The following is a 72089-nucleotide window of genomic DNA, read 5'->3' on the forward strand; positions in this document are numbered from 1 at the left end:
CCCTATCAAAGCACAAGGAGATCCTCTCTGGCATCATGCTCGATGTTATCTCTCACTTTTAAGGGTTCAGCTGGCTGCTGAGCATTTCAATAGCTAGTCTTGGAGCGATGCCAGGTTGGCACCACAATCAAACCAACTAATCAAATTTTTATGCCCATTCAGCATCCATCTCTGCCTCCTCACCGTTACATTCTTATCGATAGAAGCTATTTAAAGTTTGCAGATGAAGTGATGCAGAATTGCTAACCTCAATCAGTCAGGCTCATGTAAAAATAAAAGATTTTTTTTAAAAAAAATTACATTGTGAGTTCTTTTTATTTGCATTTCAGAAACGGACTTGGCTGGCTTTATTCTGGTAGAAAGCATTAAAATTCAGATTAATATTTCAACACCTCTTTGCTCAGAAAAAAAGGGGGAAATGTTGCACTTTGGAATTTTTATTTTCACTATCAAAAAATGCAGGGTAGGGTAGTTTTCTTATTCTTTTATTACCATGCAGAATATTTTCCCCCTCCTCGAGCTGAATACATTATAAAGAGGGAAGAAAAATAATTTTTCAGAAGGGAAAATGCTCAATGGGTCTCAGGAAAGGGAACTGCCCCCGATAATGAAGGTAGAAGATATTCGTAGAAGAATAATCTCAATGCATTCATTCAGGGTGATTTCGGCAGAGAAGAGAAACATTTCTTTCTATCAAAGCCATGTTATCTATTTAAGACAGCAGGAGCCAAACAAGGCTGTCAGGGGACACAGTGTCCAAAGAAGACCACCTTATGGTATATGGTCAACAAGGTTGCCAGGTCCCTCTTCCCCACTGGCGGGAGGTTTTTGGGGCGGAGCCTGAAGAAGGCGGGGTTTGGCGAGGGGAGGGACTTCAATGCCATAGGGTCCAGTTGCCAAAGTGGCCATTTTCTCTAGGTGATCTGATCTCTATCGGCTGGAGGTCAGTTGTAACAGTGGGAGATCTCCAGCTACTACCTTCAGGTTACAATACAAAATAGGCACCTCCGTGCCAATACCAAATGGTTAGTAAAACTGCAACGGAGTCTCCAATACAAAAGTAGCAAATAAGTCTTACACATAAATGACATCAACAGAACAGAGTGAAAAATACATATAGGAACAACCAAAGTTATATACAATATATACAGTTTAAATTAAGTGCAGTCTTTATGCACCAACTGCCATGTTCTTCCAAGTATGTATTAATTTTTCTTCAAAGAGTCCAATAACAGGTACAGTCTCAAAAGAAACGCTTTTTGGGAAAAGATGGGGTATGGCCGTTTCAAGTCTTTTCTTCAGCCCCAATCCTAAATTAAAAACAGTATACAGTGTTGTATCTAGCATAAATATCAAAAAATAAACTTATACAATAATTAGCAGTTAAATACTTACAAAAAAGCATTTCCAAAAAGTGAACCCAATGATCAGTTCTTTCACTCAGTTCTCAGTTCCACGAGGGATACTCTAAAGTGCAGCCGAGTACGAAGTTTCCCCACTGAATGTATGATTTAAAACAGGTGTTGGAAAATCACCCTGTCAGCTCAACTCAATCGAGATTACCATATAACGCCTACTATACGAGCCCAACTAATATGTACCTAATTAAATATAACATGAAAAATCATTATCCAGATTCATACCATTCGGTTTTATAGTATCAAAGAGATGTATGAAATAAGTTTCTTTTTGCCTTAGAATTCTTTCTGTACCCCCTCCTATCGAACCTTCTGCCCTTTAGATTCCGTTTTTTTGTTATATATTTTGTTATATAAGTCTTGTTTGCTACTTTTGTATTGGAGACTCCGTTGCAGTTTTACTACCTGGAGGTTAGCTGGAAGAAGTCTATCAGTTCAAGTTTCTGAACTCTCTGACCATGTCAGAGTAATCCAACCTGAATGTCACCAAGCCTGTGACTACAGCCAGGTCCACTTTTCCCAGAAAAGGCCACAGCTGGAGAACCAGTAGGGTTGCCAGCCTCCAGGTAGGGCCTGGAGATCTTCTGGAATTACAACTGATCTCCAGATGACAGAGATCAGTCCCCCTAGAGAAAATGGCAGCTTTGGAGGGTGGACTCTATGATATTATACCCTGCTGAGGTCCCTCCCCAAACAACACTCTCCCCATCCTCTACCCTCAAATCTCAAGGAATTTCCTACCCAGAGTTGGCAACCATATGAACCACCCTAATGTGGAGAAACACACTACCAGCTACTCCTGTCACCTTAATTTCCAGGGTCAGTGAGGGATCCAGGAGCATACTCAAACTGTGATCTTGCTCCTTCAGAGACTACAGCCCCATCCACTACAAGGTGAACACGTATTCCTGGATGAACTTTACTCCTGAACCACAGTGCTTTCGTTTTATCTAGTCTTTACTCAGCCTCATCCAGTCCCTTGCAGTCTCCAGGCACTAGTTATTCAGATTCTTTGACTGCTTCTAAATTCACATCAAATTTCCTTATGTGACATTGCATTCCTTGCCAGAAATCAGATAATTATAGGTGTCTTCCTCGTCTTTCCAACTGAGCAAAGCTCCCACGGCTGAGTGCCTAGCTAAACATTACATTTTCCTTCTTCCCTGGGTCCTGGAAATGACATCCTCCCTGGGTCCTGGGTTTGCTGCAAATTCCTTGCCCAGAACTCCATTCCCAGGTGCACGGGCCCCCAATCTGGATTAGGGCCATAGTGTGGGGAGAAATTTCTTAATTTGAAATGGCCCTAGGGGTGTACTATTTGCTCCATTGGCCCATCAGTCCATATACAGCCCGCAACAAGGCAAATGAAAACCCCACACAACCATTTCAGGGTGGAGGGAAGACATAACCACCCTCTGCCCATGCACCATGGTCCTGATCCAACCCATCCCAATCCCCCAAGCACCTGGAATTGAATTCTGAGCACAGATCTTGCAGCACATATCTGATTGACAGATCCTGAGGAGGACCCAATAAAAATGTAATGTGTAGTTGGGATCTGAATTGGAGACCCTTCCTGAAGACACCCAACAGTTCCCATTAACCACAACATCCTGGCATCTTGATATTAATTCTAGAACAAAGGCACTATATTGAGCTTTTGGTGATATTAAAATCTATTTGAATCTAATCTCCTAACAAATAAAAAGTTGATTAATCAACTAAACAATCTTTTATTAGTAAACAACCCATTTCCAGGAATTAATAAGTGATTTGTGTCCTCTGTCAGCTGCGTATTTAGAGTGGATGCAAACCTTTCTCCTGGGAGAAAATTGTAGCTCAGCTTCACAATGCTACTCCCAATGGGATCTGCACTGCCAGAACCAAAATGTGATGTGTTTTTCAGGCAGGGGAGAGTTACTAGCAGAGCAGCACAGTCACTGGTGTGATTGCATTACTGTCACCTACGTGGAACCTGGAATTCTTCCCACTGGAGATGCAGATCTAGTTTGAAGGTTGAGATTTGAGTGGATTCTCCAGAATCTAGTAACTAGTGCAGTATCACAGCATGCCTTTAGACACAGAAACCCATTCATTTCCCCTCCCAAATAGGTTGTCATGTTAGATGTCTAGTAGTGTGGGGGGATATCACACCAGAAGACCAGCACAACCAACTCCCCCTCCCCAAAACTGTGCTGTTTATTTGGGGGTGTGCACACGTAAGTACTCAGACAGTGCTAGTCTTTAAAGCAGCACCAGTTCCTCTCAAAGCAAACAGCCTCTGCTTGGATTCCCACACCCTCAACAAGCTGCCCAAACTTAGGCTCCTGTCTCTTTAGCTGTTTACATTCTTCAAACTCCAAACTGTTTCTCTCCATTCTCTTCCAAGCCTGAGGGTGTATCTGACAGTGGATCCATGTATGCTGTGCAGTTTCTCTCTCCCCCCCGCCAATAAATTTAAAACTAGTAATCAGCTATAAGGGCAGCAATTTGAATGGGGAGATTGATGTGGGAGAAAGAGGAGTGGAGCTATCTAACTTTCCCCCCTCGTAATATCTAATTCACAGTGGGTAGCCGTGTTAGTCTGTCTGCAGTAGTAGAAAAGGGCAAGAGGCCAGTAGCACCTTAAAGACTAACGAAAATATTTTCTGGTAGGGTATGAGCTTTCGTGAGCCACAGCTCACTTCTTCAGATACAGCTAGAATGTATCTTCTAGCTGTATCTGAAGAAGTGAGCTGTGGCTCACGAAAGCTCATACCCTACCAGAAAATATTTTCGTTAGTCTTTAAGATGCTACTGGACTCTTACTCGTAATATCTAGCTTGATCTCAGCCACTTAAAAGTTTCCTTTGTTCTTAAATGGCATCATCTATCCTTGGCCACTCCTTATGCCTGGATTTCTCTCCTACATGGAATCCCTCATGAGAATCTACATAATTTTAGAAAGCCTTTGGCTAAACAGAATGCACAGTTGTATTTTATTTTATTTATTACCTTTCAATCCCACCCTTCTGCCAAGGAGTTCAGGGCAGCATACGTCATGCTTCTGTACTCCATTTTGTTCGTATTTGCTCCTATTCATCTGATATTGCTCCTATTCATCTGTTTCTCTAATCTTCTTCTTTGCTAGAATTGGATTAAAACCTGTGTGGGCAGCTTTATTGTGCTATGATAGTATAATACCTTCAGGATAAAGCACAGTGAGGATACTGGCTGAATTCAGGAGGTAAAGTTTAAGAACATAAGGCCATGCTGGATCAGACCAAGGTCCATCAAGTCCAGCAGTCTGTTCACACAGTGGCCAAACAGGTGCCTGTAGGAAGCCCACAAACAAGACAACTGCAGCAGCATCCTGCCTGCGTTCCACAGCACCTCATATAATAGGCATGCTCCTCTGATCCTAGAGAGAATAAGTATGCATCATGACTAGTATCCATTTTGACTTGTAGCCATGAATAGCCCTCTCCTCCATGAACATGTCCACTCCCCTCTTGATGTCTTCCAAGTTGGCAGCCATCACCACATCCTGGGGCAGAGAGTTCCACAATTTAACTATGCATTGTGTGAAGAAACGCTTCCTTTTATCTGTTTGAATCTCTCACCCTCCAGCTTCAGCAGATGACCCCGCATTCTGCTATTATGAGAGAGGGAGAAAAGCTTTTCCCTGTCCACTCTCTCCACACCATGCATAATTTGCTCCAGGATAGGTGTCTGCTAGTGGCTTCAAAGCTGTCAAACATTTGCCATCCATTATATTATCAGTGGTGGAGTGGGTTGGGGTGGCACCTCAAAGATGGTGCCTTATGAATCTGTAAAGTGTGACGGTATCCTAGGGTAGTTACTCTAGGATTAATTTTTTTAATAACTTTTTATCTCACCCTTTCTCCAAGAAGCTCAGCGTAGCATACATTATTCTACCCTTCTCCATTTTATCTTCACAAGACGTCTGTTAGGTGGAGCTCACTTCTTCAGTATCTGAAAGCTCATACCCTGCCAGAAATTGTGTTAGTCTTTAAGGTGCTACTGGACTCTTGTTCTTTTCTACTGCTGTGTGTGTGTGTGTGTGTGTGTGTGTGTGTGTGTGTGTAAAGAGCCGTCAAGTCGCAGCCGACTTATGGTGACCCCTTTTGGGGTTTTCATGGCAAGAGACTAACAGAGGCGGTATGCCAGTGTCTTCCTCTGCACAGCAACCCTGGACTTCCTTGGTGGTCTCCCATCCAAATACTAACCAGGGCTGACCCTGCTTAGCTTCTGAGATCTGACGAGATCAGGCTAGCCTGGGCCATCCAGGTCAGGGCTTTCCACTACTACAGGCAGACTAACACAGCTACCCATCGTGATTTATCTCCTGTGAGGTAGGTTAGGTTGAGAGTGTGTGACTAGCCCTAGTTTACCACCCAGTGTGCTTTATGGCAGGGTAGAGATTGGAACCTGGGTCTCCAAGATCCTAGTCCAACACTCTAACCACTGCACCATGTTGGATGCAGTCATCTGAGTTTGTAGTTTTCTCATCCTGGCAGAGGAGCTCTCTGGTCACTGGAGGAATGGATGGCATCTCATCACAGATTTCATCCTAGGATAGGAAAAACAGTCATGTGAATCACCTTGAGTGTGTCGTCTTCTCTTGCATTGATCTGATGCACTCCCCACATTTTTAACAATCCACCTCTCTGATCAGCTCCTGAAAACCCCAGTGAGAAACTAAACTGAGCTTATTGCTTTTTGTTCTTCCAAAGGTTACTCTAACCAAGGTTAGCGAAGTCCCAGAATAAACAATATTTACCTTCAGGCCAAAGGCATGTTTGTGAAGTGATTTCTCCATCAGGATAAGAAGCATGTAGTTGAAAGATATTTCCAAGTTCCCAGAGGAATGCTTTAAGTTTTAGGGGTTCAAGGAGGGTCATGATAGTAAGAATGCTATTTTTTTTTCGTAGTAGTTGATTTTTTTTCTTGTTAGAACTATAGGACCTAGACTTTTCAAACACTGATCCGAAGTTGGAAGATCCTCTTTGGATGGTGTGTGTGCATCCGGTCTACCAAGGTAAAATTTGAGGGACAAGAGCCTGTAGGCCACACTAAGTATGAGAGTTTTGCAACATCCTCTACTTCCATGGCCAACAGCTAGGATCTCTCTAGTGTGCAATCTACTTCTTCTTCCATGAGTAGGGATGCTCTAATACCCTCTCCTTTTCCTCATATCCTGTTTGCCAGCTGCAAACAGAAAGCTGAGTTTTTGATTATTGGTTTGACTACTTGTTGACCTATTTATCACTATTTGGCATGCTTTGCTGGTTCTTTCCTAACCATCCAGAACACTGCAAGTGGATTTTTGTGCATGTGCATTCTCACGCAGCCCCATTGAGTGCTACTACCCACTCCATGCTTGCTATGTAACTTCTCCATTCAGCAGGCAATTGTGTAAATAGATAACCAAATGAGTAATTAAATCATATCAATCAGTTGTATGCCAATAAAGGTATTGAAATTGAAATCATATCAATCGGCCATAAATAAATGCTGTGTTTTTGATAAAAATCCTGCCTTTGGGGTGTTTGCCCTAGTGATGCTCAAAAGCCAGGTAGGGTTTCCAACCTCCAGATACTAGCTGGAGATCTCCTGCTATTACAACTGATCTCCAGCTGATAGAGATCAGTTCACCTGGAGAAAATGGCAGCGCTGGCAACTGGACCCTATGGCATTGAAGTCCTTCCCCTCCCCAAACCCCGCCCTCCTCAGGCTCCACCCCAAAAACCACCCACCGGTGGCGAAGAGGGACCTCGCAACCCTAAAGCCAGGGTGGTGTAGTGGTTAGAGAACCAGACTGAGATCTTGGAGACCCAGGTTCAAAACCCCATTCTGCAGTGGAAGCCAGCTGGGTGACCTTGGGCCAGCCACACACTCTCAGCCTAACCTCCCTCACAGGGTGGGTTGTGTGGATAAAATGGAGGAGATGGGAATGATGCAGGTTGCTTTGGGTCCCCACAGAAGCAAGGGGTGAGGCATAAATGAACCAAATAAATAACGAGCACAGATCAGTTTGAATTGCCAGCTTCTTTGCACACGCACAGGTCTGTAAAAGCCCAAAGCAAACCTCTCCAAGAAACATGTGTTCAGCATTAACCAAACAGGCTGAATGATTGGTCCATGTCTGACCAACATCTTTGAACACAGTTTGTTTGACAGTCAAACACGTTCATGCTGAAATCTGCAGCATCCCTATCCTTGACAGAATATCAGCCATCCAACCAGTAACCCCCAGCCTGGGATGACAGAAAGTATTCCTAGAGGCTACAAGGGGTGTCATGTCTTGAAGGATAAGAATTAGGCTTTTCAAAACTTTCCTGCTAGGGTCTGGGCATCCATCTGGCCTGTTTTAGTTCTTAGAGACTCAGTGAAACTCTTCTCCGAGCAATGCCTGTAGTTCCTAAGAGCGCTCCTTAGTTCTATATAGATCTTGCACTTGATTTTTTGGTACCTGGTACACGTTTCCTACTCCAACCAATCATCATACACTCCTTCCAACATCTTGGTGGGCATCAATCAAACTGATATGGGACAGCATGTGAATCTCTCACCCTGGGACATTGTGAATGTCATCTCCCTTTTTTGAAGTCTTGTAGCACATCTCTTGTCCTCCAAGAGATCTTGAAGATGGTGGACAAAGGCTCTGAAATCTCTCTAGAAAGTTATTTCAGCACTCATGGGCGCACACCATCTGGCCTGGGAGATCTGTACTCCTCCAGTGCGGCCAGGTGCCTCTCCACAACCTCTCTGTCCATGTCAATCAGCAGCCCGGACGCCATGCCTTGCCTACTACCATCTCTAAATGTGCCTGTTCTCTTCTTCAGGGAAAAAACTGAGGCGAAATAGGCATGATGCAAACCAAGTTAGGACAGGGCTCATCATTACATGAAACTGGTACCTCTAAGCAAATTCGAAGCAATAGCATTAAAAATTAGCATTAATGGAAAACCTCCTTAAACTTTTCCATAAACGCCCATAAAATTCATCATTATGTCTTCAACAATGGCCAAACAGATGGAGATAGCAATTCCTGTTTCTGCTTGCAATACATTAGAGTATGCTGCCTCTGAACATCAATGCATTGGTATTGTATTTTAAATACTTGAGGAAGATAATGATCTCAAATAAATTTTGACTTGGATAGATTGCATGTTTTTTAATGGAAAATTCATGAACTTTATGGAAAATGTTAACTATGTAAACTGTGATGCATAAGGTCAAAATTCAAAGAAAGTTGAATGTATAACAATGTTGAATGACCATATCTGTCTGATGATTACTGCTTGTTTGAAAACTCCACTAGAGGAACAAGCACTAGGCAGATTTTCCTGTCTCTAGGCCCTGTTTTTGTATTTTTTTAAAAGAATATGTGATAGAAAATGATGGTTATATAGAGAGCTGGAAACATGGGAAAGAATACAAAAAGCAAGCATGGAAAAGCTGAATAAAATGTAGCACAAATATTATAAATCACGGGTCCCCAACCATTTTGAGCCTGTGGACACCATTGAAATTGTGACAGTCTGGTGGGCACAGCCTCAAAATGGCTGCCACAGGAGGCGGAGCCATTCACAAAATGATTGCCACAGCTTAACTTCAGTATCACAGTGCAGATTCTTGTGCTGTGGTGGCAGCTGCTGACAAAGCAATGTTTTAAAAAATCTGCACAGTCAATCAAATTTCCAATAGTTAACCAGAAGCCTTATTTATTTATGTATTTGATTATTATTTTTACCCCACCCTGTGGAACTGAGCTAGATCGCACAGGGACCAGGTCTCAATTGACAGGGAGTTCCATAGGGTTGCCAGCTTTGGGTAGGGAAATACCTGGAACATTTGGGGGCGGAGCCTGAGGAGGGCGGGGTTTGGGGAGGGAAAGGACTTCAGTGCCATAGAGTCCAATGGGCAAAGCAGCCATTTTCTCCAGGGAAACTGATCTCTGTTGCCTGGAGATCAGCTGTAATAGTGGGAGATCTCCAGCTAGTACCTGGAGGTTGGCATCCTTAGAGTTCCACCAGGCCGGAGCCGGAGCTGGAAAGGCTTTGGCTGTGGTTGAGGACAGATGGACACTTCTTGGGCCAGGGACGACCAGCAAGTTGTTAACAGCTGAGTGCAGCACTCTTTTGGGGGAGGGGATATATTGGGAGTCGCAGTCCCGCAGATATGATGGTCCCAGACCATTTAGGGCTTTAAAGGTCAATACCAAAACCTTGAACCTGATCCAGTATCCAGTCTGGAGCCAGTGCAGCTGGCAGAGCACTGGTTGTATATACACTCTCCATGGGGTCCCTGTAAGGACCTGCCCCACCGCATTCTGGACCAGTTGAAGTTTCTGGAGCAACTTCAAGAGAACCATGTGAAAAGCGAGTTACAGTAGTCCAATCTGGAGGTGGCTGTTGCATGGATCACTGTGGCTAGATCAGGGTGGGATGGGTAGGGCCTTGGTTGCCTGGCTTGGCGGAGGTAAAAAAAACACCATCCTGGCAGTATTTGTGACCTGTGCCTCCAAGGAGAGGGTGCCAACCATAATCACACCCAGACTCTTGACGGTGGACGCTGGTATAAGTTGCACACCATTAAGAGTCAGAAGTCGGTGTCCCTGACCTGGATCTCCCCAACCCAGCCCTCAAGACCTCCGTCTTTGATGGATTCAGTTTCAGGCAACTCTGTTTTAGCCATTTTACCACAGCTTCCAGGCACCTGGCCAACGTATCTGGGGCAGCGTATGTCGGTCAACAGATACAATTTGGTGTCTTCAGTATATTGATGACATCCCAGCCTGAAACTCCAGACTAGCTGGGCAAGGGGGCACATTTAGATATTAAAGAACATTGGGGAGAGGATTGCTGGACAAAAGCCCTACCTGGCCCTGCTCACTTCCTAAAAACGCTTGTCAGGCACTAGAAAAAGTGTTGGCAGGTGCCATGGCACCCATGGGTACCGTGCTGGGGATCCCAGTCATATATATTAATTGGAACCACATACTTTTTTCTTACCGTAAGGTTGGGCCTCCATGCTCTGTGGTCAGATCTGTGTGTAACTTGGTTCTGCAAAAGATCCAAAATATACTTCAGGGTGCAGGCTGTTAAGCTTTCAACAAATCTGATTGATTTTTAATTTACAGAGAATATTGTGGAATTTTCACACAACCTTAAAGTCCATAAGGATTTCATCACAGAGATGCTAGAGCACTATTGCAGGGTTAAGAATTATAGGAATTTGAACCTTTTAGTGCCTATTTATATGCAGCTACCATGAAGACTTTTGATCAGACATTAGGCAATATACATTGGAACAAAAATTCCCAACTTTTACATGCTGACAGGGTCTGAACTTGCTGAAACTGAAAGGGAAAGAGACCTTGGGGCTGTAGTGGATACCTCAATGAAAATTTCAACTCACTGTGCAACAGCAGCAGTTAAAAACAAATTCTGCACTGGGGATTATTAGGAAAGAGACTGAAAATAAAACAGCTAATATTATAATGCTCTGTATAGATGTATACTGTGACCTCATTTGGATTAATATGAGCAGTTCTTAGGGTTGCCAACCTCCAGGTACTAGCTGGAGATCTCCTGCTATTACAACTGATCTCCAGACGATAGAGATCAGTTCACCTGGAGAAAATGACCGTTTTGGCAATCGGACTCTATGGCATTGAAGTCCCTCCCCAAACCCCACCCTCCTCAGGCTCCGCCCCAAAAACCTCCTGATGGTGGCAAAGAGGGCCCTGGCAACCCTAGCAGTTCTGCTTACTGTAATGCAAAAAGGACATTGCAGAGCTGGGAAAAGTACAGAAAAGAGTGGACAGAACAATATGATTAAGAGGTTGGAGAACTTGGAGAATCTATGAAGAAAGATTGAAGAGTCTGGGAGTTTGTAGTTTAGAAAAGAGATGACTAAGAGGGAATATGATAAAGGTTTATAAAAGTATGCATGGGGAACAGAGAGTGGATACAGAACTTTTTCTCCCTCTCTCAAAATATTAGAGCTTGGGGCACCCAATGAAATCAATGTGCAATAGATTCAGAACAAACCAAAGGAAATACTTATTGACCTAAAGAGAGATTAAAATATGGAATTCACTGCCAGAGGATGTAGTGATGGCCATAAGCGTAGATGGCTTTAAAAGGGAAAAGATCCATCAGTGGTTCATGGAGGTTAGATCCATCAGTGACTACTAGCAACGTTGTCTGCACTCAGAAGTAGCACACTTCTGAATGTCAGTGCTAGGCAGCAACATCAGGGCCTCCACCTCCAACATCAGCAACCCTGGTCTCTATGCATTGTTGATGGCCTTCCAAAGTAACTGCTTGGATGCTAGACTAGATGGACCTCTGGTGTGATCCAGCAGGGCTCTTCTTATGATCTTATGTTCCCTGAAAACTTAATTCCCAGGCATGCACAAGCTCAGTTTAAATCAGAACATGGTATGTGGGGACAAGGAGCTGCTATTTGTCTCAATGGAGAATCTTGTATACAGTCATCAATTCATGAGGGGAATTCCCAGAACACATCTACTAGAAGTGTGTGTGTGTGTGTGTGTGTGTGTGTGTGTGTGTGTGTGTAAGGAACAGCTGACTTATGGCGATTCTGTAGATTTTTCAAGGCAAGAGACGTTCGTAGGTGATTTACCATTACCTGCCTCCACAACTCTGGTAATACTTGGAGGTCTCCCATCCAAATACTTGCCAGGGTCAGGGCTGAGAGTGTGTGACTACCCCAAAGTCACTCAGCAAGCTTCCGTGGCACAGGTGGGGATTTGAACCTGGGTTTCCCAGGTCCTAATCCAACACCTTAACCACTATACCACGCTGGCTCTCTTAGAAGTCCTTATGGGAGACACATATACTCTGTAAAATGTGAATAAGACCTCAGTGAAGTTATCCTTTAAGCATTTTCTTTCAGGAGCTGGAAAACAAGAGGTGAGAGGTGGGTAATGTAGGAAAGAGTATAAGGTGGAGGCCTCATCCTCTAGTGGTGGATGGTTTCAAAAACGTGAGTGGCACTAGCAGCAAATGCTGTGGTTATTAAGAGCATCCCTTGCAGCAAAAATAAATAGTTGCCACACTGGTCACTGGGAACTCAGACAATGCATGGGCAAAGAACAAGCCTTTCCCCCCAAAAAACTGGTTGAAATCACATGACGGTGATTTGTTGTCACCCAGCCAGTAGAGAAAAACAAAAGAGGCCCTGTCCATATATTGTGTTTCAAGGGAAAAAAAATATTATTCTTGTAATTCTGGAACATTTGAGACTGGAAAAAGAATTCCAATGTTTCAGTCTTTTAAAAATAAAATCTTAATCAAGGATTTCAATTCTGTAATCTTGGCTGTACCATATTGTGCAATATTAAATAAGCCAGGATGCATGCATGCATGCCTAATCACAGGAATTTCTGTCTACAGATATCTAAAATGGGATGTAGTGTGTTCCTCTGGGAGTATTTTTAAATGCTGTGTTAAACTACTGTAATTCTTCAAAACCTTTTGCACTTCACATTAAACACACACTAAACAAGATGGGGCCCATAAAAAATGAATGCTGCCATTACTGTATCCAGAATTATAAATGAGATTTTAGTGAAAACTGCCAGAAGTCAATGCACAGTAAGATAAGAGATGCAGAGAACAATCCTAAGTAGGTCTACTCAGAATCCATCCCAATCCAATTAGTTCAATGGGGTTTACTCTGATAAAAGTGTATTTTTTTTTAGGATTTTACTTTTAAGTTCCATATTTGAATGAATGAAAAAAGAAAAGCTTGGAAGTTCTGGAAAGAAACATCTTTCCTACTTTTAGATAATTTACTTGGGTCACCTTGAGATTCACCCAAAACCTTTAAAAACATAACTGAACTTCAATTTGAGGTCTCCACTATTTTCGTCAGTTTATAGCTTATAAAGCTATATATAAAGCTATAGCTTTATACAGTCTAAGGTGGCTTCCTCCAATATTATTTCTAATTATTGCTTCAGTATAAATTACACATGGAAGACTTTTTTCGGTAGCTGCAGGGAAACTTTCAGCCGTGTCACAGTGCGTTCATGGCAGACAATATCATTTCTAGCATAGCTAATAAGTGTGAAATGATGATAAAATGAGACCAACCAAGGCAACCAAAAATCCAGCCAACCTGCTTTAGGAAAGTTGTTGGTGTGGTGAAATGATATCCTAGTCTGGACGTTTCGAGTTAATTCTTGGCAGCTCACAATACACATTTTTGATTGGTAGCAGCCCCCTCCGCAAATGTCCCTTCCCTGGGAACTGCTTTCATTGTTCAGCACCACACAGAGGCAGGAGGGTTTTTTTTAGTCTTGCTATTGGGCCCATGAGAAATTCTACCCTTTAGGTTCCCCAACATTTTTTATTCCATGGTCAACAACATCCAGCAAGATCCCAAGAGTCCCAAATAAGAATAGTTCTGAAAGTTCCTTCATGCAGTGCTGCAACAAACGGAGTCAAGCTGGGCTGACTGTAATGCACCATATTTGGGTGCTGGGCAAATAGGGCTGTGAAGCACTACAGTGCTTGTAATAGCCATTGTTGACCCAGGCTATTGCCATGTGGCTGAACTGGAACAAAACAGGGTTAAGTTGCAGCCTTTACACATAAGGGTATTTTGATGCAAGGAACCCTAGTGCATTTTTTAAATAACCCGTGTTAGTGTTGTTGTTTTGCAGGAGCCGTGTTAAGCTTCAGTACTGCAGTCAAAAGCTCTGCTCACAACCTGAGTTCGATCGTGATGGAAGTTGGTTTCAGGTAGCTGGCTCAAGGTTGACTCAGCCTTCCATCCTTCCGAGGTCGGTCAAATGAGTACCCAGCTTGCTGGGGGTAAAGGGAAGATGACTGGGGAAGGCACTGGCAAGCCACCCCGCAAACAAAGTCTGCCTTGGAAACGTCGGGATGTGACGTCGCCACATGGGTCAGGAATGACCCGGTGCTTGCACAGAGGACCTTTACCTTTTTAATGTTTTTGCAATTTTTAGTTTTTATTATCTGCCACAGTACCAACAATGATAAGTGACCCTGAACTTAATCCAGACTGGCCCAAGATCCAATATGGGATTGTAAATATTGTCCAAGTGTTGGAACAGTGACTACAGCCCTATTAAATTTAGCATACATGTAAGTGAAAAACTACACAAGGCAGTCCAACACAGTCACATTTAATAAGATGAAGGGATTTGTTACAAGTAAATTGAAAGGGAGGATCAAAGCTCTCTAGATTAGTAAATTTACGGATGCAATCCTAAACAGAGTTAAACCATTCCAAGGCCATTGAAGTCAATGGGCTGGGAAGGGTGTAACTGTTTAAAGATCACACTGCAAAGCCACTAGAATAACAGCTCAGGTGTGGGAAAGTACAAAAGGTTGCCAGTGCAGATTATGAGCAAGCGTAAGGACCCTGTAAAAGGCAAGGGGGGTTCCTTCAGGCCTTCCCTTGGGTCTTGAGTACGTGTTTTTCACAGAGGGGGATGCTGTTTCAGAGAAACCCACCTGGTGGGCTTCTCACAATCACAATAGGGAAGCTCCCAGGGAAAAAGAAAGAAAGCTGCTTCTCCAGGAAATACTTGCCCTGCTTGTTTTGCCCACTGCAGGGCTGATTCAGGAACACAGAAAGCCACAGTACAGAAGATTGCTCCAGGGCTCAATGAATTGCAGGAAAGCCTCTTGAAACGGGGCCAGCGTTGAGCCCCCCGACTTCACATTAAGTAATCTGTAAAGCCATAAAACCAGTCTGAGAGGAGAGTTGGAAGCCTCTCCCCTCTAGGCTGGAAGTAATCCAGCGGGTCTGATAAGCGCGCACGAAGCTTCCTTATACTGGCTTCGGCCATTAGTCTATCAAGGTCAGCATTGTCTCCTCTGTCTAGCCGCAGGCTCTCCAGGGTGTAAGCAGACCCCTTCACATCTTCACATGGGGAAGGGCTGTGGTTCAATGGTAAAGCATCTGCTTGGCACGGGTCCCATGTCCAATCCCGGGCATCTCTAGTTAAAGGGACTAGGCAAGTAGGTGATGTGAAAGACCTCTCTGCCTGAGACCCTGGAGAGCCGCTGCCGGTCTGAGCAGACAATACCGACTTTGACGGACCGAGGGTCTGATTCAGCGAAAGGCAGCTTCATGTGTTCATCTTTGATTGTGGGGACCTGGTCTCTCCTGTCAACCCCCACCCGCCCCCTGGAGGCCAGCCCGCATCTACTAGTTATCGGGACGCGTCCAATCCACACTGAATGCTTAGCGCGGCGGCGGCGCCTTTAAGAGTCAGAAAACTCAGCCCAGCCATCGAGCAGCAGCGAAGTTGTCCGCCGGTCGGCCGGAGCCGCCGCTGCAGCCGCCGCTGAGGTCTAAGGCCGCCGCCGCCGCCGCCGCCCCTCCAGGCTGAAGCGGTCCGGCGCGCCCAGTTCCCTCGGCAAGAGCAGCAGCGCGCTGCAGCGGGGAAGGCAGAGCCGGCGGGGGTCCCCCCCTTTCCCCAACGAAGGCCGGGCGGCGGAGGCGCGCTGACCCCGGAGATGGGGCGGGGGAGGGGCCGGCAGCTGCCGCCGCAGATTTGGCACATCTGGGAGGGATGCTGCCTCCTCGCGCCGCCTAAGCGGGTCGCTCGCCGCTGTTGTGCAGTTTGAGGGGGGCGCAGGCAGCGCGCGCGCGCACCGAGGCGCCTGAGCAAGCCAGGCGCCAAAACGCCGGCGAGGGGACGTCGACCCCCCCCACCCCCCCGCCCGCAGCCTAGACGAGCCGGGCAGCGCAGAAAGGAAGGGCAGGGCGGCCGGGACCCTCGCCTCGCCCCGCTTCTCCTTCCCCCGGCTGAGGCTGAGCAGCAGCTCCGGAGAAGGCTCCCCTTCGCAGCCCCCTTGCCGAGGCGAAGGCAGCGGGGGCAGCTCGTGGCTGGCACTGCAGGGAGTGTGTGTGTGTGTGTGCGGGGGGGGGGGGACACGACGCCCCGCCGGAGCCTCGCCGCCGGAGCCGCGCGCGGGTCTCCTCCTCCTCCGCCGGCCGCGCGTGCGTCGTGCGAGGAGGGGCCGGCGCGAGGAAGAGCTCGGCCCCGAGGAGAGGCAGAGGATGCCGCGGCGGCCGCCCGCCCGCGGGGACGGAGGGAGCCTGAGGCGCCCAGGGAAGATGGAGCCGCCGGCCGGGGCGGCCGCCCTGACGTGAGGCGGGGACGGACCCGGAGAGGCTCCGCGTTTGCAGAAGGTAACGGCCCGCGGTGGGGAGGCGGGACGCGACGGGGCCGAGGAGGCGCCACCCCAGCCCCTAGGCGCCTGCTGCTCCGGCCAGCCCGGGCATGGGGGGCGGGGGGGGGGGCGGATGGATCTTGTTGGGTATGTATATAGTTGGGGAGTAATCAAGGGGGACTCATTAACAGATCTCTCTCTCTCTCTCTCCCTCTCTCTCTGCGCGCGGAGGGTCTCTGCGGGCGCTGCGGCGCGGGTGGGACGTGATCCCCTTGGGAGGCTCGGGCGATGGTTGGCCCGGCGGGAGATGCTGCTCCGGGTCGGGGCGCGCGCCAGGTTGCCCGGGGCAGCTGCGCGCTTTTCCGACCCTGCCGGATCCCCCACGCGGTCCGACTCGGGGTTTGAACCTCGCCGTCGGATGGCCGGGGCGGCGCTGGCCGCTGCTCTGGATGGATCGGACGAGCGGGTGGCTGGCGTGTGCCTGGGAGGCTTGCTCCACAGGTATCGGCGCGCGCGGGGGGGGGGTTCTGTGTGTCGGTGCGTGCACACGTGGGGCTGGCTGGGACAGGGCGGCTTATTATCCAGGTACGGGAAACTGGCTCTTGGGAAGGGCGGCTTCAGGAAATCCAAGCGCCGCCACCACCGGCTTGGGTAAACTGGTGCGAAGGTGACGGTCTGGTCCCGAATTACGAGTCAGGCAGCGGGTTGGGGAAAGAGGCTGGTCTAAGAACGCATGAAGCGGAATCAGACCCTTGGTCCATCAAAGTCAGTATTGGGCAATTACGCATGGGTTATTTTGCCTTGGATTTGCCACGCTCTAGATGCACATTTCCCCCATCCAAATTCTCAAAATTAAGCTCCCATGCAGAGTTTTGAGAATTCAGATGAGAAAAATGTGCATCTAGATAGCAGCAAACCCAAAGCAAAACCTCCCAGGCATAATGGTCATAAGAGGCAATTGCCGGCAGCGGCTCTCCAGGGTCTCAGGTAAAGGTCTATTCACAACACCTACTTGCCTAGTTGCATTAACTGGAGATGCCGGGGATTGAACCTGGGACCTTCTGCCTGCCAAGCAGATGCTCTACCACAGAACCATGGCCCCTCCCCATGACAAGTACTGGAGTTCCACAGGAAAGGTCAGGGCTCGGGGCAACCACAACATACAGTGTCTTTCAGAATCCCATCTCCATCCTACCAAGTGGGGGGCAGGGTTCCCCACCTCATGCAGAACTAGGAGGCTGGGCTGGAGAGGAAGATTCTGCTTTAATGGGCAGCAGTTCTTTCTGGAGTTCTTTCTCAGCGCTGCTCTCTTTGGCTTTCCTAGGTAGTGAAACTAACAGCTGGAATCCCCAAACTTGGTGTATGGATAAATCCTCCTAATTGACACTGGTATGTATAGTCCTTCCCCTGGTGGATTAGGATGTCCCCTACCTTCAATTCCAGAATAGCCCTAGTAACCTCCCAATTTTATTTGAGGTGGCAAGAGGAAGCATACTACAGTATGTGCCTTTCAGCAACCTCAGAGCCTTGGAAGCAGAACAAGGGTGTCAGCAAAAATTTCTCCCTTCCTTGATCGTCCCTCATCACATGAAGTGATGACCACAAATATCACATGCAGAGACAAGATGTGATAGGTTTCTTGTGTGTCTCTGGCCCCCCCTTTTTTTAGGGGGGGAGTAACAGTTTTGGGAAGGGAATTCAAGGTTTCATTTATATAACTGTATTTGTACCCCAAATCGACCTGGAATATCACAGAGAAGTGAGAACTAAAGGTTTTTTTTTCAGATGGTCAATTTATAGTACAAATAAAGGAAGTAAAACTTGTGCTTTTAGTTGTTACATGGCATCAAAAAAGCCCTTCTGTTTATTGCATTTTATCCAGCATTTAAATTGTAAGATACTGTTGCTTAGGAGAGTCAAGTCTCTCTCCCTTCCCCCCCCCACCCCAAATTAGTAGGGCCATTTCAGTTCTAAGTACTGCCTGGCATGTGGATGTGTCCCAGGCACTTATTGGATAATATGTGTGACATCACCACTAATGATGACAACTTCTTTCCCCATCCCACTACAGATTGTAAAACCAGAGCTGAACCTGTAAAGAGTAGAGATGCAAAGGAATCAAACCGGACTAGTTTTGAGACAAAGGTTTGATCTCTCTTCTTCCCTCTCCTTTCCAGCAACAAGTTTTCAGACTCTGTCTTAAAAACCAGAGCAGTTCTAGCTCTCATACAAATTTCTGTCTTGCAGGCAGTTTTCCCCTGTAGACAGTGTGGCACAGATAGTCTAATCTCTGCGTAAAGGTATGCTGCTTTTACCAGTGTTCAGCAAGGGGCTATCCTCTATCTGTTTATGTATGGATTGGTTATTGCGGTATTACTTTTGAATTATAACTTGCAAAGGCAAAAATGGAGTATAGGCATGCTTTGTAGTGATGTTTCAAAAATCCCTAAGGAAGGATCTTGTACTAAAGAAGTCCAGAGATTCTAATGGGTTGCTGCATATTCCAGAGGATATCATATCCCCAGAACCCCATCAGCAATATCCATTATTTCATACGATCACCTTACAGAGTATGCTCACAGTACTTCCTCCCCCCCCCCCAATTTTGGACTGACAACATATACCCAAGGTGTCCATCATGGGAGAGGGAAGGAGCTCTTACCAATATCCAGCCAAGTGTAAATGAAACCATATCTTAACAGTGGGGGGGCAGGCAGGAAAGCTGAATATTATGATTAAGGCTTGGGCTGCTGAAGCAAGCATCTATTTGGTGCACCAGAAGGAAGATTTTTTATTCAAAAGCCGTCTGTTGATGGGCATTTAAAATAGCTGGGAGCCCTTTTGAATAAGCATTTGCCGAAGATACTCTTAAGTGGATGCCGAGAATGAACGGTACTACACTGGTAATGGGGAAGGAGGGTGGGATAGAGATGGAAATCGGGTGAAACTGCATAAGGCAGATACAGCCTCTGGGAGAGAGAATGAAGCAGATGCAGGCTAACAGTTGTAACAATAAAATATGTATATTCTTTAGGGCTGGAGTCAGATACAAATGATTGATTAGTTTAAAATTACATTTATGCCTCATAAAACAATTCCCAGCTTTTAATAGGTATTTATTTAATTTTATGTAGACTGACCATTCCAAAGGGTTTGGAATGGGTTCTGATACTGCCCAAAATAAAAAGTTTCCTGTCTCCAGGATCCAGTGTTTTACTGCAAAACTTGGCGTTACATGAGTTTCTTAATCTCCCTCCTCCAGGAGTAATGCTAATGCAGGGCTCACGGTTATTTGACAGGGAGAATCACTGGGCACAAAGGATGCCCAATCCTTCTCTTCTTCACTGATTCTACCTTACATATGCCTCCCTGGGAAATTTTAGCTTTCCCCCATCCAGCTGGGCTCACTTTCTATTTGAGTACCCAGCTGTTGAAAAAATTAGAAATTAGGAGAGCAATTGCAGGAAAGAGTGAGTGGGGATGTGAAGGGTTTAAGCATACTGCTGACCTGCCTTTACAGGTGTGCCCCCTGCATTTCCTCTTGTTTCAGTAAATGTGGGCTTGGGGCTACATGCTTGCTGAAATAATGTTGATTTTAGTTAATTGATGCTGCTATTCCTTATGCATATTTCGAAACATGTTTATTTTGGACAACTAGAAAATGAATTTAAAGATGCCTTTTTGTGTGCGTGAGTGTATGTGTGAGTCTAAGAAGCATGTCTGCCAAAATGCTGCAAAGTACCTCTGCTGTTTATACAACTCAAAGCTGCATTGCCACCTGATTTTTCTCACATTCCAAAGACATGGGCCCATGCCCATTTCCTCACTGATTCTCCACATTTGCTTTCAGAATGCAAGTAGGGAATAATAAGGCAGGAAGTGGTCTTCAAATGAAGCCTCCTATTTATGTGGCTTCAGATTGAGAAAGCTCCTTCCTACATGTAACCTCAATCATTTCTACCTCCCTCCTTCTCCCAGTATATCTCCTATAAAAGGAAACAATTGCTACCAAATTGGTTTGTACAGTGCCCCTCCCTTTCACTTTCTTGCCATCAAGGGCAGCCACTCCAGTTCCTCTTTCCCCAAACTTATCCGCTTAAGGGGCAATTGCTGTCCTCTAAATGATTCCTCCCATTGTGTCTCTAACCCTATTGTCTACCCAGAATCTCTTCTACTGTGGCTGGGTAAATACTCATCCAGGTTGCAATGCCTCACTGGATTATTACACAGAATACCTTAAACTGAAATAATCAGCAAACAGCATCACTTACAGCATAATCTCAGCTGTGCTGAAAGGGATGGAATTCTGAAAAACAATTCTGACATCACAATCAAGGAAGATATCAAAAGAGGAGCTGTTGTCATCATGAATGAGTTGGATGACATATTACATCTCTTCAATACCATGTTTTGCAAACCACTATCCTCAGGAGTTAAGTGGAATTGAGAATGTATTATCCACTCATGTACAGGAGCATATCCATATGGACGTAGCCTAGGAACTGTGGCCTGACACCTTTTATCTATTGCCATGAAACAAAACCAGGCAATTTAGGAGGCCCCATTGTCTCAGGCATCAGCACAATCATTGTAGGTGTGTTGAGTTATATTATCGACTCCATCCTCAGACGTTATAACAGCAGTAGCCCAGCTGTTTGCATGAGACTGCCTTCCTTAGAAAATATAGTTGATAGTCTCCTGGACAATACCATCCTGACTATTATGAATGTTGAATGTCTATGTACCAACTTGATAACTTTCTCCCCATAGAGGCTTACTTGTCCCCTTCTGTTCTGTCATCCACCAGCAAGTGAAGACTTTTGTTTTGTCTGGCATTTCCTCAGGGACACCTCCTTTGTGCCATATGTTTTGTTGATTTTCTGTTTTGTATGTGTATTTTAGCTTGTTTTTAATTGCTCTGATTATGTGTTTTTGTTTGGTTTTAATGGTTTTTAAGATGTGTTTTTATTTCGTATTTATTTTGTTAGCTGCCTTGGTGACCTTGATGAGGGCAGAAAGGTGGGATATAAATGTAAACCCACCACAAAATGGACTGCTAGCAATCAGGAACTGCATTCCTGACAGTGCTACAGCAAACTTGGCTACCAGGCTTCAACAATTTGTTCTCACCCACACTTCGTTCAAATTTGGCAACAACCAGTAGTATCTGGAAATTAAAGGCAGAACCATGAGTACCCACATGGCATTGCATATGCAAACATTTTCATGGCTGATTTAGAGAAACATTTTCTCAGCTCCTATCCATTAATTAATCTCTTGTGCTAGAGATTTATTGATGACATTTTCACTAGGACTTCAATAATTTTCATCCCACCTAAGCATGGACCAATCCACACTGCAGGTCCATTTTCTGGACACCACTGTACAATTACGTAATGAACACATAAACTTCCCTTTATATATTAAAAAACCCCAGTGACTGGCACATATACTTGTGTGCTTTCACTTACTACCCAGAGCATATAAAATAATCCATTGTCTACAGCCAAGCACTATGTTGTGTGTGTGTGTAAAGTGCCATCAAGTCGCAGCCGACTTATGGCGACCCCTTTTTGGGGGGTTTTCATGGCAAGAGACTAACAGAGGTGGTTTGCCAGTGCCTTCCTCTGCACAGCAACCCTGGTATTCCTTGGTGGTCTCCCATCCAAATACTAACCAGGGCTGACCCTGCTTAGCTTCTGAGATCTGATGAGATCAGGCTAGCCTGGGCCATCCAGGTCAGGGCAAGCACTATGTTACATGGATGCATATGAAGCTGCCTTACAGTGTTTCAAACCATTGGTCCATCAAAGTCAGTATTGTCTACTCTGACTGGCTGCAGCTCTCCAGGGTCTCTGGTAGAGGTCTTTCACATCATCTTCTACCTGATATTTAACTGGAGATGCCAGGAATTGAAACTAGGACCTTCTGTGTGCCATGCAGATACCCTACCACTGAGCCATGGCCCATCCCAAAAACTATGTTACTGTTGTAACTATGTTACTGCTGATTTGCACCAATCCCTCCAATGGGGATTCTCACCTGTAGGATTTTCAACAGGCATTCTTATAATTACAGTATCCACTAGTAAAGTATAGGAGCAGATTGACAAAAGCAGACTGGTACCCTGGACTAGTCTGCTACAAGTCAGGCCCAAAGAAAATAACAGAACACCACTGGTTACCACAACATAAACCAACTCAACAAATCATCAATGATTTGCAACCTATTCTGGGTAATGATATCTCTGTCACATAGGCTTTAGGCGGCAGACCTTTCCTTGCCTACAATGTAAAATGACTTCTCACCAACAGCAATGGATTGCCTAACAGAGACACAACCAGGTACCAAACACTGCAATAAAGGCAGATGAGAGCCTTGCCCCCACATATACCTGGATAATATTATTACAGAACATAATATCGGTGTACCATCTTGTGCTCATCCACTCGCTCATCCGTTAACAACAATGCCCTTCTGCCCTCTACGTTGAACAAACAGGACAGCTGGTTCTTGTAGGTTATCCGGGCTGTGTAACCGTGGTCTTGGTGTTTTCTTTCCTGACGTTTCGCCAGCGGCTGTGGCAGGCATCTTCAGAGGAGTAACACTGAAGGACAGTGAGTGTTACTCCTCTGAAGATGCCTGCCACAGCTCCTGGCGAAACGTCAGGAAAAAAAATACCAAGACCACGGTTACACAGCCCGGATAACCTACAAGAACCAATGAACTCTGACCGTGAAAGCCTTCGATCAAACAGGACAGCCCCTACACAAAAGAATAAATGGACACAAATGTAACATTAAAAATCACATTGTTCAGAAACCAGTGTGTGTGTGTGGGGGGACATTTTAACTTCCCAGGATGTACTGTAGCTGATTTGAATGTTATTGTTCTCTAGAAGAACTGGGGATCCAATGTGAGATTGCTAAATTGGAATTCATTAACAAATTCAAGACATTGTCAAAGGCTTTCACGGTCAGAGTTCATTTGTTCTTGTAGGTTATCCGGGCTGTGTAACCGTGGTCTTGGTATTTTCTTTCCTGACGTTTCGCCAGCAGCTGTAGCAGTATGACACTGTCCTTCAGTGTTACTCCTCTGAAGTTGCCTGCCACAGCTGTTGGCGAAACGTCAGGAAAGAAAATACCAAGACCACGGTTACACAGCCCAGATAACCTACAACAGTGATGGCGAACCTTTTAGAGACCGAATGCCCAAACTGCAACTCAAAACCTACTTATTTATCGCCAAGTGCCAACACGGCAATTTAACCTGAATACTGAGGTTTTAGTTTAGAAAAAACAACTCATAACACCTGGTCTCCCGGAGCAGGGATCACTTGCTTCTCTCTCTCTCCCCCTCCCTCCTCCGGGGGCCAGGTCTACCAGCCAGGATGACCTGGCCTCCAGCGGATGGCTTTTCCCAGGGGCCAGGTCTACCAGCTCCGATGACCTGGCCTCCCGGAGCAGGACGGTGGGGTGGGGGGAGCAGTTCAAAGCCCCCACCACCCAGCTGCTCAACTTACCCGCGTGTGCCGGCAGAGAGGGCTCGGCGTGCCGGAAGTGGCACGCGTGCCATGGGTTCGCCAACACGGACCTACAAGAACCAAATTCAAGACAACCCACCCCTTCCAGGTTTAACAGGGACCTTGGATTCCTGACTCACTGTAGATGCTAATAGCTTGCGTATCCAACTCCTTACAGTTGTTAATCTGTTCCAGTATCTCATTTCATCCTGCATTTCTATTTTAATTGAATCTTGTTTTATACCAGCCTCTCTTTACAACATCTCTCCCCACCACTTCTTCTGAGTATCTAACTAAGCATGAGGGATGTATACCTCTGTGCATCTGAGGAAGTGAGCTGTGACTCATGAAAGCTCATGCTGAATTAATTCTGTCAGTCTTCAAAGTGCTTCCACAGTTTCAGATGTTTTTCTTTTTTTTTTGCCAAAGTAAAGCAGAAACTCAACTATGTAATTTAAAGATGAATGCAAGAGAAAATCTTTAATTTCATGTATAGGGCAACCCTAAATCATACAGCAAATAGGGGTGCATTTACATTCTGGCACCAATGTATTCAACACGCTTGATAGAAATGCAGATACTTTGAGGAAAGAGGCCAAGAAAGATTAAGGGAATGAAGATCATGTCCTATAACAGTAAGGGAAACATTGGATGGGAAAATCCAGCATAGGTAGTATCCTGGATGACACTAGTCAGACACAATGGGCGTGAAGGTGTGTTCTAAGGGGCCCTACCTGAGTTCCTAGTCAGTGCTACTGCATCAGACCTTTACTCTCCTGACAAGAGGTATACCCAAAACATTTTAGATTCATCCTGGGATTTGATACACAAGCAAATTCTGGTACAGAGCAGTCCTCAGGATTTGTAAATCCATGAAAGTCAATGGGTTTAGAAGGGTGTGTTTCTACTTAAGACAGAATTGTAAGAGAACCTTTGCTTTCAGTTAATCTTTTGTTATATTGCCATTATAACAACTAATACAAGAACACCGGACTTCAGCAACACGTTCTACACATACAGCTGATTACATTGATGGAGCTTCTAACTTTGTCCCAAAAGTCTTATTTTATCCAAAAGTAAGCAGGTCCATAAGGCAAGGTGCTTCATCTATGAAGAAGCAGCTCTGGACCAATTCAGAACACTCATTTTTATAGGTTTCCAGAGTTATCCCTAAGAATAACCAGCTACCACACATGATAGGACTCACAAACTAGTCTTATAGTTTTGGAGCAACAAAAAGATCGCCCATGCACATGTACTCCCTAAAATCATATAAATGTTTTGTTAGAACATTCTTGTTACTTCCAATCATAGTTATGAATGTTAGAGCTAGTGGTTACAACTTAATCATACATATAATTCTTTTTTTAGCCTTTAAGCAGTATGCTTTCATATCATCCCTTTGTCACTGGCTAGGTTGTTTTCGCCGCTCCTGGAATTCAAGAGATAATGATGTATTTCATATTTTATTTGTTTAATTAATTAATTAATATGCCTTTCTCCCCTAATGGGGATCCAAAGCAGCTTACATCATTCTCTTCTCCATTTTATCTATTTATCTATATTATATGCATGTACATATACAATCTATTTATGTATATATCTATTGACATATACCCAATTGTTTACAGATTACTTAAAGTTATGTTCTTCCAAAAAACCCATTCTTTATTCAACCTGCATACTGCTCTAATCTGTTTTATTTGGGACCCTTTATTCTCTGTGTAACATTGAGAGGTATCTTCTGGTGTTAGCGGCCAACTCTGGCCATGGCCTGCAGGAATGCCTTCTATCCTTTTAGCCAAGGCCAGCATCAGCCCTTCTATGTGTTCCTTGCAAGATCTGTGACATTGAGCATAGCCTTAAAATACGTGTGTGTGTGTGTGTGAGAAGTGCCGTCCAGTCGCAGCCGACTTATGGCGACCCCTTTTGGGGTTTTCATGGCAAGAGACTAACAGAGGTGGCTTGCCAGTGCCTTCCTCTGCACAGCAACCCTGGTATTCCTTGGTGGTCTCCCATCCAAATACTAACCAGGGCTGACCCTGCTTAGCTTCTGAGAAATGGTGATATCAGGCTAGCCTGGGCTACCCAGGTCAGGGCAAGGAATGATTACTGCCCTCTAAATAATTCCTCCCATTCTGTCTCCACCCCAGTAGTTTGTCTAGGACCTCTTATACTACAGTTGGGTAAATATTCACCCAGATCACAATGCCTCTTTGGATTGTTGAAGGCTTTCACGGTCAGAGTTCATTGGTTCTTGTAGGTTATCTGGGCTGTGTGACCGTGGTCTTGGTATTTTCTTTCCTGACGTTTCGCCAGCAGCTGTGGCAGGCATCTTCAGAGGAGTAACACTGAAGGACAGTCCTTCAGTGTTACTCCTCTGAAGATGCCTGCCACAGCTGCTGGTGAAACGTCAGGAAAGAAAATACCAAGACCACGGTCACACAGCCCGGATAACCTACAAGAACCTCTTTGGATTATTACATAGAATGATTTTGGTGCCATACTCAAACCAAAATAATCAGCAAACAGCATCGCTTATAGGATAAATGCATCTGTGCTGAATGGAATAAAATAAACAGCCTCAGAAACAAGTCTGACATCATAATCAAAGAAACTGACAGACTGACAAAAGAAGGGCTATTGTTGTCACGAACAAGCTGGGCTAAATGCAGGAGGCTGTTTCCCTTTCCCATTTCATCCTGCATTAGATTTGATGTTCATTCTACTCTGCTGTTGTAGTTTGGAAGTGTCTCACGTCTATTCTAGGTGAGCTGGTTTCTCTTTTACTTGGAATTTCTTTTATATTAGCCTCTCTTTGCAGTCTCCGCCCCCCCCCCTTCTGAGTATCTAACTAAGCGTGATGGATGTACACTTCTGGGCATCTGAGAAAGTGAGCTCTGACTCACAAAAGCTCATGCTGAAGTTAATTTTGTCAGTCTTTAAGATGCTGGCTGCAATCCTGAAGGGGGGATCTCCGTAGGAATTGGAGTGATCTTGTGCTGGTGTAGGTTCCACTTTATCACGCAGGGGCAAACACACTGATATCTGGGAGCCACAGAGCTCCACCAGCCCTCGCTGCCAGTGCAACCATGCTGGGAACTAAATCCTGGAAGAGAATGCCCGCGCCAGTGTGGGGGAGGCATTTCCAGGGGCAGAGCTGTCTTTGGGCAGCTTCCTAATCCTGTTCGCCCCGGGAACGCCCCCTTGAGCTGCGGCGTGGCTGTGCCATCTTTTTTGTGTGGCACCTTTTTTGGTGGCACAGCCTCACTTTGTTCAATGGGGCATTCCTCCCTTTTAATAAACAGCTTGTTTGCCCTCCGCGGCTGGCTGCTGCCTAACTACCCCCCTTCAGGATTGGGCTGCCCGTCTACCTCCTGTGCAGTCTTGCCAAATTAAAGCAAAAACTTCACTGTATAATTTAAAAGAGGGGTGCAAGAGAATGTTTTTAATTTCATGGACACTTAGCATTTTAGAGTAATCTTAAATCACACAGCAAATGGAGGAATGCATTTATATCCTGACTCCAGCATATCCTACAAGCTTAACGGAAATACTTTGAGGGCAGAAGCAAAGAAAGATAAAGGGAATGAAGGTAAACGCCCTGTAACAGTAAGGGGAGCCTTGGGTTTGGAAGAAAGCCAGCATAGGTGGATGTAGCTTTAAAAGACTTCTGAGCAGAATTTATGTAGGGTACAGTATGATGCTTTCCTCAGGAATATGTGGAATTTGCTGGGATCTGAATCTGTTATTGCAGGGAATTTAAACGAATTATACGAGTCACTAAAAAAACAACCAACCAATAAAATTTCCTAGATTCAAATAAATTCTAATTCTAAATTTTACCAGATTTTTAGCTCTTTATTATATCAAACATTTTCTCCTCACAGCACAACATACTTTTATCTTCTTCTGTCTTATCCCTACTCATATAGAAAAGGAATGGAAATCACTTGTGTATATCAACAGGTATGGGCCATCTTCAGTAGCTAGGTCTGGGAGATCCTGCCAAATTCTTAAAACTGTTTGGAGAGTCCCAGTTTGTTAAATGCAATTTATTTGTTGGCTAGCTGAGTTTGATTCCAGTGGTATACACAGGATGGAGTCTATTTGTAGTGCCTAGAAGGAAATGTTTTTGCTCTTTTAACATGGGCTTTCCCATTTTGATTTCCTCCTTTTTTCTGGTTGGACATGGGTGCCTTTAGCCAATAATTTCAGCTATTTCACCTTGCTCCCATATCCTCTCAAATATGCAACAAATGAAACTGTGTCCAAGTCTTAACTCTTGCCTTTAAAACCTGTCATCTCCCCTGTCTGCAAGGAAGCAGCATTTGAATTCAAGAAACAAAGTTATCACTCAGGCAGTTAATATAAGCAGCAAAGCTACAGTTTGTTCATTTCTAATGATTTTTTTTTTTGCAGCGCAGTAGCTTCATGTCTGTAGCTGTGATAGAAGTACTAATTGAAAGAACATTTAGACAGAGAAGAAGAGAGTCTGACTCCCTAGTTGGGCAGTCAGTACTACCAGAAGGCTATACTGAGCTCTAGGATTCCTCTGTTCTTATGCTATGTGCATATCCCTGGGGAATCAAGCCTGCACGGCAACTCTACAGTCTGGCCCTGAAACCTAGCCTCCCAATATTAGAGGGAAAGGTACATTGTATATAATGTCCATCACCACCGAGCTTGGAAATGCAGAGAAACCCCCTCATATGATATGTTTAGCACTGGCTAATGTTGTAGTTATGATCCAACAGGAAAAAAGTCAAAATTAATTGTTGCCCTCCAAATCATGTGAACTATGTCATGGGCTGTCTGTCTACCAGAACCTCTCCTGTCTTCATGCAGATGGCAAAAGCAGCAGTCACCACAGCCCCGTTATGGCACCAGTGTCTGGAATGTATCGCTTCTTACCGTGTGCTGTCAGTGAATGTGGAATGTATTGCTGTAATGGAGTGCATACAACATGCTGTTCCTCCAACAGAAAGGCATTTTCATTTGCAGAAGAGAAGCTGGTGACCCCTTCATTGTTCCTGAAGGTCTGCTGACCCCCAAGGAAGAAACTTTGGGAGGGACTCAATGAGTTGCAACTGGTGGGGGAAGTGGGCAAGTCCTGTACTAAAAAGTCTGCAGATTGTTGGGTATATACCCATATGCTCCGGTCCCAGGACCAACATGTTATTTTGAAGTTAAGCACAAATGCTAGTTCCTCTGACGTAGCTTGGACAGTAGGAAAAACCCATTAGTTAAAGGTCATACATAGAATATGTTTTAGATAAATGAGGTCTGCTGCTAACTATCTGTATATTGTAGTATACATGTCCTGTAGCTGAACTGTGCTTTGGATTAAGGCCTCTGCATTCCCCTGTCTTGCAATCAAACAAAGCCATGTTCCAGCAATGTAGTGAGCAAAACACTGGATATTGACCTTGGAAGATTCAGGATTCAGGTCTCATGTCATCAGTGGGAATTATTGTTGTGGCCACGAGCAAGTTTTTATCTCTATCTTCAGTTCCCCATTGGCCAAATGGTGAAAACACTAATACCTCACAGGTTGTTGAGAAGTTGAATGAGATAATAAAGGAAATGTGTCTGTCTCTTCTGGGTCAACAGGCTTGGCTGGTCAATAAACCCACAATAGCAGTAGTTAACCTCAGGAAAAGAGCTATAAGCTTCACAGATAGAAAAGCAGGAAGCTAATAAAGTATTCCAATGTCGTTGAAAGGCACCCACCCTGAATCTGGGAGCAGTGCATTTCAGTCTACCCAGGCAAATGCAAGATGTCGCCTCCCTCCTTCAACAAAGTCTTGTTTAAATTCACACCATGTATATCAGTTAAAATAGTTTAACACTTTAATTGCATGTATCAAAAAAGCTTGTTTTGTTCCAGTAAATCATAAGTTTGGGGTAAATAGGAGACTTGCTTACATAGGGGTTCCACATAAATAGCTGCATTTAAGGAAGGAAGGAATATGAGGATAATATATTGAAGAACTTAGCCTTGGATATGCTGAACATCCAGGTGTGTCAAGTATGTGGCAGTTATGGGCAGCTTGATGAGTGTGCCTGACTGTTAACATGGTGGTGAATTCTGGTAAACATGCTGCAGCGAAGACTCCCAAACGCTGCAGTAGTTATGATGTCAGGTGGAGGAGTCTGAATCGTGACACTGGAGTGGGCTTGAACCATGTTGTGCCTGTGTGTTCCTCCCTGTGTACATGACAGTGTGTGGGGCTTGTATCTGCTGTGTTTGTGTGTCAGCTTGTCAGAGGTGGCCTTTTCCATTCTCGTTTCTTTAGCATCCTAAATCTCCCAGAGCTTTTCTGCTGTTGACAATTGTGTATAGAGCCAGCCCCAAAGTCCTGAGTCACTGTATTGTTTCCATGGAAACAGGCTTGTTCATTATAATCTGTTTTAGGGGTAGTGAAAATATAGTACAGATGCTGCTAGGAATTGGACAACAGCCAGAATCATAGTGGTGAGAAAGAGCTAAGTTTTCATCATGTTGGGTGAGGGGCTCGTGCTCTGTCCTCAGATCTCTCAACAATTGCTGCGAGTTAGTCTTGGGTGAGTTTTCTGCCTCTCAGAACCTGCCATGACTGTATGCTGTGTGTGTGTGTGCCACTCTCTCACATACACAACATTCATTTTCCAAATGAATCTTCACACTGCCATTTCTGTACCTCACCTGTTGCTGCGAAACCTTCAGTTTGCCCCTGTCACGGTTGTTATCACTTGCAAGCAGAAGACCCAAACAAGGCAAAATGCACGCACCCTGTATAGTAAGTCTTGAAGGGACCAAGGAGAATGACATTAACCACTCAACTAGGATTAGCTGCTTCAGATCCTTCCAAGAATAATATGTCTTTTTTCAGGTCCTCTCTGAAGCTCCTAAATATAAAATCAAAAGTGATCAGGATCACCCAAGCCTTGGTGGCAACTTGGGTACTAATAATAATATGCCATCTTCTTGTTTTCCAGCCATTCTTATCTGCTTCATAAAAAATGGGTAGGAATTCCTTCCCACTAGCAGATGCAGCCAATGTTGGAGTGAAATATAGCAATTCAAATCTACCCAGAAAGCAACCTTAAGGCAAGAAATCAATAAGAAATGTGACACTAATTTAATATTATTGAAGAAGAGAGACAGAATAGGCAGCATTGTTGGGACTTGAGCAAGGTGTGAAAGGAAGACCAATACACACACTTTTAAAACAAACAGCCAAACTGGGGTCAATTTAACACATAATTGGAAGGCCCAGTTATAAGGTCCACATTATTGAGCAATGCTAATTATGTTGTGGTGAAGCAGAAAGGAGAGGTGTTTCTGGCATCATTAAACTTCACCCACTTTACATGGTGCTGCTTATCATTTGGAGAGGTCTACAGAATCTGGATTTTTGGTGGGAACAGATCAACAGGCCCAGATTGTAGAAACTGAGGGAAGAGAATGTTGTTCCATGATGCTGTCCTGGGATCAGTCTCATCATGGGTGATTACTGACTTATAAGGTCATCCTCTAGACTCTAGTTATTGATGCTGAGGGCATTCATCCTGTGAAAGGGACCACATTCTAGCTGTGATGGTGGTACTAACAGACAAGTAGGGTTGCCAAACTCCAGGTACTAGCTGGAGATCTTCTGCTAATACAACTGATCTCCAGCCAATAGAGATCAGTTCACCTGGAGAAAATGGCCTCTTTGGCAATTGGACTCTATGGCATTGAAGCCTCTCCCCAAACCCCGCCCTCCTCAGGCTCTGCCCCAAAAAGCTGCTGGAGGTAAAGAGGGACCTGGCAACCCTATAGACAGGGGATCATGTCAAAGCCCATCCCTTTGTGAAACAGTGTGTGTCACGCTTCTACTAACTGTTCAGAGCAGACACGTGGGTGCTGAGACCTCCTTAAATTTCTCTGGCTGCAGCTGACCAATTCATTTGATAGCAGCTGATTACTGTCTGTTTGGCTGGATTTCAGGTTTGCTTTTGAAGTTGTGTAGTGTCATGTACCTGTTTAACTCCAAGGCCACATGTTGCCCTAACCTGGCATAAGTAGTATCAGCTTGTATTTTCCTGGGAATCGAGCAACACTGGGTGCCAAGTGGTCTGAGGTCATGGCTGACCTTGTGTCCACATAGATGGAAATCAGCAGTTTAACTACAGAGCCCTTCAGGCTGTTCTTGTGCTACACAGTAACAGATGTTAGCACTACAGTCCTAAACAGAGTTACACCCTCCTAAGGCTATTGATGTCAATGGCCCTAGAAGGGAATACCTTTGTTTAGGGTGGTACTATGAGGTACCTACTCAGGTACCTACCGAATCTCCCAGCATGTACTATTTCCCCTTGTAAAAAACTGCTTTTGGAGCATTCATCATTCTAATTTGGCTACAGTAAAACTAAACAAATATATAATTTTGTTTTGGGGAGATTTAGTTGATTCAGCAATGAAATGGGGAATTTTGATGCGGAGGGGGGGAAATGAGGCCACTACAAGCCTGTTGTACCTATATCATTGTACAAGAGTGTAGCAAAGCAGGGGTTGGTTTCAGACGTATGCTTTCACAGAACTTTTTAGGTGACTGTCCAAGAGTGTACCTAATTGTAGTTAGCTTGGAGAGCTACTGGTTGGGCTATTAAGAGATTGAAAGTCTCTCCTTTCTCATATAAAATTATTTATGATTTGCTACTCATCAGAGATGATCCATTTGGGTGGTTATGAATATATATTCCCAGTGAGCAAAAAATTGTATGCAACAGCAGTGCAGTTCTCTAAAACATAATTGCAAACATGACAATGCATTAATTTCCTCCTGTGTGAGCATAACACAATTTTCATCGATGTAGGATAGAAGCTTTATGATCGCCACCAAGCATCCTAATATGTGGCAGACTGCTTCAGTGTCAGTGCAGACTGGTTATCTGGCAGAGAGGGTGCCTGCATTGCTACAGCCCACCTTTCAAACTGTAATCAGATGAACCTTCATTAAGGTGTGTTTGTTTAAATTACAGACCATCTTGTTATTCAAAGAAGTTGTTCCCTTTCATAAGGTTAGCATAGAGCATATGCAACAGAGTTCCTCCCTTTATTCCAGCTGCAAATTATTCACTTATTTTCTAACCAAATTGTAGGTGTGAAATTGTGCTGTGCTTGAAATCATAGCATTGTTATGATGCAAGAATGAAATCTGGCAATAAGTGTTTTGCAAGAGAGGAACCAAACATGAAATAAAGGCCTGGTGGAGAACAGATTTTGGCATATGCCCCCTCTTCAGTAGTATGCCCCCTTTTCTTTTTCACTGTATAAACAAACATTGAATTTACACCTAGATAAACACCTATATAAGCACAGGATGGAAAGTTCCAAACCTTTTAGAAGATAACCAGTATGGAGGACAACCACCAGAGGGCAGGGAAGAGCTCTCTGCTAAAGAACAAAATTCAGCAAACTATACACATGCACAAAATGCTTGGGCTGACTAGGCGCCATGCTGAGGACCTGTGAGCTCTTGACTCTGTTCTGTTTCACCTCCCATCTTGCCAAGAACAGTAAGACTAATGATCGGTCTCCCTTCCATCTCCTCACAATAAAATTCAGCAACTCCCCCGGTTGTTGGAAAACTGGTCATCTGAGTAGACTAAGGTGTGGTTCATAAACACGTGGGGAATAAGGTGGCAAAATGAACCACATCACTTCAGACTACGGGTGTGACCTGATTTATTCCGGCTTTTGGGGGGTTTGGCTCAGTTAAACCTGAAATTTTTGAAAAATCCAGAAAACCCAGATTTTCCAATTTTTTTAAGATTGAATCCGAACCCGAACAGGCTTCCCCAAGAGGTGGTAAGCGCTCCTTCCCTGGAGGTTTTTAAGCAGAGACTAGATGGCCATCTGTCAGCAATGCTGATTCTATGACCTTAGGCAGTTCATGAGAGGGAGGGCACCTTGGCCATCTTCTGGGCATGGAGTAGGGGTCACTGGGTGTGTGTGGGGGAGGTAGTTGTGAGTTTCCTGCATTGTGCTGGGGGTTGGACTAGATGACCCTGGTGGTCCCTTCCAACTCTATGATGCTATCAAATGCCAAAAAAAATCAGCAAGGGGGGATCGTTCCTAGCCCTGACTGCTTGCGGGCTCCGACTCCACTCATCCCGCATGCAGCTGGGCTAGTAGGAACGCTCCTGCCTCCCTCTCCAAGCTGCATGCCAGATCAGGCCTCCCCAGGAAGGAGGGCATCTGGCATGCTGCTTGGAGAGGGAGGCAGGAGCGTTCCTAACCTCAGTCAGTGGAGTCAGTGCGCGCATGCGGCGGGCTAGTAGGAACGCTCCCGCCTCCCCCTCCAAGCTGCAGGCTGGATCAGGCTTCCATGGAGGCCCGATCTGGCAAGCAAATTGGAGGAGGCAGGGTGTTCCTATCCACGCCACCCACCTTCTCTGGAGTCAGCAAACAGGCTAGTAAGGGGGGTGGAAGGAAGGAGGAAATGGTAGGGAAGGGGGGTTGGCGGGGCAGAAGCTGCCCGAATAGTGTCAAATAAATTCAGCATTACTCGGTTCTGCTTTTTGGCACCCTTTTTTTGGCCACAGTTTTTGCCAGTAACCCCCCCCCCCTTGAAAAATACTAAAAGGTTATTTTTCAGGGGTGTTAAAATTTGGCATATCGATATGCACACTCCTACTTCAGATTTCAGTGGGTAGATTCAGCACTGAATGTTCCTTTGCATTAAAATGTAAATAGAAAATGAGCACATCTGGGAGAAAGGTCCTACCTTCTCCCTTTGCTTTTTTTTTTTTTTTTAATATGGGAGCATTCCAAAATGTTAGCCTTCGTCTGAGGTGGTCTTCTGAAGTGGAGGAGCTGAATGAAGTTTGTAAAGTTTTTATGTATTTTAAAACATTTTTGTGCTGCTTTCCACCCAACTCATGGTCCCCAACACAGCAAACATCAAATCAGAGTTCGTAATACTATAGAGATTGATGGATGGATGGATGACAGGGGAGGTGAAGAGCTTCTCCTACTAGGCAACACATCCACCATTTCATATCAGATCCCCAGAGAGAGCAAGGTGATGAATAAGCTGTTGTCCCTGTCTGTTTCTCCCGTTGTCTGTTCCAAATTTACGCCTACTTTTTCCTCTGCCTCTTTGCTTGGGAGGGCTCATCTCCAAGTTTAGATGGTTACTTGGTACTAAAGTCTGTCTCCTAACAGGTAGCTCTCTCTCTCCCGCCCTCCTTCCTTTTCTCCTTCTTCTCTCAGGTGAGCAACTAGACATGAGGGTGTAGGCACAGAAGGTTGTTGAACAATGAAGATGTGTGTTCCAGATGTGTGGGTTGACTAGATTAAAATAAAGTTGCCAGATTTCTATTTTATGTACTTCCTAAATAAGAATTCATACTGATTAGCTGCTACTCCAAATATTTGAAGTGCCCAGAAGTTTCCAGCAGCAACAGTTGGCAGTTAATGGGCAGGACAGGGTTTCTGTATGACATGAAAAGTAACTGCTGCTGCTGTGTGATTGACAGTCCAAGTTAGTAATAAATGGAAGTCATAAATGCAATATATGTCCTAATGCGTCATATTTATAATGCTTAACTTCACAAGTCACTCTTTTATTCTGGTTTGTTGTTTTACATAGAAAAGCAGATTTAATAGAAGATGGAATCAGTTTTAAGAGATTATAAATATGGACTTGATTTTTTTTTTACATTGCTGCCAATTCAAACTAAGTAATTTTAAAGGACACGAAGTATTACTAAAGTCTCACTTTAAAAATCTGATTTGGATTCTGGAAACCTGTTTTTTAAAATTATCACATTTTATCCAGATTGTTCAAGTACAAGAGCTGACATCACTTGTCCTGCCTCCCTCATTTCTGTAAAAACTTAGATTGGGTAGTAATTTGTCTTCTTTTTTGTTAGCATTCAGAGATCCTCTATGTTGACAGTGCTATTTCAATAGTGATTTGGTCCTTAATTCCCTATCTGGGGAATGAGTAAGGTGTCTGGTTACAAGTGTAGCTTTGGGATGTACCTGCTGGAATGAGCTTAATTCTGAGGCCACCAACTTTAGCCTGACTGCTGGCCAGCCAGAGTTGGATTGGCCTGGGTTAACCTTGCTATCCAGCTTTGCGAGTAACATCTGTTTCTTATCTTGCGCTGCCTAATATATGCATTCCTCTAGAGAAAAAAATACCTGATGCTCTCACCAACTTATTGGAGTTGGGATGGCATCTGATAAATAAAAACACTGGTGGCTCAGACCAGCCTCTGGGCTCGCAAGAAAGCAGTCTCGCCTCGTCCTTATATAACTCACACAGCCGAGGCTCACAACCTCTCCCCCTTCCCTCTGCTTTAAGGCACACCACAGCCTGCCAACAGCAGTCCTCTCTTGGGAAAAATTACCGGGGAACTTTGTGCTTTTCCAGCCCCATCAGGAATTTTAATATGCTAAAGCCACAGGAGCTTTGAGGTTGCTGAACAGGCCCTGCATACTAACACACCCCTAGCCAATCCGGCTCCCTCCTGCTGCACTGTGTGCTGAGATGTTTTCAGCTCCAGAAATCTCCTCGCCATACTGCCTGTCAGCGCCTGCTCTTTCTCTCCCATTAGAAGTGGGTGGTGTTAGGCCTTAATGGGCAGCAAGGGGTGAAGGGGAGCCTGCTATGCAGAGACAGGATTTGTGCGTGCATGAATTATGCTGATAAAATAAAATGTTTGGGTGTTTTCATTCAAGCAACTCTCACAGCAGCTACTGTGGATCATAGACTCTGTATGAGCTTTTGTGGGTGGCAGCGGGGAATGGCTTCTGTATGAAGAATGAGAAAGCGGTAAACAGTGGGCTGAGGAGAGCCCTTCTCAAGGGGCATGCTCACAGCAGGGGCAGTGTAAAAATATTTGGGTAAATTAATCTGGGATTTGCCTGGCACTTGCTGTCAGCATTTTGTGTTCAGCCTCTAAAGCCTAGCAGCCCAGCCCTGTAAGCTTTCACTGCAGTTGTGGAAACAGCAATTTCTTTTTCACTGCAGCAGCAAAAGCTTCCTGTTTTGATAGCGGGACGCAGATGTCCTGCTCCCACACCACTTGCTGTGTAGTTCCTCTGAAGGCAGTTTCAGACATTGACAGCACCAAATCTGTTTGCCACTGCTTGTTTTTTGTTTGTTTGTTTTTTGTCAGGGTGTGAAAGCCAGCCCCACCTGCCTGGCCAGCATGCTGCTGCAGAAGACTTGTTATTTGAAAACATGTTATGAGTACCCCTGACACATTTTGTGTGTGCTGCAGCCCCGTTTGCTAGGGAGCAACACTGTTCCCCTCTTCCTAGTTCCTGGTCCACTGAACGGAAAACTAGGATCTGGACTATTGTGGGCATCTTCCCCCTCACAGCTGTCGACACAGCTGCATAACCCCAAGTGTATGGGGTTAAGTTTCTTGGCAATGCAAAGAGCCACCCAATGTGATGTAGTGGGCAGGGTGTTTAGACTTAGACCTGGGTTCAGTCATGGGGTCACCTTGAACTGCTTGCTAACTCTAAGCCTCATTGATCTCACAGGATTTTGTGAAGATAAAATATGAGAATGACCTTGAGGTCCTTGAAGCAAGACTGGGGTCAAAATGTATGAATAATGATGAAAGGGCTGCCTCCTCACATGGACAGGACTTGTCAACTTGTGCTTTGGTTTTGTCCTCCATACTGGATCTTATGATCTGCGTTGGCATGGTGTTTTCTAGAACTAGGCTGTGAGGTATCATAACAGCCGATTCCTGAGAATGGGGCTGAAAGTTGTTAGGAGGTGGTGTGACCTCGCTGCCGGCATAAATGCGTGTAATCACACGTTTACATGCCGGCGGCGAGGCCAGTCCCGGCGGCAACTGAGTGCCGCGGGACTGCACCTCCCCCCTCCACCGGCGTGGCCTCTCCGTGGCGCCGGCAACGGCGTAGAGAGGCCAAGCAGGGACAGGGGTGCGTTCCAGGGCGGGGCGGGGGGAGGAGCCACCACTTGGCTTCATCACCACTTTCGGCCACTTGCACCAGCGGCCGGAACAGTGTTGCTGCACCTGCTATTTAGGCTGCTATTTAGCCGGCGCAGCCTCTCTGTTTTCAATGGGGCGAAAAGCCCCAGTTAAACAAAAAAAAGCTGCAAAACGGCTTTTTTTGTTTAATGGCGTCGGGGAAACGGCTTAGGAAGAGGCGCCACTGTGACTCTTCCCTGCCGTCCCCGTACACCTCAGCTCAGGAATGGACTGTAAGTGGTGAAAACGTACAGCTGGCTAAAACGGGCCCAATTCAGATTGCCCGTGCAGCTGCTATTGGCCATCTGTCAGCAATGCTGATTCTGTGACCTTAGGCAGATGATGAGAGGGAGGGCATCTTGGCCATCTTCTGGTCACTAGGGGTTTGGAGTGGGGAGGTAGTTGTGAATTTCATGCATTGTGCAGGGGGTTGGACTTGATGGCCCTGGTGGTCCGAACTCTATGATTCTATGATTCTATGACCTCAGAAGGATGGAAGGCTGAGTCAACCGTGAGCTGGCTACCTGAAACTTCTGTTGGGATTGAACTCAGGTAATGAGTAGAGCTTGTACTGCAGTGCTGCTGCTTACCATTCTGTGCCACGGGGCTCCTAGCTTGTGTATTAGCTAAGTTCATATAGCCCTAAGAAGGTGGAACTGGTAACTAAGACTGAGTTATTTCCCCTCTTCTCCTTAACTACCTGTAACAGTGACAAAGGATATGTTATTGCTCCAAGATCTCTGCACTAGACAGAAAGAGAGTATTAGGATAGCAAGCCCTCTATATATGCTTGATTTATTTATTGATTACCTGAATTAAGACATGTCTATTTTGTAGATTATGAATGTGCTTGTCATGTTAACATTCTCCGTACAGAGTATGTGTGTGTGTGTGTGGTTCACAAGCAAAGGAAAGATTCAAGTTATTCCCAGTTTCACATACAAAGCACAAGAAATGCTTGTGTATTTATGCTGGTGTGCCGTTTCACTTGCATATCCCATTGTGCCTCTTGTTATCAACACTCTTCAGGCCATTTAACCCATCCCTTTTAGTCTCCTGCTCCTATAGCCTAGGCGATTCTTGAACTGCCATGTGGCTCTGTAGATAAAGAGGCATTTCAGGTTCAAGCTATGGGCAAACTTAGTAACATTTTAGGCAGGGAGATGGCTAGATTAAAGGGAAAAAATGATCACATCCCAAATTAAGAGAAGCAGCAAGCTTCTGAGGATTTTCTAAAATGAAGACGCTACTATTTTTTGTGTCTTAAAGTTATGAGAGAAAAAAAAGAAACAATTTGGAAGTTCATGGGTGGCATCTGCTAAAAGCCTCTGGAAGGATGTGAGACCAGAGTGGATTTTTCAGCAATCACAGGGCAGGATTTCTGTAGCTCTCATAACCTTCTTTCCTTTTTCCTTGTGCATACTTAAAATTATATATAAACAAAGAAACATTATCGGGCCTTGCAAGAAACTTGGGGTGCATACAGAGGGGGTGGGGGTTCTCGTGCATTTTATCTTCACAACAGCCCTATGAGGTGTTGAATGGTCCAGGTCGCTAAGTGTTATGGCTGCATGAGGATTTGAATTTGGATCTCTTAGGTCTAATTGATATACCAACCATTGCACCACAGTGGGACCCTCTGGCCATGAGGAGTTGCCCTGCCTGTGAAACGTATTCTCCCCGTTCCCCACAAATCCCTAGCATTTACCCCCCCCCCAAGTATAATTCTACAAAATCCAACTTTTAAAATTGGAACATATTATAAAATACTTAAATCCAAAAAATGCTGCCCATGTATGTCTTCTGCTTCCAGGTTGCAGAATATTTTTCATACCCTAATCCACCTCTGTGTGTGAAACAGCTTGGAGGAAGCTTGTGCTCCAACAATGCTTCTTTCCCTGCTTCAAATGATGTTCCACAATTAATTTCTATTATAGAATAGGTAATCTATCAGTATTATATTTAACTAGGCTGATTCTCTTGTGTTGCAGATACTAAAGCAACCTGTGAAGAATCTCCATGAAGGTGACCAGCCATGCAATGTTCCTGGAAGGCTGTCCTCTTACTTGCTGTGGCCTCTATTGCTATCCAGTACACAGCCATCCGCACCTTCACAACCAAGTCCTTCCACAGCTGCCCTGTACCCAACCCAATGAACTGCAGCTTGAATCAGGACACTGAATCAGCAGACAGACTTTGTGATGAAAGCCCCACCTTTGCATATAATCTTTCCAAGAAGACACATGTCCTCATCTTGGCCACGACCAGAAGTGGCTCCTCTTTTGTCGGGCAGCTCTTTAACCAACATTTTGATGTCTTCTATTTATTTGAACCCCTCTACCATGTCCAGTACACCTTGATCCCAAAGCTGACACAGGCCAAGGGCTCCACAGACAGGCGGATCATGCTGGGAGCTGGCCGAGACTTGTTGAGGAGCCTCTATGACTGTGACCTCTACTTCTTGGAAAATTACATTAAGCCCCCGCCAGTGAATCATACAACAGACAGGCTGTTCCGCCGGGGAGCCAGCAAGGCTCTGTGCTCCCCACCAGTTTGTGAGGCACTGACAACCATTGATATTCCGTTGGAGGAAGGAGACTGTGCGAAAAAATGTGGCACTTTGAACCTAACACTGGCAACAGAGTCATGCAAAGATCATGGCCATGTTGCTATCAAAACTGTGCGGGTGCCCGAGGTCAGTGACCTTCGGGCCTTGGTAGAGGATCCCAGGCTCAACCTGAAAATCATACAACTGGTGAGGGACCCCAGGGGCATCCTTGCCTCTAGGAGTGAGACATTTCGAGATGCCTACAGGCTTTGGCGGATCTGGGATGGCACGGGCAGGAAACCATATAACCTGGATGTGACGCAGCTCACTATGGTCTGTGAGGACTTCTTGAACTCTGTTTCCACTGGACTAAACAGGCCATCATGGCTCAAGGGCAAATACATGCTAATTAGGTATGAAGACCTGGCCAGGAATCCCTTGAAAAAGACAGAGGAGATGTATGAATTCCTGGGCATCCCCATGGACAGCAATGTGGAACGATGGATACAGAACAACACAAGAGGAGACAGATCTGCAGCCAAACATAAGTATGGGACAGTCCGAAACTCAGCAGCAACAGCTGAGAAGTGGCGGTTCCGCCTTTCCTATGAAATTGTGGCGTTCACGCAGAAAGCCTGCCAGCAGGTGTTGGTACAACTAGGTTATAAACTGGTGTCCTCTGAGGAGGAGTTAAAGAACCTTTCCATCAGCCTGGTGGAAGAAAGGGACTTCTTGCCCTTCTGGTAACACAAACATTAGGGTTTCGTATTTTAAATCTGATACGAGCCATTTCCTAACTGTTGCCTTACTTTCCCTTTCCCCATTTATTCTTTGAAATTTGCACTAATTCTTGAATGGGAAACTCAAAAAAGAGTTAACGTGAAGAACGCATCTCCTCTCAGACCATGGTATGGAATATGAGTATTAAAAGCAAATTAAAGAAGCAAACTGTGGATGGGTAGCAATGTTTACAAGTCACACTCACACAACAATGTATAAAAGGAAAAAAAGTAACCCTCAGGCTTTCCACCATGAAAGGTGCCTGGGGGACTATACTTTTGCACTGTTTACTTTTACCATGTAAGAGGTAACTATAAATATATACATATATATATATGTCTAATTTATGAATAGTGTTGTCACTTCCCGCCTAACTCTTCCTGATTATGAGCAGGTTTTACTGTTAGCTGAATGTGGAATATCTCCTTGTTTTTAATCTTGTTTTGATATGTCTGTTTGAGTCATGTTATCAGGCTGGTCGCTGATCCATGGTTTGTTTAGTAACACCTATGACATTTCTTTGTGCCAAAAAGAAAAAAAAATGGTTTGCTGAACAGCAACAACAGACCTTTAATGCTTTATCTCTGTGTTTTCTGCAAATAAAGAATTCAATAAAATCAATTGTTCCTGGGGGGTGACATTCACCAGGCCAGTCTCAATGACCCTTTACTGCTACCCAGGACAGATATGAAGCCCTTTAACTGATGTGGCAAACATTGTATCTGGTGGAGTGGAATGGGACAGCAGGTAGTTTCATCTTCAAAGGCCCATGTATAGAGGCAGGAAGAATGATGGGTAGTGCAAGTGTATTATCTGACTGCAAGTGACCACATGGAAAAGCAGTGGTCATACCAGGGAGAGAGTAGTATGGATTTTAATTTCCTGCCATTTTGATATGTAATAAAATAGAATTACTGTAATTAAGTCAAAACATGAGCGTTCACCAACCTCAGTTTGCTTAAGTATGGTCTCTCCCACCACCACTACAAACTTTTGTTTGGCTGGAGTATTCAAGCATACCAGAGGAGGTCCTGTAGCTCAGTGGTATAGCATATATCCACCTGTATAAGATCCCATGTTCAGCCCCAGAATTCCTAGTTAAAAGGATCACTGATGTTGCAGGGCTGGAGAAGACTCGTGTCTGAGACCTTGCAGAATTGTTGCCAGTCAGAAGATACTGGGATAGACAGCCCAATGATTCAACTCAAGGCAGCTTCATATGTTAATTTTCTTTTTTAAAAAACCCATCTGCTGTTTGCCTGGTTTATTCCCTCACTCTTGAAAGCCCAGTTAATCTTTGCATTCAGTAGTTGCTTTACATCTTCCCAATCATAGTGCTTTCAGCGTTCAACAATTGATTGGCTGAATCTTTGCCAGAACCTTAGGGCCACATTCACAACACATATTTAAACTGGATTTTTTAACCTGCTTACATACATAAATGCCGGCAAGTTGCAACTGACTTATGGTGACCCCATCAAGGGGCTTTCAAGGCAAGTGAGAGGCAGAGGTGGTTTACCATTGCCTTCCTCTGCAGAGTCTTCTTTAGTGGTCTCCCATCCAAATACTAACCCTGCTTAGCTTCTGAGAACTGACAAGACTGGGCTATACCATGCCATCTTCCCTCCCTAATCTGCTTAGATCTTAAGAAAAGAAATGGTAGCTGTATGGTGGGTCTATGGAACACTAACAAATTCCCTGTATCTTCCAAAATGCAATCCCCAGGGTTATTTGTGGGAAGACACGATAATAAATAATATGATACTGAAATCATTTTAAAGAAATAATGTGAGTATTTATAATATAGATTTAAGTTCGTTTAACAGCCACTCTCACCCACTCTGTATATTGTAGTTATGTGAGTAAAGCTAGGGATTTCCGATAATTTTCTCCCTCTCCCCTAATACTAGAACGCAGGGTCATCTGCTGAAGGTGGAGGGTAAGAGATTCAAAACAGATAAAAGGAAGTATTTTTTCATGCATCGCTTAGTTAAATTGTGGAACTCCCTGCCCCAAAATGTGGTGATGGCTGCCAACTTGGAAGGCTTTAAGAGGGGAGTGGACATGTTCATGGAGGAAAGGGGTATTCATGGCTACTACCGGTAGTTAAAATCGATACTAGTCATGATGCATACCTATTCTCTCCAGGATCAGAGGAGCATGCCTATTATCTTAGGTGCTGTGGAACAAAGGCAGGACAATGCTGCTGCAGTCGTCTTGTTTGGGGGCTTCCCAGAGTCATCTGGTTGGCCACTGTGTGAACAGACTGCTGCACTTGATGGGCCTTGGTCTGATCCAGCAGGGCTTTTCTTATGTTCTTAATTCTCAGTGGCCTTATCAAACTACAACACCATGACAAAAGCCATGGCAAGTAAATATAAAATTACAATGTGACCCTTGGTTTTCTTTGAAAGGCCGAGATTTTAAAACAGATGCAAATAAGGTTGCCAGTCTTACAGAACAACCCTGAACAGTTATACGCTTCCAAGTCAAATGAACTTAATGGGTTTAGAGGGGTGTAACTCTTCTTAGGTTTGCACTTTAAAAACATTAAATTGAGTCCATTCCCACTGAAATCTACTGCCCCTGCTTGTTTTTCCAGTTGTTTAAACTTTCCTTATTCCTAACAGGTATTAAATAGGAGAGGAGAGAGGAATGTGCCATCTGAACTGGCTCCCAAGAGGACACTATAGCTATGCAATCTATGCAGTGTGGGTACCAATATGTTTACTTCTGAAGTGTTAAGTGTTTGATGGACATGCAGTGAGTTACCCATGTAGAATCATACCTATGGTTGCCGGTTATTAGAAGTGAGTACTTGACCAGTGAGGTGAAGACTGGAATAAGGGAAAGGCACTACATCGTGTGGTAAATCATGGGGCTGATAGTGGAAGAGCAATTGTCTGGATTAAAACCTGTGAGGTGCCAGATGAAAAGAAGGCAATGGCTACATGAAAAACGGTGGAAAGTGTAGGGAAAAAGCACATATGTGAAGATTTTTTTTAAAATCATAGTTAAAGAGGGCTACATTTGGAGGGCTGTGTTTCTGTTAAGCATAAACCTCCACAGCCTTACACATTATGTTCTTATGGTCTACATCATCCAGTGTCATTGTCCCGCCACATACACAATGTGTGCTGCCATTTTTAAACTGGTTGAAAGGTATATTTCTTCAGGTTTATTTGCTATATTTCTATGCCACTTTTCTTAAAAGTTCCAGGTGGTTTCCAGTCATAAAAACCCCATATACAACTAACGAAGGCATCATCCTATACTAAAAGGACAAGTATATAATCAACATTCAGCCAAAGGCTCTTCCAAAAAGTTCTACCTTGTAATTTTTCCTAAGGTATGGAATATGAGTACTTGACCGGTGGAAAGGAGACATCAAAGATTGCAGCAACTATCGGACCATCGCATTAATTTCTTATGCAAGTAAAGTGATGCTCAAAATCTTACAGCAAAGGCTGCTATGATATATGGAACGAGAAATGCCTGATGTTCAAGCTGGTTTCAGAAAAGGAAGAGGCACTAGAGATCATATTGCAAATATACGCTGGTTACTGGAGCATACGAGAGAATTTCAGAAGAAAATCAGCTTGTGTTTCATAGATTACAGTCAAGCTTTTGACTGTGGATCATGAAAAGCTATGGCTGGTTTTAAAGGAAATGGGTGTGCCACTACATCTGATCGTTTTGATGCGCAACCTGTACTCTGGACAAGAGGCCACAGTTAGAACAGAATATGGAGAAATGGAATGGTTTCCAATTGGCAAAGGTGTCAGACAAGGATGTATTTTATCTCCCTATCTCTTCAATCTATATGCAGAACATATAATTAGGAAAGCTGGATTAGATTTAGATGAAGGTGGAGTGAAAATTGGAGGGAGGAACATTAATAATTTGAGATATGCTGATGACACTACATTATTGGCAGAAAATAGTGAAGATTTGAAACGACTACTGCTGAAAGTTAAAAGAAAAAGTGCCAAAGCAGGACTACAGCTGAACATCAAGAAAACAAAAATAATGACTACAGGAGAATTACACAACCTTAAGGTTGACAATGAGGAAATTGAAATTGTTCAAGACTTTCTATTCCTTGGCTCCACCATCAAGCAAAAGGGAGACTTGCAGCCAAGAAATCAGAAGGAGATTGAGACTGGGAAGGGCAGTCATGAAGGAGCTAGAAAATATTTTGAAGTGTAAGGATGTGTCACTGGCCACCAAGACTAGATTAATTCATGCCATCGTATTCCCTATTACTATGTATGGGTGTGAAAGCTGGTCAGTGAAGAAAGCTGATAGGAATAAAATAGATTCCTTTGAAATGTGGTGTTGGGGGAGAGTGTTACGGATTCTGTGGACTGCCAAAAAAACAAATCAGTGGGTTATAGATCAAATCAAGCCTGAACTGACCCTAGAAGCTAAAATGACTAAACTGAGGCTGTCGTATTTTGGTCACGTCATGAGACGACAAGAGTCACTGGAAAAGACAGTCATGCTAGGAAAAGTTGAGGGCAGCAGGAAAAGAGGAAGACCCAACAAGAGATGGATTGACTCAATAAAGGAAGCCACAGCCTTCAATTTGCAAGATCTGAGCAAGGCTGTCAAAGATAGGAGATTTTGGAGGACTTTCATTCATAGGGTCACCATGAGTCGGAAGCACTTACCACACACATGGAATATGAAATCATTTGGCATCAAGTTTACTGTAGCGTCTGCTTTTCTAGGCCAGGATAAAAATAATTTTGTATAGGGATGATTTTTTTTCATTACCTAGCAGTTAAATGAATTGATCAACTCAAAAAGTGCTGCTAGTTAAGTAGGCAGCAGATTAAAAATATTTAAAAGCTACATTGATGGCTGATATGCCCCCTTCTAAGTAGAGGTATACTTCCTTCTCTCCCACTCAAGTGGAAATGCTTCATCTGAGATGGTACCTGCTATTTATTTATTTGCTTAAAATATTTTTGCCGTCTTTCCATCCAAATAGGATTTTTAAGGCAAGTGAATATCAAAACTCTAAAACATCAAGACATTAAAACAACATTTAAAATATAAGTGTATATGAAATATGTAAACAATGCAATAGAACATATAAACACACAACACATTAAACCAACTAGGAAGAAGGGCCAGTAACAATTATTGGGGGAATGATAAACAAAGCAAAAAAGTCTTCACCTGCTGGCAGAAGGCAACAATAGAGGGAGACAGATGAATCATCCTGGGGATGGAGATCCAGTGCCACAACCAAAAAGGCCCTTTCTCGGGCTGCCACCCACCTAGCTGCAGATGGCGGGGCACCCACAGCAGGGACTCCAAAGAACGGATGGACAGATTTATATGGGAGTAGGTGGTCCTTTAGTTATACTGGCCCCAAGCAGTACAAGAGAGCCAACATGGTGTAGTGGTTAAGAAGAGCGGTGGTTTGGAGAGGTGGACTTTAATCTGGAGAACTGGGTGTGATTACCCACTCTTCCACATGAGCAGCAGATGTTAATCAGGTGAACCAGGTTGGTTTCCCCAGTCCTACACACAAAACCAACTGGGTGACCTTGGGCTAGTCACAGCTGTCTTTGAACTCTTTCAGCCCCACCTACCTCACAGGGTGTCTGTTGTGGGGAGGGGGAGGGAAGGTGATTGTAAGATGGTTTAATTCTTCCTTAAGTGGCAGAGAAAGTCAGCATATAAAACCTAAGTCGTCTTCTTCCTCTTCCTCCAAATTGGGAGCCAGTGAAGATGGAACAAGACTGGAGTGATACAATTCACTCCAGTCAACATTCTGGCCGCAGAATTTTGTACCAACTTTAGCTTCCAGTCAATCTTCAAGGACAGTCCCACATAAAATGCATTGCAGTAATCTAATCTAGACATTACCAGTGCATAGTGGTAAGATCTGTCTCACCCAAGAAAGGCAGCAGCTGGCTCACCCCTCGCTGCTGCTGCTACCTGTTTATCCAACAGGAGGCCCATGACCAGCAGCACCCTCAAACTATGAACCCTCTCTGTTAGGGAGAGTGCAACCCCATTCAGAACAGTTCCTGGGTCATACCTTTCCCCAGTAGCACTAGCACCTCCATTTTGACAGGATTAAGTTTCAGTTTGTTGACCCTCATCCATCTCAAAACTGCCTTCAGGCACTTGGTTCACAGTTTCCCAGCCATCCTTGTTCAATCACCTTACTCAAGAATGGCAGCACATTTGGTACTGGACAGTAGTTATTCAACTCCCCTGGGTCCAGAGTAGGTTTCTTTAGGAATAGGTTTCTTTAAGAGAGGGGGTGGTTGCCCATTTCAAAGCAGGGGCAACCACCAGCTCTATCAGGGAGGCTTTTACTGCCTTCCAGATCCAGTCTGCCAGGCCACCCTGGCAGATTTAAGCAGCCAGATGGGGCAAGGGTTGTACAAGCAAGTAAACTTCCACAAATTCTGTCCACAGCCTCACAGCAGACTAGCTAAAATGTATCCCACACGACTGGACAAATCAAGTTGGGGACCACATAATCCTGTCACTGCTATTGTAGAGTTCAAGTTGGAATGGATGTAAAAGATTTTATCTGCAATGTTCGTAGCAAAAAGATCACAGTGGACTGCAGTGCAGCTCACCTCCTCCTATAGGCCTGAATTCAATAGGCCCCTGAACACCTGAAAGAGTTCCACAGGTCTATGCTGTGAGGACGCAATAGTAGCAGACAAATATTGTTGCTTCGCCGCCTAAGTGCCAGGGAGTAGGCTTTGAAATGAGCTCTATCCCATGCCTTGTCAGGTTTGTCCTGAGTGTTTCTGTACTGCCACTCTATCCTTCTCCATCGTCTTTTCATTGTCTGCAGCCCCTCAGTAAATCAAGGAGCTGCCCAGGCTCTTAGAATGGGAGAGGTGCCTAGGAGTGATCCTGTCAATTGCCCAGGTCATTTCCTCATTCCAGAGGTCAACCAGGACATGGAGAGGAGCACTGATCATATCAGCAAGAAAATTCCCTAACACTACCTGAAAATCAGTTGGATCCATCAGGCCACAGGGGAAGATTATCTTAATTGATCCGCTACACCTGCAGAGTCTTGGCGTCACTCTAAGTTTAAACTCCAGCAAGTAGTGATTTTACCTGTCTTCCCCACCTCCCATCTTCTGATCACATTGTTCCGGCCCAGAGTTGAACACCAGATCAAGAGTGTGACCTGCACAGTGCGTGAGGCCTGTTATTACCTGAGATAGGCCCATGGTTTTCATGAAGACCATGAAATCCAGAGCAGGTCACAACAAGGTAGCTTCAGCACAGATGATGAAGTCCCTCAAAACAACCAGCCTAGGAATCCTCAGCACCATCCCTGAGACCACCTCTGTTAGCTCAGAGAGATGGATGGGCATTGGGGTGGGTAGGGTTGCCAAGTCCCTATTTGCCACCAGCGGGAGGCTTTTGGGGTGGAGCCTGAGGAGGATGGGGTTTGGGGAGGGGAGGGACTTCAATGCCATAGAGTCCAATTGCCAAAGCAGCCATTTTCTCCAGGTGAACTGATCTCTATGTTATTTTTGACCATAATTTCTTTAAGTTTAGAGACCTTAATTTTCCAACAGATTAAAGGTGTTTTACAACAGATTTTCTCCAGGTGGACTGATCTCTATCAGTTGGAGATCAGTTGTAATAGCAGGAGATCTCCAGCTAGTACCTGGAAGTTGGCAACCCTATTAGGAGTTGGTATCATATACTCATGGGGGGGGGGAAAGTAGGGAAGGAGTGTTGCACAGTTTCCTGTTAATTTTCCTTTAGTAACCTTTCAAAAAGCAAGAGCATCAATTGCTGCAGTGCACAGCCATCATGCTAGAGGCACTTCACGAAGTGTGCTCCCCCCCACCCAGCAGCTTGGAAGACGGAAACCCATTTTAAGTGGGAATGGCTGTGAAAGGTCAGCAGAAAAATGAGTCTGGTGGCCTCTCCTCTGGGCTTGCAGAAAAATGAGTGCTGCCTTATAAATCATCTGTGCCATCAAGAGAGGGATGGAGCTGGCAACCCTGCAAGAGAAGCGGCACCCCCCCTCCCAATACTTTCAGGTACTTTGGAACAGTGTTATTTGCAGCAGCTGAATAGATGCAAACCCAGCAAGCCCCACAACAGCAGTTGTGTGCACTGTTTGCAGTCCATGCAGCAGATACTTACAGGGAAGCATCAGCTGTGTATAGGCAAGCCCAGTCCATCTACAAAGCAGTTGCAGTGCAAAACCAACATTTGTCAGGGACCGTCTCTTTCACATCTAGCTATAGGCTAAGCAAGTGTCCATCCAGGAGCAGAGTAAGTTCCCTTGTAGGCAAACCCTCAGTGCAGATAAGATGGAGTGGGTGATATCTTCAATTCAATGCATCAGTACCTGGAATGCCATGTGGTGGTTTTACACACCTGGCCAGGAAGGGGGGAAAAAGGAGTTCCAAGAAGAGCCTGGGAAGCCATAGTTTGGGTCTCTCACTGTTCAGCAGCTGATGAATTCCAGTCGGAGATGGACAACAGCACCCCCTGTTCAGGCCATAACGTGGCCAAGCTTTCCAGTGACCAAGCACATTAAACAAGCAGCCCCCAGCAGTTGACTTCTTATACACCTTGGGAAGAGTCCGCTCTGAAGTAAATAAATTACTGATGGGCCCATTATTATTTACTCAGGCAAATTAGTCCTTTAGCAGGCACTTTTGTGTAGACATTATTCTGTAATAGGGTTGTTAGAAAACTTTTATTGGCTAGATTGGTATGCTTTGTGCAGTGGCAGAGAAATGCTGAAGAGCTACTAGTAACATCACATCCCTGCAACTCATTTTCAAGTACACTGAGCCTTCAAGGATGCTGTTTGTAACCAGAACATGAGGTGTTGTGTGCCAGGAAAAAACGACCCGGGCCATGCACAAAAGAGACATAAAAGTCTGCATCCCATCAAGCAAATTTGCTATTTTTCCTCTTTTTTTTCTTTCATTTTTTTCAAAGCTTTAAATAATCTGGTTTTCAAAGAATTTGGAATTTTGTGGCAAAAGATCACCCAGAGAAGGAAATGAGAGGCGAAAGGAGAAGAGGATCAGGGATAATAAGTGGACTGTGCTGGCAATGGGCCAGAGGATAAAAGTGGCATGGGAAACAGCAAGAGGGTAAAAAAGTAGGGGCTTATTATGAGATGACCTGCAGTGAAGGGCAGGAGCAACTACGAAACACCAGCATCACTCAGAACTGAGGGGCACAGTTCTATGAAAACCTGTGGGGATATTTGGGGAAAATGGGGTGAAAGAATGAGGGCACTGATGATTCAGGCAGCCTAGGTCCTCACCCTAAATTATCTTTGTTTGCCCTCTCTGGCATCATGTAGCCTACTCTGATTGGTTGCATTGGTACTGTCTTGTCATCATGTTCAGAGTGTGAGCCCTGATTGGCGGCGGACTTGAGGAAGACAACAGGTACACCATGCTACCCCAGCACCAGCAGCAAGAGGAAACAATAGCTGCAACACCACTGAAAAATGGCAGTAAGGGCAGTTTTTATGAACGTTTTGGCTCTACAAAAGCAATGCATTCATGCCAGAAAGTGAAACAGAAGAATATTCTGTGCAGCCCAAAAGGCAACTGGCTACATTATCATGAAGAAACCTTATCTTTAACTTTGTTTTAGTAAATAAGGGTGATGGTTAGACAGTTCCACATGCTGAACAACATACTGTGTGGTTACAAAAGTGTCACGGGTACTTACCAAACAGTGCTCATGAATAGGGATGTGCATTTGGCAAAGCCGAATTGAAGCCCCCCCCCCCCAAAAAAAATACCTTATCAGTATTTTTTGGTTGTTTTCCTCCCCCTCAAAAAATGGTGGCGATTTAAAGGGAGCCGAAAACCGGATCCAGAACCATGCTGAATTTTTTTGGGCGTTATTCGGGCCACATCAGCCCCTGCAATTTAGAACAGTGCTGTCTCTATGTAATCCTGTCTTACGTACCAAGCCACAGTGTGTGCAGGGTTCATTAGACTGAATCCAAATTTTACTCCTCCCTATCTCCCCTTCCCCTCTCACTTACCTGGTGGCCAGCCAGGCTGGTGCAGAACTCCACCGCCTCTGGGCTCCACGTGGGGCTCGGGGGCAGTAGCCACCGCCACTGGACTCATGGTAGGGGAGGGGTACAGGGGGAGGGGGAGATAGGGGGGAGTAAAATTCGGATTCGGGCCCAATGGACCCTGCACACACTGTGGCTTGGTACCTAAGACAGGATTCTAAATTGCAGGGGATTCCTCTGGCTCTAGGAGCTCCCACGAAAACCAGTCTTCTGATGAATCGAAAAGCACCTGGCGCCTGAGGAAAGAGCTGCACAGCAGAGGACAACCTCTGTAACAGGCTGAGAGGGGCACAAACAGAAGAAAAACTTGCGACCCAAATTATTTTTATTTAATTAGTGGGAAAAACTTTAGTCACCACATGCTCTTTTACTGTGGCATCCACATGCAGTCCTTTAAAAAGAAGGGGAGGGGTCATTTTCAAGACTGCTTCCTCCCTTCTGCAGCTGTGTGCTGCCATTTCATGCTCCTCTCCTTTTCTCTCTTAGTTTCTCTCCATCCCATCTACTCTGGCTCTGCAGAGCTGAATGGCAGATCTTCAGTGTTTAATCATTCATAAGTGGCAACAGGCCATCCCTTTGCATCACAGCTGCTTCCCTTGCAGCAAGGCTCTCCCGCTGTACTCTGCGTGGGGACAATGGATTTCCCCCCTGCTTATTTCCTTCAAGTAAAGACAAAGATCACACACAACAAAGAAGTTATATCTTAAAAATTTATTGCCCAACTTCAGAGATGAATATCCCCTGCAACACACTGCAAAACAACACTGTATCCCAAAACAAAGGGAAATGGAACAGCAATCAAAGTCTAGACACAAATTACATTTTTCTTATGACAAAAAGAAAATGCTTGCCTCCCGATAGCTCATGCTCCCTGGAGGTAAAAGGAGCTCTAGTTGGCAGTCTAAAAGGGCAAAATACAATAGTTTCAGCAGGGTGACCTGTCTCAAGGACAAAAAGTGTGGAGGTGAGTCATCTGAAAATCGGAAGTGGGCAATCCGTCTTTGAGGTCCCTAGATTCTTTAAGACCCCTTTTCACACAAGATACTTCCAAATACGGTTGCCAGGTCAATGCTGGGAATTTCCTGGAGTCTGGGGAGGGGAGGGAGCTCTACAGGAATATGATGCCATAGAGCCCATCCTCTGAAACTGCCATTTTCTACAGGGGCGAATGGATCTCTGTAGATCAGTTGTAATTCCAGGAGAACTCCAGGCCTCACCTGGAGGTTGGCAACCAAACTTTCAAAGTGCCTTTGCTTCTGTCTCATATCACTTGTGCCAAGCATGAGTAGGGTTGCAAACCAACAGAGGTGGTTTGCCAGTGCCTTCCTCTCCACAGCAACCCTGGACTTCCTTGGTGGCCTCCCACCCAAATACTAACCAGGGCTGACCCTGCTTAGCTTCTGAGATCTGGCGAGATCAGGCTAGCCTGGGCCATCCAGGTAAGGATTTCAGTGATACAAATGAATATTTTACCAAGACTGTTGTTTCTGTTTCAGAATTTACCAATAGTTGTACAAACAAATTATAAGATATTGTTAATAATATATACAGAACAAGACCAAGTTAAACCTGCGATGATAACCTGGGCACAGACATTGGGTCACAATATTCCTTTGAATAGATGGGAAAGACTTTGGTCAAGAGATTTGAAATGTATACTTTTACAATCGTTAAGAGAGAATGTTTATAAGATGATCTATAGATGGTATTTGACGCCAAAAAAATTAGCCAAAATGTATGGAACAATGTCACTAAACTGTTGGAAATGTCAAGAGGAGGTTGGTTCTTTTCATCACGTTTGGTGGCTATGTGAGAAAGCCAAGAACTTTTGGGACATGATTTATAATGAACTAAGATTGATATTACAACAAAATATCCCCAAAACACCGGAAATGATGTTGTTAAGTATTATACCGGAAACAATATTGACTCAGAGATCTTTTTTGATGTATGCTACCATAGCTGCAAGATTGGTTTATGCAGCAAAATGGAACTGTCTGAAATACCAGACAAGACTGACTGGATAAACAAAATGTTGGAACTAGCAGAAATGGCTAAACTGACTGCATTAGTAAATCAAAAAGAAAATGTGGAATTTATGGGAGAATGGGAGGGATGGACAATATACTGTGTTAATGAATTTAACTTGGGAAATATTAAAGGTTATGTTTTGATCTAATTCAAATGATCTAAGTAAAAAAATTATTGTTATAATTTAGATTATAAGAAAGTGTGATATATTGTTAAACTTATATAAGAAATATTATAATGAATTAGAATTTAATTACAAAGGGAACCACAAATATATAAAATAGATAGAGGAGGGGAGAGGGGAAGTCAATAAAATAGAATTATTTGTAGCGATTAGACAAAGATCGTTTATGTTATACAAATATGTTAATTGAATGATGAAACTAAATGTGATATAAGTGGAAAATAATAAAAACAACAAAAAAAAACAACAATGAAAAGGGCTAAATAGTTAGGCTTTTTATGCAGGGACATTTCCCCGCGGTCACCCCCGCCGACTGCTTCAGGGCTTCCTTTTGATTATGCATGCCTTTTCCACCCATCAGAGATTGCTTTGCTCTCCCCGTGTGTTTTGCCTGTGTTTTCTGGATGCTGTTTTAGCCAGAATCTGGAAAATGCGGGCAAAATGTGCGGGGAGAGCGAGGTGACCTGCGACGGGCGGAAAAGGCATGCATAATCAAAAGGAAGCCCCGAAGCAGTCGGCGGGGGTGACTGCGGGGAAACATCCCTGCATAAAAGGCCTTAGTAGTTGTTTTTAAAATGAAAGCGTGTAATTCAGAGAATGTGTTACACATACTGCTATAACATTATATCAATATAACAATTTAATTGCCAGTTAAAAAAACAGACAAACCAGAGGATACTTTGGTAGAGTTTATGTGGGGGTGGGGGATGGCCATTGCCTGGGAACTGGAGAACTGGGCAGGGGAAAATATAAGGAAACTTGCCATGTGGAAACCCTGTTCCTGCTGTACTGTCTAGCCAGCCACAACAGCAACAGGGAAATTACACAAGCCTGTCCCTGTGTGGAAAATACCATTGTGAGCTTTTGCCCAAAGATGGAAATATTTGTTTTCCTTTCTTTTACTGCAGAGATTTTCAGTGCACAGATGAAAGAGTCTTGCTGGACTTCTAGCTAGTGTTAACAGCTGGTTTCTATGGGCGTGCCCACACATATCCACTTGAGCAGCAGAAATGCTTGTGGGTTTGTCTCAAGGGTTCCTTCCTCTCCCCAGGATCAAGCTCAAGGAACAGCTGCTCTGCATGTTTTCATCAGAAGCCAGCTGTGCACTGCACTAACTGGCTGGGAGGTTGGTAACACCACAGCCCTCTCCCACTTCTTTTCAAAACCGCAAAGATTTCCTCCCTAGAAAAGTATGGCGCAAACACGGAAGGGGCATACTATACAAATCAAAATGGGTGGCTCTCCTGAAGCACGGGGGAAGTGTAAAATAGTTAGCATTTGCTTTGTTAATTAGTCTGTTTGTCAGAAGCATTGCAAAGGCAATGGGAAGCAAGGCTTGCTGCTTGTGTGTGTGTGAGAAAGAGAAACACCATGACAACCACTTTTTAAAGGGTGGGTCTGTCCAAATTCAAGATTAAGACTGCTTACTAGCAACTGCTTTTTAAAGGGTGGGTCTGTCCAAATTCAAGATTAAGACTGCTTACTAGCAATGTGAGGGGGAAAAAAGTTTTGTCCAACCGCAGTGCTGTGTTTCCGATGCTGTCCTAAGCAGTTACACCCTTCTAAGCCCATCGAGTTCAATGGACATAAAGGGGCATCCATCTGCTTAGGACTGCAGTGTTACTCACAAACAGGGCAACCTCAATGGCTTGAGAGGGCAGAGAGCTCAACGGAGACTTGCCTGTGAGTTTGCCTGCATCCTCTTTTTCAGCTGTTCTTCCTGCATTTGAGCTTTGGACTTCTGATTTCTTATTAGCAGTGTCAGAAAAGCCTCCGGGAGGGGTGGGGGAGTGAGAACGGGATCTTTCATGGCATTTTCCTCTTTTCACTGTCTGAAGCCTACCATCCAAGCTGCTGCCTATTCTGAATTAATGGAGTCTTTAATCCCACTTTGTTGAAGAAAATGAGGAGAAAAGGGTGGCTGAAGAAAGAAAGTGGAGAGGCAGTGCTGACTCTCACAAGTATCCTGTGACTGGGATGGAGTTGCTACAAGAGTGAATTAGATCCTGGATGTGGGATTGCCTGAGCCATGCTCTTTCTTTCTTGGCTGTGACACTTTAGCATGGTGTAATGAAACCAGTGCGTGTTCAGCTCCAGTGGACCAGAGCTCAGTTCCCACGGAGTACTGCTACTACAGTGTCATAGTGAGATAAGACAGTTTGTTTCCCCGCAGGATTTCTGAACCCTACTTGGGAGAAAAACAACACAAAAACTTACCAGGGAAAGTCTCCTGACCAAAAGTGATGGAGAAGATAGTTGTGTAGAAGGTGGCCTCTCATGCTCTTTACGATCCACAGGGCTCAGATTGGCAGCAGGTTAGTCATAATGGCCATTCATTCCTGTGGGGTCACAGCAAGGTCCTGTTCATTGCTCTCCTTTGGGGACAGATGACTTTTTGAAGTATATCCTGCAGAGTCAATGACAGTAAAAGAAGAATGGACTATCTCCAACAGAGAACAACGAACAGTACTTGGCAGTTGGAAGAAGAGTGAGTTATACTGTCATTTTCAGGCCATGCCAGCCGCAGAAGAAAAAAAGCCCTTCACTATGCACTGGTGGGCACTGCGATGCCAGACTGTGATATGGTAATGCAACCAAACACCGGCAAATATGGCTTGAGAAGACAGAACAAAAAGTATGTTTCTTCTCACAGAAAGCTACATGTTGCAGTACTCAAGAAGTCCTTATCATAGCAGAGAGAGAGAGAGAGACCAAGAGTGAGCCTACATTAGGCACTGGGCACAACCATGGCCTTGCCATGCAAGAAGAAGAAGAAAGTGCCATCCAGTTGCAACTGACTCATGGCGACTCCAATGATGTGGTGTTATAGGCAAGAGAAGAGCAGAGGTGGTTTTCCATGGCCTTCCTTCATGAAGCAATTCCAGTCTTCCTTGGTGGTTTCCCACCCAAGTACTGATTGGGGTCAACCCTGTTTAGCTCCCAAGCCCTGGCATGTTCTGGCAAAATTGGGCTATTCAGGCTACTGACTGATTACAGAGCTGCTTATTCAATCTGTCTGAGAGTAGACTTCCTGATCCAGCCCCCAGTGGACGAATGCTCTTCTTCCTTCCTCATGATGACTCTGCTCTAAATCTTTTGTGTAACCAGCATTCCTTTGATTGGTTCAAAGTCGGTCAACTCATGAGGTCACCAATTATACCTGAAATAAGAAGCTTTTCTCCTGTAAAGAAAAAGTATCATTTTTGCTTGTGATTTGGGGGATATCTGTTCGGAGTTCAGCTCACCAGATGTTGTGTGAAAGAGGCTCCGTTTGCTCCTTGAACAGAAAAACTATGTCTGACTGAAATGGATTGGTAACTTTCTTTGGAACAATTGTAATGCTAAGTATCTTGCCCTTACAAAGCATTTTCCATCTTCTGATAAGTCAGAGCTTTTGCCGGGTTTAAAATTTTTCTTATACGGTATGCCTGATTGCATACTCTGTTTTGTTCTCCCTGAATAAATCTTTTTTCCTTGTGTAAGAATACCAATTTTGCCTCCAGTGTACCTTATCTGCCTACAACTACACAACTTGGATACATTAATCCTGAGAAGAGAATAATGGGTGGAATTAATAGAGCATATCAGTCCCAGATAATCAATGTTTGGGGTGTTAACCAGGTATCTCTCTGCTTACATATGGTAGAGTGATGGTAGCTGTTCTAGATTTAGCACCAATATGAACATTGACAGATTATTCCAAAGTCAGTGCAGAGCTGGATTTGAATGTAAAAAGCATTCAACTGTATCAGCCCCTAGGTCTTTAAAAGTGACCCACTGGCTTGCTGCCTAGTTCCCATGCAGAACTGGCTCCAAGATGTTATCTTGTGTTGATTTGGGGTGGCTGATATATATAAATGTATATAGTGCTGTACTTATGGCAACCCTGTAGGGTTTCCTGGCAAGAGATGTTCAGATGTGGTTTTCTATTGCCTGCCTCTGCATCATGACTCTGATGTTCCTTGGAGGTCTCCTATCCAAATAATAACCAGGGCTGATCAGGCTAGCCTGGGGCTATCCAGGTCAGGGCTGGCTGATATATAGCCACCCTATAAAAACAATTCGGTACAGAATCACTCTAAGAGACAAACACTGCTATCTCAGACAACATCCTAACTGCAGTCTAAGCCCCACTGAAAAAAATGGGCCTACACTGGAGTAACTGGGTCATTTGAGGCAGATAAGAAGCGCAAGTGAAGCAGAGGAGCAAAAGATATGGAGACGCATGGGCACCTGGCAACAGTACCATCTGCTCAGAAAGAATCTTCTCTTGGCAAAAAATGCTGGGAGTCCTTCCCCTTCCCCTTGGAAGAATCTACTATTCACTGGGTTGAATCCCACAGAAGATTTCTGCATTCGCAACAACTCTTGCACAAGCAGGAGCACTACAATTACTTCTTGCTTTCTGCTTATGCTAAGAGAAACTGATTGTTTCCTCACTAGCTTTTCCACATGCACAAGACGTGGTGCAAGGTATTTCTTCCGATACAATTTCAAACCCAAGTTCAATTAAATCATGTAAACCATCTGTTGCATGTTCCAGTGCTCCAGATGCACACTCCTGTTCCTTTCATAAATCGTGCTAAAGAGCTACATGTTGCTGCAGCCGTTGTGCTATTGCTTGCACAAGCAAAACTGCACTAAGTACATTTTCCTTTCCACTCACATGCTGCTGGATCCAGCCCATTCTCTCTACTCAGATGTTCATTGTGGAATGGGTACTACAATATAAGAGCTACAAATAAAACCTTGGAAAACTAACTCTCCGCCAGAATTCATGTTGTTTTAACCTGATGCCTATTTTCAGTATGGAGGGGGAAATCACCATGCATGTGCAGAGTGCAATTCCCTTCCCATTAAGTAAGCACAGCAAATTGAGATTGGAGAAACTGGCATGCTGGGTAAAGATAGGGGCTTCTGTAGAGGCTGGAGCCCCAGAACTTTTCTATCCATCTATTAAAACTATGAAATAAAGGCAGCTCTGCTTTGGAGAATTAGAGATTCCCCCCCCCTTGTCCCTGCTCTACGGAGAGAGATGATCACTACAGAACTGTTTAGTACAGCAAGACCAAGCGGGGGGGGGGGGGAGGCTTTTAGTGGGATGTGTTTCCTGTGTTCCTGGCAACAGAGACGCTGCAAAGATGAATGGAGAGCTGCTGAAAGCTCGAATAACAATGTGACATAATGGTGCCTGTGCACAGAGCCCAGGCCAGAGGTCCTGTCAGGACTAGTCAGCTACTTGGCAGGGAGATCCTCGGCAGCTCTGTTAGTGCTCTGAGAGCAGCTCCCAAGCGCCAAGCCAAGAGAGCCTCTCGCACTGTATAGAGCCCACGGATCCCCCCCAGCTGGAACTCCCCGGCACAGACAAAGAGCCTGAGAAAAGCAGCTCTCTGGTGGAATCACATGGCCAGCATCCTGTTCCCAGCCAGATCCAGGGACCAAGGGAACAAATAGGCTGTGGAAGTCCAATCAGATGCTGTGGGTGCCTCATCCACCACACCAACCCTGGCGAGGGACGTTTGCTGAGAAGATCTGCCTGGTATGTGACGGAGGTTTGGCTGCGATCCCTTCCCTTGGAACTTCAGAAGGCGACGAGATTCAGGCGATGTTTGCAGCAGATGTCTGCCACAGTGTGACGACGGCTGCTCCTTTAAGGAGGGGGCTTCTCAACAAATGGCTGGCTTCGCTGGGATGAGTCAAAACCCCTTTTGTTGTTTTGAACATCATTAATATGCTGGGGAACCGACAATTCGGTTCAGGAAAAAACCCACACCTTTGGACGTCTTCACCCCCTTTCATTTCTAACGCAGATTGAATCCAATATTGATTCAGTCAGTGGATTTCCTCTGCTAGTGAGTGAACTCGGAGGAGCAGGCACTGAATAAATAACAGAATTGTAGATAGAACTTGAAGTTGCTGAATGCAGTGCTGGGAGATGTCAGAACAATACCTTCTGTGCACACCTTGCTCATCTCATGCTACCATTTACCTATCATCTCATTCTCATCCCTGCATGCTTCTGCACATGATCATATCACACTGAATTCCTAAGGAGAGTTACTCCAGTCTAAGCCCATTAATTTCAATGGGCTTAGACAGGAGTAACTCTTTTTAGGAATGCACTGTCATCCAGATTCCTGGCTGTGAGCATTTGGGAGCTCAGACCGCACTTTTCGATTTGCCAGTGTTCAGGAAATCATTTGGGGACTTTGTGGCACATTGTAATATATATTAAAAACAGGTGGAAAATTTCAGTGACTATGTCCAGTAATAATCGCCCTGTGCATGAGAAAGGCAATCGGGGTGGAGGTGGAGAAGCAACACTCAACCCTGCAACCCAGAGTGGCAACTAAGAATATAGGAGTTAGAAACATAGTGTTGCTTTTTGCCCAGAGGAAGGCAAAACAAACAAAAAAAAACCCCTCCAGGATCCCTGCTCAATCTGACCTGGAGGAAAATTTCTTCCTGACCCCAAATGGGTCATAACCTGGGCATGTAAGAAAGGGCCATAAGAGCCGAGCACTGAGTCATCCCTTCCTGTCCTCCCTCTCACGATCTGCCTAAATTAATAGAATAAGCATTGCTGTCAGATGGCCATCTTGCCTCTGCTTAAAAACCTCCAAAGAGGGAAAGCCCACCACCCTCCTGAAGAAGCCTGTTCCACCGAGGAACCGTTCTAACTGTTAGGAAGTTCTTCCTAATGTTTAGCCAAAAACTCTTTTGATTTAATATCAATCCATTGCTTATGGTCTGACCTTCAGGGGTAACAGAAAGCAACTTTGTTCCATCTTCTATATGACAGCCCTTCAAATACTTGAAGATGGCTATCATATCACCTCTCAGTTTTCTCCTCTCCAGGCTAAACATTCCCAGCTCCTTCAACTTTTCCTCATAGGTCTCGGTCTCCAGACCCCTCACCATCTTTATTGCCCTTCTCTGGACATGTTCCAGCTTGTCAACATCCTTCTTAAACTGCGGTGCCCAAAACTGAACACAATACTCCAGGTGAGGTCTAATCTGAGCAGAGTAAACTGATACCATCATTTTGTGTGATCTGGATGCTATGCTTCTGTTGATACAGCGCAAGATCGCATTTGCCTTTTTAGCTACCGCATCACACTGCTGACACATGTTCAGTGTATGATCTACTAAGATTCCTAGATCCTTTTCGCATGTACTACTGCCAAGACATGTCTTCCCCATTCTATAATTATGCATTTGATTTTTCCTACCTAAATGAAGAACTTTACATTTATCTCCGTTAAAATTCATTTTGTTAGTTTTAGCCCAGTTTTCCAGCCTGTAAAGATCATCCTGTATCTTGATTCTATCGTCTACTGTATTTTCTACCACTCCCAATTTAATATCATCTGCAAATTTAATGAGCATCCCCTCTCTTCCTTCATCTAAGTCATTTATAAAGATATTGAACAACACAGCTCCTAGGACAGATTCCTGAGGGACTCCCCTTGTCACTCTTCTCCAAGAGGATAAGGAACCATTAACAAGCACTCTTTGGGTACGATCTGTCAACCAGTTATAAATTCATCGAATAGGATCCAAACCACATTTTACCAACTTGTCAACAAGAATATCATGTAGAACCTTATGAAAAGCCTTACTGAAGTCAAGATAAACTATGTCCACAGCATTTCCCTGATACAAAAAATAGTAACTCTCTTCAAAAAGGAGATAAGGGTAATCTGACATGACTTATTCTTGAGGAAACCATGCAGGCTCTTAGTAACCACAGCCATCCTTTCTAAATGCTTGAGGGCTGACTGTTTGATGATTTGTTCTAAAACCTTTTCAGGTTTAGAAATCAAGCCGATAGGTTGGTAGTTACTCAGATCCTCCTTTTCCCTCTTCTTGAAGATGGGGACATTTGCCTGCCTCCAGTCTTGAGGCACCTCACCTGTTCTCCCAGAATTCTCAAAGATTCTGAAATAACACCAGCAAGTTCCTTTAGTACCCTTGGGTGCAATTCATCTGGCCCTGAGAACTTAATCTAATTTAAAGAAATTAGGTGTTTATGTGCCACCCATATGCCCACCCTTATCTCTATGACTACCCCTATAGCTGATCAACTAGACAAGATGAGATCATGTGGTTCAGTTTTCTCCCAAAATGAGATTATTCTATACTAAGACAATGTCTTTAAAAAAAGTTTGGTTTTCTCAAAAGCAAGTGTGTAAAAAGTTTTCCAAGATCCAAATCCTTACAGATCTCACCACAGAGTGATTCAGGAAACCCTAGTTGTGTGCATCTCCCTCGCCTTTTAAAGCTGCCTGAGGTATCAGTGCTCTTTTTGCATCAATAGCTAAGGGCACTCAGAGAGTTCCACAGCATTTCCTACACAGATGATACAAGTTAACCCTTGAACTTTGCAGTAGCTGACTGTTAGTAGTGCAGGACTGCATTAGCCAAAGCTGCTAGAATGCCAACATTTTCCACTTACTATAAGCAACACTGGGTCAGCCTATTACTACCCATTGCTGAAGGTCACCCCAGCTCCAGATTGGTTCCAGATCCCAGTTTCATATGTTGCTGACCTCAGACACTTTTGCACGCAGAGTGAAAAAATTAAACACATACTCTCCCATTCCTGGGGAATATGGCCTCATTTTCTTTGAGGTGGAAAACTGTGTTAATCACAGGGGGGAGCTCACATGATGCAATGCTCCCCATGGAAAAAAGGACTCCTACATGTAGAAGTCCAGGCCTTTTGAACACAAATGGTTTACAAAGTTTCATGCCGTCAAAAGCTACGCTTTATTTTTTGATTTCTGCACATTTTTTCCTCCGTTTGGTGTTGTAACGGTTTTCTGATCATTTTTCCTCCATTGCTTTCCTGAACACTTTTAGCAAATTTTTTTGTCATTTCCAAGCCAGCTTCCCTTGAGCATGCAAACATCTTCAAACGCTCTAGATTTCTCCATCCCACCAAACACTCTTCCCTTGTTCATGCCCACTGTTTTCTTTTCTCCCTTCCCTTCCCCCTCCAACCATTTCACCCCCAGAATTTTTTTTTAATTGACACAAGATTAGTGATATAAAGATGAATTGCTGGGTGGAATGAACATCTTTGTCAATTTCGCTGCCCTGGCTCTTTCAGCCTGGTCAATTTCAGCCCTGCTGGATCAAATGGATACATTAATCCTCCCTGTTTCTGTATTCCCTTAGACTGTAATTCTGCTACTCTGAGCTTCTTGTTACATGCTGGGAGAACCAGACTATTAATTCTGCGAAGTTCATAATGTTGCTTGGTGAAATCCTTTGAGTGGGAAAAAAATGAATACATTGAAGTGCATTGTAAACTTTGCAATAGTTCGATAGTTCAATAGTTTGATAGTGCCAGAGTGCAAAGCAAAGTAGACAAATGCACTGAGCCTCTAGTTGGGTTTTTTGGGAGAGGGAAATGGCCTCAAGTTGGATTATGCTTTGGTTTGGGGCATCCATTTTGAGTGCAAACGTTTCCAACTCCATAACGGCAGATTAGACAAATGTCTGCCAATTCCCCAGTCGCAATAGTATTTCCCGTCTAATGGTAAGTCGCATCTGCGCTAGAGTACATGCACAGAAACACACACTAAAATAGGGGGAAGTAGGAGTGTACAGTGCGATAACCCATAACATCACAAATGATGTTATGCCCCACCCCCTCAGAAAACATCATTTTTTTGTGGTGGTGGGGGGAATGTGCAGACAGGATAAAACTGATTTAAAAGTGAACAGGAAACAGAAAACAACATTGCAAAAGGAGGTGCGCAGACAAAAATCATGGCATATGAGTCCAAGCCTCACAGATCAATCACATGGAAAATCTGGGGTAAGCGATGCATGTGAAAAAGACCCTAGTTTGTCAGGCAGATATTCTAGACAAAAAAAGTGCAAGGCCAGGAGTGCATCCTTCACACAGCAAACACTCCCTCACTGTCTCCACTTAGCGTGTCTTCAGGACTGCAATAAACCCCATAGTAAGCTGTCATGTAAGATAAGCATCGGATTTACAGTGCAAATTAGTCTCGCAGACAATGGAGTCAGCTAAGCATTTTGGTGGCACAGAGGAGCCCAGATTGAGAAAGAGATATAGACAGCAGAGATGAAAACGCACAAAATAATCAGAGACGCAGACACAGCGCCAGCCAGGGAAGCAAATTCTATTCCCTGGAGCGGGCTGCTGCTGCCACGGCTACTGCAGACTCCCTGCCATCTGTCAAGCCTTTTCCTTTCAATCAATGACCTGGCCTTTCTGAGGGTTCCTTCAGCTTCACCTCACTCAAAGTCAATTTAGAGGACAAGGGAAAGAGAGAGGAGAGGGGGCGAAAGCACCCCAGCAACTGCGACAGTTCTCTCCTTTGGGCTCACCGTGCCATGCCCACACACCACACACTTTCCTCTTTAGCAGGGACCTTCTCTGCTCCAGATCGATTCCTCTGCGGACCTGGACAATACAGACAAACCTGCCCTCTCTGACAGGTACCGGAAGCACAGATTGCAAGGAGCTTATAATGAGTGACAGGGCGGCAATAGCGCTAAAAGGTCTATGATTCAGCATTTTCCATCACACAAGATGGCAAACCTAAATCATTGCCCCCCCCCCACATTTGCCTTTATAGTATGATGGATGACTAGAACATGGGGTGCTTTCCTGATTTGTAAATACGTATAGTAAGTAAGGTAAGAAAGGGACATCTCCCTCTTCAAAAAGGCAACTGTTTGATTTTTTTACTAGGGACATGTTTGATTCCCCCCCCCCCAGGGAGTAGCTGGTTTTATTTATTTTACTGCATTTATGCCCCACCTTTTTCCTCAATGGGGAGCTCCCATCATTCTCCTCTCCTCCATTTTATCCGCACAACAAACCTGTGTGGTAGGTTAGGCTCAAGGTTACATGGGAGAGTAGGGATTCAAACCTGCCCCCCCCCGATCCTAGTCTGACACTCTAACCACTGCACCACACTGGGTGATTACCAATCTATTGGCAGTCTGGTCCATTTAGTATTCTTTCTCCCCCCCCCAAAAAAAAAAGGAGACTTGGGGACAGGATACAGAGCCTGGGACCCCTTTCACTACACATATTTCCCCAAATTATGGCTAGCTTTTGGCAATGAAAGGGCAGACAGATAGTACAGATCTCTTTAAATTTAGTCCGTAGGGTCAGAAACCCTGAGGAAGAGGAGAGTTGGTTTTTATATGCCAATTTTCTCTACCACTTAAAACTGGCTTACAATCACCTTCCCTTCCCCGCCCCACAACAGACACCCTATGAGGTAGGTGGGGCTGAGAGAACTCCAAGAGAGCTGTGACTTGCCCAAGGTCACCCAGCTGGCTTCAGGTTGAGGAGTAGGGAAACCGACCCGGTTCACCAGATTACAGCCGGCCGCTCATGTGGAGGAGTGGGGAATCAAACCCTGTTCTCCAGATCAGAGTCCACCGCTCCAAGCCGCCGCTCTTAACCACTACACCATGCTGAGTTACCTTCTGATTAATGTTTGAAGCCCAAATGCTAAGCTGAGTTTATTTGGCCTATTAAAACACCAAGTCTGTCTGCCAGATGTGCCTGTCTCTCAGTGCCATGGGACTGGTTGGGAGGCTGCTACACTCAGGGGCAGCTGTCTACAAAGCTGGCTTGCCCCAGGGCTCATCACTGGCACAGTAAGCTTTTAATTGTTTACTGCTTGTGCCCCAAACGTCATTAGCTGCTGCCCTGTTTGCAGAGAACAGCTGAGCGACAGAGTTCAGGAGGGTAAGCGAACAGTGATGTGGAGTGACTTATTCTTGCAGGGGTGACTTGTGGGTGAACCACTTGTACATTCTGATTAGGGAAGTATAGTCACCTGGAGTGCCCTGAGGCAGGGTCAAATAAACTCTGGGCACGGGAAGGAAAAAGCTGGTGCAATCATGCGCAGTCATCAGGCACAGGATCAAGATTTTGCCCGAGTATGCAAAAACTTTGACAGGCACCCGTGCGGGATTCTCAGATGGCGACCACACATTTACAGGTTAGGAGCTATTTATGCCAAGAGTCCAAATTTAACGATCGCAAGCACATTAACAGATACAAATGGGTGATGCTTATTTTTGAAAGGCACTATAAACATGCATTCAGTTACTATTGCAAACATACATGCTCCAAACAAGGCACCGTTTTCAAGGAATCATAAGAACAACTTGCCCAGTTTGCCTCTGGAAATCTTATTATAGGTGTGGATTTTCATGGTGTTACAAGTAGCATACTAGATACATCTCGGAAAAGAAGAAATACTTCCACTCTGCCCTATATGTTTAAGAAGGCCCTTAAAATATTTAACTTAATAGATGTCTGGAGATGCCTTCACCGGACAGTAAAAGGCTATCCCTTTTTTCAACACCACCCAATACCTTACACACATAAACAAATGCACACTCAGATAATTTGCTGAACTGGATGCCGTATAGATAAGTGTGTAATCAGTATTTTTCATCTACTGATTGACCTACGCATAGGGTTGCCAGCTCTGGTTTGGGAAATACCTGGGGATTTTTGGGGTGGAGCCTGAGGAGGGCGGGGCTTGGGGAGGGGAAAGACTTCAATGCCATAGAGTCCAATGGCCAAAGCGGCCATTTTCTCCAGGGGAACTGATCTCTATCAGCTGGAGATCTGTTGTAATAGTGGGAGATCTCCAGCTACTTCCTGGAGGTTGGCAACCCTACCTTTGGATCTTAGCAATTCACAGAACCATTCTGTTAAAAATGTAGCTCTTCCCGTAGTAATGAGCTAGTGATATTTGCTTTCTAACAGGGTGAGTGAGCTGAGAACCAGGTGGTTCCCAGTTCAAATTTTACTTCAGCCATCAACGTAGTAGATGGCAATAGGCACCTCCCTTTTCATCTGCATTATGGGGACCGGAATGCTAACCTACCTTACAGGGTTACTGTAGGCTGAGACCGTATGTAAACTGCTCTGAACACTGCGTGTGTGATTAGTGCCATCGAGTTGCAGCAGCCTTTTGGTGACCCCAGCAAGGGGCTTTCAAGGCAAGTGAGAAGCAGAGGTGGTTTGCCATTTCTTTCCTCTGCAAAGTTTTCCTTGGAGGTCTCTCTTCTAAGGATCGACCCTGCTTAGCTTCCAAGGTCTGATGAGATCGGGCTATGCCATGCCGCCTTCCACACTGAACATTGCAATATAAAAGCTAAGATTCTGAGACATTACTTTGTGTAAAAAAGGATTTCACCAACAGTTCTGCTACCTCCTGAGATGGTATTGTAGCAGTCTCTGACATGATCATGGTATCTTATGAACATGTGCAGAATTAATTCCATATAGGGCTTAAACACACATACACATACAGAGGTTTGTGTAATGTATAATGAAAGTCTGTGTCATGCTGACAGGCAACTCAAGGTTAGCTCTAATCAAAGCTAACTACTAAAGTTACTCTGGCTTGCCCTTGAAGGGGCAGCGTAAAAGCCTTAGCTGCCAGATGTCAGAATCTTAATCTACTAAGAGTGCATTAATAGTTGGAAGTGTGCTTAAAAATAATTCTCTCAACATAAGGATAATATGCTTCCTTGCTCTACTGTAATCTTGCAGCAGAGAATGCAGCAGAGAAGGCAGCAGAATATAAACCTGCTAAACTAATGTAAACAAAACAGTTTGTAAAGTGACAATGTCAGCTATAATTATGTTTCATGAGTTATATAGTTAAACGTTGTGCTACAGGTTTCTAAGTAGTCTCATTTAATGCGTATAGTCCTAACGAAGAAGATGGTATAGAAATTAAATATGTAACTTGATCATGAAACTCAGAAATAAGGATTTATACTTTAGGCACAGAGGACTGAAAGGGAAGGATGTCCATATTTGGACAATGAGATATCAGAAGACAGGAAAAGAATCCACAAGCTCCTGGTTTTGGATACGAAAGGGGAAGAAAATTATCCTTTCAAGGGCTAAGGAAAAGAAGTTCCTGAAGGAAAAGGAACATTCTTCACTCTTAATGGGTCTAGAAATAGTATAAATACCAGCCACAGTCCAGCTTGCATTTTAGAGTCCTATGGCTGGCAGACTGCAGCTGTCTGGCATAGCACCTCCATCTCAAAAGGCTTGAGATGTAAAACATTGAAACTCTGATCCTTGCGTGGACAGAAGTTCTCAGATATCTTGAAATATCAAGATCTGGATATCTCAACATATCTTACTTACAGTCTTCTTGTGAGACTGCTCTATTCCTAGAAGAGGATAGAGACCCTTAGAATTCCTATTCTTTGAATGGGAATCTAAGTGCAGTGATCTTTCCATGTATTGGAACTCTGAGAGTCCATCAGATTTATGGATTCTTACAAACTAAGCCTATTTGGCTTACCAATGCTAAGAAGCATCCTGAATACAGGGATAATAGCTAGACCTCTGGGATTGTGTCAGAACGTCCTCTACTTAACAGAGGGACTTCTGAACCTCCTCAGAGCAAGAGACCAGAGAAGGGAAAGGAGATTCTCTGTACTCTGTGAGATATGCACAATGCACATACACAGATGACACAGCAAGGTATAGTGTGTCTTCTGTACAGAAATGTTATGACGTTTTGAATGATTTAAGTTAGGTTGTTTCTAACCAAATCTTTCTCCAAAGAATTAACCATATTTTGACAGGATTTCTGTAACCTTATATTCTGAATGAAGGTGCATTGCACTAAGGATACTTTATGAGTATATTCTGACTAAAATACTCCTTTATGGAGGCATAGAGAATGTGAATGATTACTTGCTACATAAACATGTTTAAGACTAATGATGTCTATCCTTATATGATATTTTAAGGCTTTGCAACCGAAAAGCATATATTGTATAATGTAAATAAATGTGTTTTTTATATATACTTCTACTCTTGTCCATTATTATAAATTTACTGGCGTATTCAAGAGATGTCCTAGAAGCAATAATAAGTTTCTAGGAACAGTTGATTCCGGTCTAGTGGTGTCTCGCTGAATAAGATAACTCAATTTCTCAGTAAATGGTACATTCTAAGAGTGTAGGCACTTAACGGCCCGAACCGCGACAGTTGGCGACCGTGGCAGGACAGAGCAAAGGGTTTGAATCCAGACGTGGGTTCGAATTCAGTGTGTTTTGCAAGCACACAATTTAAACCATTGGTATTTATTCCTGCAGGATCCTAAAGCATGGCTTAGGAGATTTTGGCTCTATATATTTGCAAAGCTTGTAGAAGTGACTACAATGACAATACCACAGTCAGGAATTGACTGACTTCATAAGGTGAAGGTAAAGGTAACATTACTTTGCAATCTACTGCCCTTTGTATACTGTACATTGAGCCAGGGCACAACTAAACCAATGGGCATTTCTCTAAGTACTTATAGAGAAATGAAGGCTACTATAATGTACTAGCCTTTTCAATAACAGCCTACAGGTGGCTGAGCAAGTAAGCAACTCTATGTGATAACTGTATGATATGTAGTCAGATATATTAAGATACATTAAGATGTATTGATGATTGTACTGAGGTACATAAGGTTTTAAATGTATTGATATGTTGAATTGAAGTACTAAGGTACACATACAATGCTATATGCCAGATTAGAAAATATCTGGAATTTCTGAAACATGTACTTATATAAGAGAATGTAAGATATGATGAATACAAATGAATATTAATGAAATGGAATGTATGTTTCTTTACTTGGTTCTTAACCCACGAGTGTTCAGGTGGTTGAAGGGATGTCTGCTACTCACTTTTCTGTTCCTCATTATGCTATTATGAGATTATTGTACTAAGGACAAACAATTGTCTGCTGGATAGACAAACTGAAACCTGGGCAATTATGATCATCAATACAGGAGCGTTTGTCACACCCTAAGTAATGGGTAAGTGGAGCGAAAAAAGGACAGAATGACATGTAGTATGATTGAACTCCTATTTGTTCCCCAATGTGTAATTACTAAGTAAATATCATGCATTATAAATATGATTGAAAGAAAATATACAATGATTCATTGTAAAAATATTTCGTTTTTAGCTCCAAATAGAGTAAAAGGAATCTTGGTGTCTAGGAATTTGGATAAGGTTCAGCTGATGTTACTCAGACCAATGATAATGTTCAGAAACATGAAGATATTTTATATAAGTATATGTTATACTTTTCAGAAAGTACAAGTGTTCTAGATCTTACTTTCCAGCAGATGTGAAAGAAGAATTTGGTGAAATGCCATCACCAGACTGAGGTCATCTGAGAATAATGGACCATATATGTTTGAAGAAAATAATTGAACAATGATCTGAAGAGAATATTTTGAAGAGTTGTTAAAACCACATAGTGGAACATAATATGGTGGAACACAGCCCAAAGGGATCATTGTTAAAGAAGTAAGTAAAACTGTATTTACTCCACAGCTATAAACAACAGACAGATGTCTAAGGCCTACTGTATCTGAACTGTATTGGAATCCATCTGCTACATAAGATGTGCAGCTGAAGAAGAGAATATATAGAGACTAACCTGATGAGTCTCTGATTGAGTTGGCAAGAAAAGTCACCCCCCAGACTAAGTGACTAACTCTGATCTGGAACCTACCCCTGCTTGGTGACTTGATAATGGTTATCCATACTAACCATCAGAAGCAGGTATTGATGTCTGAAAAATGATGTGATATATGTTATGCGTGAAAACAACTGTTTATCCATCCAACCCATTCGTATACTCAGAAGCAAGTATACTACTAAGCTTGTGAGCAATTGATGTTTTGGGATACCACCCAGTAGGTGTACATCGGATTGCAGCAAGTCAAAACCCCTGCATAGAGGACCTTTTGAAATAAGGACTCTCATGATAGACCTTTATGAGTTTGAGGCAAACTCCTCAGAGACTGTCTAAAATGCAAACTTATATGGGCTGGAGGAACTGATGATACCATAAATGTGATGAATCAATATTCATGTCAGAAGAAATATGGAAGAAACAACCATATCAACCATATTCGTCATTCAACAAAGGATTGAAGACAGCCTTGATAAAGGTACAGTGAACTTTTTTATATACTTTGCAACCAAGAAGAAAATGCAAGACTAGCATAACTGCTTTATGATAAAGAAGCAAGAAATAATTATGCTTCAGTATATTACAGTATATTCCAATGCCATTGGAAAAAGAATTAAAGATCAGTGAGTCTGTATTATGGAAGCTCCATATACAAGAGAAGCTGGAAGCTTTAACCTCATTCTATCCTAAGGAGAGGGACTTCAGTTTGGGAAGTCCAAGATATGTAGCTATGTAAACGGGACATTGAGACTCTTTTTTGTGTTATTCCTCTTGGAGAAAACTTCGTGAATGGCCCACAAAAGAGTTCATTGCGGATGATTATCCAAGACTAAACAGCACAACAAGAAGAATTGTATTATGATGACCAGAATGAAAATAATATTTTTTACAAAATGATACAGAAAAAAAGAAACTGTAATCTTGAAGATAAACTTAAAGTGGAAGATCATAGAAAACCACAACAAAGTTGTAGGTTTATACTCCAAAGAAGCTTTGGTGATAAGAAGAAATAGTCAAACAAGACTGTATAGATTTCTATATACTGATGTTCATATGCTGGCTAACATAGCTGAGAAAAGCTCACAGTTCAGCAAAATATGACTACAAGCAAGTAAAGTGCTTCAAAGAAGATATGTATCCAGAGATGGAAATAATATGGTCTAGAGTTTTGAAAGTTGAATACAAAAAGATTACACCAAGGGTGTAAACAAGAATATTTCCTAGAGTATTTCATGGCACCAGGTAATTGGAGGTAAAAATGATATGTTTCCCACAGGGAATGTATGGCATAATTGTTTATATGCCTAATTGAATGTAATAACTATACAATGTAATGTGAGGTATTGCCTATACTTGTATATTAAGAATGTGAACGCTTCTCACATTTACATTTTACAAACATAAATTGTTCACCCATAATGAGTGCTGCCCACTAAGGGAGACACAAGTTCCTGGTCTCTGCAGTGAGCAGGTCTTAAGATTTATGGGTGTGTGAGTATATTATAAATATACTATTCATGTTTGTTACAATTCAGAATGTATTAGTATTATACAGAATTGAACTATAACTGTAAGGATGTCATGTTTACTTGTGTCATAGAATACAAGATTACATAATGACACAACTGACACACAGTGACAGTGACATGTAAGGGTTTGTGTTAAATGATTTTAATGATCTCTTAGAATTAGCTAATTCTGTATTAAAACTCATGTTGAAAGATATGGGCCCATATAGCAGTCCAACATTCTGCTCCATTTAATTGTGGGTTCTCACAATGAGATGACCAGAAAACATAGTTTCTGG

General features: G+C 44.0%; 1 protein-coding gene across 1 annotated transcript; it reads left to right on the top strand.

The window, feature by feature from the left end:
• The first annotated feature begins 40124 nt into the window (after positions 1-40124).
• Positions 40125-41540, top strand: CHST1 (carbohydrate sulfotransferase 1). Its single transcript, XM_056851087.1, has one exon. The coding sequence runs from the start codon at positions 40165-40167 to the stop codon at positions 41422-41424; it is 1260 nt and encodes a 419-aa protein (XP_056707065.1). The 5' UTR covers positions 40125-40164; the 3' UTR covers positions 41425-41540.
• The last annotated feature ends 30549 nt before the right edge of the window (positions 41541-72089 follow it).

Source organism: Euleptes europaea, chromosome 6 (assembly GCF_029931775.1).
Source record: "Euleptes europaea isolate rEulEur1 chromosome 6, rEulEur1.hap1, whole genome shotgun sequence".
In the NCBI taxonomy this organism is placed as follows: domain Eukaryota; kingdom Metazoa; phylum Chordata; class Lepidosauria; order Squamata; family Sphaerodactylidae; genus Euleptes; species Euleptes europaea.

Excerpts from the sequence above, each read along its gene's own strand:
- CHST1 (XM_056851087.1), top strand. The coding sequence starts at position 40,165 with ATGCAATGTTCCTGGAAGGCTGTCCTCTTACTTGCTGTGGCCTCTATT.